Here is a 72,089-nt window from a genome sequence, read left to right on the forward strand (position 1 = left end):
AAGTGTTTTTATCACTCTCTTTCAGCCATTTAATTCTAAACTTCTCCTTCTAGTAACATTGTTTTTGTAAATAAGCCACTTTTAGCCGATTCTTTAGTTCAAAAATCTCATCCCCACCAGAGATACTTGCAGATCTTAGCTCTTCCAGTTGGCCTTCAATTTCTTCTGTTACTTTTCTGAAATTAGACTTTCTTGCCTGTTGCCACACCACAATTCGGTGCTATAATTTTTTAATTTTTGGGCCAGTTTGTACATTGGAGATCTGTCAACTTCAACCCTCCAAGCTTCTTAAATTATTTTTCGGACATCTTCAATCTCATACCACCGTTCTTGAAACTTAAATATTCTTTTTGAATGTTTCTATTCAGGTTAGTGTCAAGAATAAGCAATAAATAGTCGAATCCAGTCTTCAAAAACTTCAAAACAGTTGTATGTGAGAAACTAGCTAGCCACTGATCACTGTACATAAATCTGTCCAATCTTTTCATTACTAACTTCTCAGTTTTTTGCTTATTAATTCATATAAATTGTCTTCTTTTACCTATCCAAATCTATTAAACTATTATTATCAATAAAATAATTGAATGCTAAAATTAATTGAAGAGATTTGAGTCCATCACTAATCTTTTCAGATTAGTCAGTGATATCATTAAAGTCCCCAAAAATTCCCGCTTAAAGTTAGGATGTATAAAATAAAACGAAAATATTTGATAATCAAAAAAAATTAACCAAAAATAATCATAATTTATTTTATTTAGTATTTATTAATTATTGCGACAATTAATGATAAGTTTTGGCTGTATTTTTTATAAGCAAAACATATATATGATCCGATACAAATCCTTTTATTTCAATTCCTATCCACAACCTTAGCTTTAATTTACCCCTTTCTATAAAGGGAATATTTCCTCAATTGTAAAATATACCAAAAGGTTGCGTTGTCATCCCATTAAGGCATATATCAATTTCACCACTATACTCTACCCTATGCAACTTGATCATATTCTTTGTCCTTTTTCATATATATATATAGAAACTATTGGTTTTGATCTTGTCAAGAAGAAGAAGAAGCTAAGAATATAATAATAATATACTCTTATGCCTTATCTATCTGTTTATTTGACTTTGAAGTCGACCAAGCTTTTGATTGTTGGAGAAATAAAATGGATAAAATTTGATATCATCTAACATGATATTGATTTGTTGAATAATTCAACAATGCATTAGGTCATTATAATTTTATATGAATAAGTATAAAGAATTAATTTTTAATTAATTAATATTAATTATTTTCTATTGTAAATTTATTTTTTTAACTCTTATTTCAAAGAATTTAGGATTTATAGTTAGAATTTAATTCGAGTAAAAAAATAACTTCGAAAAATGGATTAATTGAAAATAGTTAGCTTTCTAATTATATATATAACTATTCTTTGCTATCACTAACTTAGACATTAAGCTTTTCCCTTTTTGAAGTTCTTATTTTAATGTTAACATTGTTAACGTTCAAGATAGATCATGTTATGAACAAGCACAAAGGGGTTATATATATATATATATATATATATATATATATATATATATATATATATATATATATATATAAACTATGTGAAGTAATAATAAAAATAAATGAAGCATATTCTATATAAAATATGAATAATTAAATACACTCTCTTCTCTAATAATTAATCACACTTTTATATCTCTTGATGTAAGTAATAAATTCTATATATTTCTCATTTATTTTTTTTTTTTGTTTTTATCAATCTTATTACCACCACCTTCATTCTTTTATTTTATTCAGATTTGACATTAATTAATTGCATATAGAGTCAACTCTTTTCCTAGTATATTTCTTAGATGATCAATCCATGCCATCAAACATTATTTTTCTTATGAAATCTAAGAATGGTTGTATATTGATAGCTAAAAATGGAGAAAGTAATATTAAAGGTAGGATTGGTAGGAAAGTGAAAGAGAAAAAGAAAAAGATGAATAATAATGAGAGAAGAAGGAACAAAATTTTTACCCACAATAGAAGAGGATAGGGAAGAGAGAAAATGTAACTAGAGAGAGTGTTCAATTAGCTAAATCTAAACCATCCATATTATTTTTGTATAAGATCGATGGATGCGATTGAGTGTTAGTCATTTAACACTTAAACAGTTAAACTAGTGGATTAACATACATAACAGTAATAATAAATAAATAAATAAATAAGTGAGGTTAGTGAAAATGCTATTTTTGTTCTCTTAATAAATGATTATGGATTAAAGTTTCACTAATATCAAAAATGTAAATTTAACCTTTTTTATTTTTGTTTTTAGGAGTGCTAGGAGGCTAGCCGATTTTATATTTTGTAGCTATCAATTAGTTATTATTAGTATTTTTAATGGTGTGGGATTACATCTAATGATGTATAATTACTTTTTTTTTGCTGATTAAGTGTTGGCCAGATTTTAATAAAAGTCGGGCCCTTAGACTTTCTCCTTTTTTATATTATAGAAAATAAACTTTTTATTTTATTTTATTTTTTATCAATTACTTTTAATATCAAAAGTAAAAAATGTACAAAAGAAATATATACAAAGTTAATACATATAATTTTTTTTTTTTTTGCGTTTGGGCATTCTTTTTTTTATTATTATTTTGGGGGTTTTTTGGACTTGTTATTTTGGGAGTGTGTTTTTTTTTTTTTTTTGGACGTGTGGGAGTGTGTTTTAACTGTCATAGCTTCAAACATGTAAAATGAAAAAGATGAATCTACTAATGTAGGTCCAATACTCTTTTTGTGATATAAAAACTTTTTACAGGCCTGGATAACGGGCCTTTTTAAAAATAGTCTATTTTTCTTAACATTGTTAGCCCATAAAAGTCCAATCCAATAAAAAAAACTCCACACCGTCACCTCTAACTTTACTCCCAAGTTCCAACAATAATACTTTATTTGGTTTGATGGAAAATGAATGGAAAAAAAATGAATAGAAAAAAAATGGATAGAAAATGATATTTTTTTTTGTTTGATTATCAAAGAAAATAGAAAGGAAAGAAAATTTTTGTATGGATCCCACTAAAAAAAATTTCTTTCCATCACAAGCGAAAAAATAAGAAGAAAAATGATATAATTTTGTATTTCTAATACTACCCTTAATTATATTATTATTGACAAATATTAATATAAATTTAGTTTTAATATATTATTATAATAGAAATTTATATTTAAACATTATATGTATTAAATAAATAATTTAAATTAAATATATAAAATATAATAAAATATAAATAAATAAAAATATTTATACTTTATTTTATGATAAGGGTATTAATATAATTTTATACTATTATGATTTTTTTCTTCTCACTTTTCTTTCGATCCAAACAAAGAAAAATTTTCTTTCTATCTATTTTCTATTCATCCAAACAACATACAAATAACTCAACTTTTCCTTCCATTTTCTTTCCTCGTATTTTCTTTCCTTTTATTTTCTTTCTTTTCATTTTCTTTGCAACATCCAAACAAAGTGTAAGTGCTGCGCTAGTAATGATGTTTTACGCGAATAATAAAGACTTGAAATGTATCACATAATTCAAGGTTTTCCTTTTATTTTGAAAACTTAGTAGGTTATTTGTAAGGGTGTTCACGGGTAGGGTGGCAAACGTGCCTAAATTTGTCGGACCGGCCCGCGTAACTCGCCAAAAAAAGTCAACTGTGCTAGAAAATTGAGACTCTCACACATAAAAGAATCTATCTAATCTCGTACTGTTTAAACCGTGGGCTTTGGCGGGGCGGGACGGGCTTTTCCACTGGATTTAGAATTTTTTTAAAGATGTTCTAATTTAGTGTTTTAGATTATATTTTACGTTTGATTGATTATATTCTAAATTTGTAGATGTTTAATTATATATTTTGGACAATATTTATTTTACTTTGGACAATGTTGATTTTATTATTTTGTTTCAAAAAACTTGGTTTATGATTATGTTTATTAGTATTTGTAATTATAAATACTTTAATATTTGTAAATTTAGAAAATATAATTTTTTTATGTCTTTAGAAATTATAAATTTGTTAAAATAGTTTTGAAATTATATATATTATTTAATACTTTTATTTTGGTAATTTATATTATTTAATACTTAATAGTAAAAAAAAAAAAGAAGAGATTTGACGGATTTGGCCCGCTAGCCTGCTGTTAGACGGGGTGGGGTGAGCTTTCAAGACTGTCTCATTAGGCGGGGCAGAGCGGACCATCCTGCCAAAAGACGGACTTTTAGCAGGGCGGGATGGGACGGGACGGGACGGACTTTCTCGCTTGGCATCCTTATTTATTGGTGAGATTGATTCGGGTTTGGGGTGAAATGAGATCGAACTAATTAAATTGTAATTAGTTCGATTTTGCATCTTTTTAATATGCATCCAAATCGCTTAAGAACGAATTGGATCCGTTGAAATAATTGGATATCTGATTAAACAGAAATTCAAAAAAAAATATATAAAAATAATATTTTAAAAATTCTAAATGACAGGAAGAATAGCGGCATTTGGAGAGGTTCGAGAGAATGTGCTTCTAATAATAATGTCTCTGACAGTGTCAATTTTTTCCATTTTTAAAGCTGCAAAACACATAACAAAACCATCAACTATTCATAATTTTTATACATTTTACAAAATTAAACATAGAGTAAAAATTGAAGCAAAAAAAATTAATACTTACCTTAAAAAATAATCATAGATTGACCTTTCACAACAATGGAATAAGAAATAGTTGTGACCAGTTTTCAGATCTAGTGAATCTGTTTGTCCAAAATGAACCACAAAAAATTTCACTTCATTCAATTATAAATCTTATTCATGTCTAATTTGATTGCTATTTCAGTCTAAAGACCTATCTTTTTATTTTTTAAATAGTATATACATTTATGTGCAATCAAAATGTTATCAAAAATTAGTCTTCCCTTAAAAAAGGCGCTTTGATTAGGGCTAATTAAAACATTTATACAATTTTGTAGTCAATGCACTAAGATTTTATATATAATTTTATAAAAAATTGTAGACAAGCTAATTAGTCTAACATGAATCATGTTATTCACATAAGATATTTTGAAAATGAGATAAATATTTGTATAGTTAAAATTTTTTAGGGTTTAATCTCCACTTAAAAAATTGTTTAACCGTTTTGAACACATAACCTCCTACTATTTTTCGAAAAAATTAATAAAACTTTGAAAAGATTATAAATAAGTTAAAAGGTTCATCTAATCCGTGATGATAAGATAAAATGAATCCAATTTAGGTTTTTGGATTACAAATATAATAAAAAGGTTAATAGGTAATAAAACTGTAAATTTAAGAACTTAATTTTGGGAATGTGAAATATGATAAATGAGAAAAAAATACTATATTAAAGAATAACATTGTCATTTAATAAAAACAACATGGTCATTTTTTTTAAATAAAATTTTCATAGTTCTTATTAATAATTTTAGCATATTTAGTTTTTTTTTTAATTAACCTGGTCCACTTTCTAGTTTCTACTCTTTCAACTCTCATATGGGATAACATAGCTAAGGAAATGGAAATTGTTAACAATACTAATATTTTCAAGTGGATCCTGAGTATGATTCTTAATCATTATTTACTTGCACTGAAAAGCTGCTTATTGATTCAGCAAAACTAAAAGAAATTGGGCCGCTTTGGGATGAGTGTCGATCTTCAAAGCTGTCAAAGATCCAAATACTGCTTCCTATTCTCTCTCATTCCAGACTTGAGTTCTTCCTAACAAACTCGTGACAGCATTGAGCAAAAACAAAGGCAGATGACAAAGATGCAGGTTTGAAGCTTCATTGTGCATGCAAGTAATTAATTAGGGAAACTCAAGTGTCTTGAAAGAATTTAAATGTCGTTATTTTTTATTTCCCTGATGCTAAGCAATGTGCACTGGTTAGTCAAGTACTTCATATCATAAGATGATCAATCTAATTTACTGTGACAACTTTTTCTATTTTTCTTTTTCCCTTAGGTAGTACCTTGGAAGTGTTAGTTATTAAAGAATTAGTAAGGAAGTTGAACATTATTGGAATCGTCTGGAAATGCATTCATCGTAACCGTGAAACTAGAGTGAGACCTGCGCATCCCGTGGAATAGTAAATTAATAATAGTATATAATAAATTTTAATAAATATTATATTATTTAAAAATTAATTTAAATTTTTGTAAACTAATGTTAAATTTAAAGGATGTTTTATTTAAAATATTTTATTGTTAGAGGATCAATTAGAATCATTAGAATCAATTTAGATCAATTAGCATTGTCTATATTTATATAGCATATCTGTACATTAATTGTAGGATTCTATGTCTTTATTACTTTGATTTATTTAGCACCTATAAATACCCCTTGTATATTGTACCTGAGATACAACTCAATCATACACTTTTCACATCATTCTCTCAGTCTCTTGTTTCTATCATGGTATCAAGAGTTTAGGTCTTTTTTTTTTCAATGAATATTAGTTCATAGCCCCTTTGTTTTTCCTTGTCGGCAGTGTTCTTTGGCCTCCTTTTTCGTTCTCTTTTCCGACACTTTGGTTCGTCACCTCCGGCATCATCGTGTTCTTCTCTCCGTCAGCTTTCCAACGCCGCCGAGATCGCCGCCAACGACCACCACACGCGCCTCCACGCGCCGTCAGAACATTGCTGCCCACCACCATTCTTTCTCATCCAGAGGCTTCAGCAGCCGTTGGATCTTCGTGCAGATCGGACGTCCCTGGAGCGTCCACGTGTCACAAGGTAAGCTGGTTGAGCAACCCGACCCGCCCTGCGACCCGCGTGCCACCTGTGCGCCAACGTGCCTCCTTCCGCCTCTCCGGTACTGCCACGTGTCGTCACTCGCTGACGTGGCTGCCAAGTGGACCCTCCCTAAGGTTTATGGTGAGCTCTTTCCGATTTCGCGCTCTGTTTTCTCGTTTTCTGCCCCGAATTTGCAGTTTTCTTCTTCCTTTGCTATTTCTTCTATTACTATGGAAAAACCGGATGTCTTTCAGCCTATCCCTGTTATTCTTAATGGCTCCAACTATGCACATTGGGTTGAAGCCATGCGAGGATTTCTTAAAGGGAGAAAATTATGGCGATATGTGACTGGTGATATTGCTTGTCCTGTTAAGCCAACTGTATCCAAAGATGGTGCCTCCAAATCCAAGGAGGATGCTGAGAAGGAGAAGGACTATGCAGAGAAATTGGAAGATTGGGATAGTAAAAATCATCAGATTATCACTTGGTTCCGCAACACTTCGACTCCTGGCATTCACTTACAATTTGGGCGTTTTGAAACTGCTAAAGAGGTATGGGATCATTTGGCGAAACGTTACACTATCTCTGATCTCTCTCATCAGTACCAACTGCTTAAGGAACTTCATAGCCTTAAGCAAGAACGTGGCCAAGCAGTTTTTGATTTTCTTGCTCAGATGGAGATTATTTGGGATCAGTTGACCTCCTGTGAGCCTGTTCTTAAAGATCCCACTGATGCTAAGGCATATGAGGATTATCGGAACCGGACACGTCTCATCCAATTTCTGATGGCACTTACTGATGACTATGAGTCGGTCAGGGCTTCTCTTCTTCATCAGAATCTCTTGCCTAGTCTTGAAGATGCTCTTCCTCGTCTTAAGTCTGAAGAAACGCGCTTGGGATTGCTTCGTTCTAAAAGTGAAACTGTCTTTGCTGCCACCGACAGAAAGGGAAAAATCTGTCGCAATTGTAACCGGCCTGGGCATTCCTTCTCCGACTGTCCTTCTATTGAATGTCGTAAGTGCAAACAAAAAGGCCACATTGGCTCCAATTGCCCGAAACTGTTCTGCCATTATTGTAAGCTCTCGGGTCACTTGATTGTTACCTGTCCTACTCGACCACCACGCTCAGATCAGAACAAGTATCAACCTCGTCCCAACCACTCTTCGCATGTGCCTGCCTCTGCTGCTGCTGCTACTGAGTCCACCTCTTCCACATCTCTCAACACACCTTCTGTCTCTCCATCAGATATTGAAACCCTTCTTCGGCAACTTCTCTCTTTTTCTGGTAATACCCCCGCTACTCTTTCCACCCCTCCAGGTAATTCTAAATGGTATTTTGATTCTAGTTGTTTCAATCATATGTCTCCTTTGCGTCATCTTTTTTCGTCGTTGTCTCCCACTACAAATGCACCTTCTGTTAACACTGCTAATGGTTCCCTCTTGCATGCAACACATCACGGGGTTATTTCACAGTCCAATATTCATCTTTCTGATGCTTATTTTATTCCAAAATTGAATTTTAATCTTATCTCTGTCGGTCAGCTTGTTGAACTTGGTTTTGATGTCATTTTTTCAAATTTTGGATGTCGTGTGCAGGATCGTCGGACGGGAAAGATCATCGGGACTGGATGTAAGGTTGGACGCTTATTTGAGCTCGAGAACCTTCATGTTCCCTCTACCCATCTCTGTGCTGCTTCCTCTCCATCTACTCTTCACTTGTGGCACCGACGTCTTGCCCATAGCTCCTTAGGCAAATTATGTCCTCTTATATCTACGGGTGTTTTAGGTCAAGTTCAAAATGAGCCTTTAGATTGCATTTCTTGTCACACTGCAAAACAACCTGCCTTATCCTTTAATAATAATTCCTCTATTGCATGCTCTCCTTTTGATCTTATTCATTCTGATGTTTGGGGACCCGCTCCCACCGCTTCTATGGGAGGGGCTCGATATTTTGTTCTCTTTATTGATGATTATTCCCGTTTTACTTGGGTCTATTTGATGACTAATCGTTGTGAGTTGCCTCAGATTTATATTAACTTTGCCACTATGGTTCGAACTCAGTTTTCAAAGGTCATTAAAATTTTCAGACGTGATAATGCTATGGAATATCGTGACTCCAAACTTTTAAATTTTCTCGCTGAACAGGGTACTTTGTCCGAGTTTTCTTGTCCTGGTACCTCTCAACAAAATGGCAGAGCTGAGCGTAAACACCGTCATATTCTTGACTCTGTCCGTGCGATGCTTATTTCCTCTTCCTGTCCTGAGCGTGCTTGGGGTGAAGCTGTCCTCACTGCTGTTCATGCTATCAATAGACTCCCTTCTTCTGTTCTTGGTAACACTACTCCCTTTGAGCGTCTTTATCGTACTTCTCCCGATTACAGTTCTCTCCGTGTTTTTGGTTGTGTCTGTTTTGTCCTTCTTCAGCCTCATGAACATAATAAGCTTGAATCTCGGGCTCGCATGTGTTGTTTTCTTGGGTATGCTTCTGAACATAAGGGTTATCGTTGTTGGGATCCTATCTCTCGCCGTATTCGTATATCTCGTCATGTTGTCTTCTGGGAACATCACATGTTCTCTAGTTTCTCCTCCTTTGAGTCCATTCCTTCTACTCCATCACCGTTTTTTACTAACCCAAATGTTGATCTCTTTCCTAGTGATGATACTACAGGGTCTACCCCAAGTCCACCACTCGAGGCTCCTGATCCTCCACCTTCTCCATCTCCCGATGATTCCAGTCCGGACGGCGATCCCACTCCTAGCGTCATGCCTCCTCCTCCCACTCGTTCTTCTAGAGTAAGGAATCCCCCTCCTCATCTTTTTGATTATCATTGCTTTTCTACTATTCTTCATCAACATGAACCTAAGTCATTCAGAGAAGCCTCCACAAATCCAAATTGGCAACAAGCAATGCAGGAAGAAATACAGGCACTTGAAAAAGTACACACTTGGGATTTGGTTGATCCTCCTTCTGATCAGGAAGTTGTGGGCAGTAGATGGGTATACAAGATCAAGACTCGCTCTGATGGCTCTATTGACCGTTATAAGGCACGATTGGTTGCTCAAGGTTGTACGCAAGAGTATGGTATTGATTATGAAGAGACTTTTGCTCCTGTTGCTCGCCTTACGTCTGTTAGAGCTCTCCTTGCCATTGCTGCGGTTAAAAGATGGTCTCTCAGTCAGATGGATGTGAAGAATGCATTTCTTAATGGGGATTTGAAACAGAGAGTCTATATGAAACCACCTCCAGGATATCCTTGTCCTTCCAGTAAGGTTTGTCTCCTTCGCAAGGCACTTTATGGACTTAAGCAAGCTCCTCGTGAATGGTTTGACAAGTTCAGCACTACCATATGCAGTCTTGGCTTTATTTCTAGTCCTCATGAGAATGCGCTTTTCATTCGTAAAAGCGACCGTGGAGTTGTTCTTCTACTTTTGTATGTTGATGACATGATTATTACTGGAGATGATGTTGATGGTATCTCTGATCTCAAGACCTCACTTCAGCGTACTTTTGAGATGAAGGATCTTGGTTCTCTCAGCTATTTTCTTGGTCTCGAGGTCATCTCCACAGATGATGGCATTTATCTCTTTCAGGCTAAGTATGCTTCAGATCTCCTTGCTCGCGCTGGGATTACAGATAGTCGCACCGAGTCTACTCCTCTTGAGCCTAATGTTCGATTTACCCCTATGGATGGCACTGTTTTGGATAATCCGACACTTTATCGCCAGTTAGTTGGCGGTCTCGTCTACTTGACTGTCACCCGACCAGACATTGCCTATCCAGTTCATGTCCTCAGCCAGTTCTTGTCTGCTCCCCGTACTACTCACTATGCGGCAGTTCTTTGCATTCTTCGGTATGTCAAAGGCACTCTTTTTCATCGCCTTTATTTTTCTGCCCATTCCTCTTTGACCCTTCAGGCATACTCTGATGCTGATTGGGCTGGTGATTCCACTGATCGTCGTTCTACTACTGGTTATTGTTTGTTTCTTGGCGACGCTCTCATCTCTTGGCGTGCTAAGAAGCAAACGTTCACTGCTCGCTCAAGCACAGAAGCTGAGTATCGTGCCCTTGCTGACACCACTGCTGAGGTTATCTCGGTTCGTTGGCTTCTCGAAGATCTGGGTGCTCCTCAGTCGTCCCCTACTGATGTCTTTTGTGATAACCGCAGTGCTATTCAGATTACCCATAATGATGTGTTTCATGAACGCACCAAACACATTGAGATTGATTGTCATTTTGTTCGGCAACGAATCCTTATTGATGCTGTTCGTCTCATTGCTGTTGGAACACTGGATCAGACTGCTGATATCTTCACGAAAGCTCATCACCCGACTCGCTTTCGGATTTTGTTATCCAAACTCAAGTTGGTATCCTTAGCTCCCACTTGAGTTTGAGGGGGGATGTTAGAGAATCAATTAGAATCATTAGAATCAATTTAGATCAATTAGCATCGTCTATATTTATATAGCATATCTGTACATTAATTGTAGGATTCTATGTCTTTATTACTTTGATTTATTTAGCACCTATAAATACCCCTTGTATATTGTACCTGAGATACAACTCAATCATACACTTTTCACATCATTCTCTCAGTCTCTTGTTTCTATCATTTATAATACAAAGTTTTTAATTTTGGAATTGCACAAGATTGCACCTTCATTTGAAATAAGTATAATTATAAGAATATTAAAATAAAATTATATGTAAACTATTACAGAATAAAAAAAGTATAAATAGTAAAAATAATAAAAATATTTTTTTTGTAAATTCGTTTTGAAAATGTAATAAATATATTTGTTTTGTATTTTTTTTATCTAATATAATCATTTTTAATTTTTAAGCAAATAGGTTCTTCTTCAATTGTTGGTGTAAATATTTTATACGTAAACTTTGATAAATCAATTATCTATTTGTTTTTGATAATATTGTCTAAAGGATGATGTTCTATTTTGTAACTTTGAGATGTTCTATAGGTTAGAAATAATTTTAAAAAAATTAATTAGAGAAAATTGATTGAGAATGAGAATATAAATAATATAATATAAAATTAGAAATCAATTAAATCATCATGGTATATTTAAATGTATCTAATAAAAATATTTTGTTGTGCTAAATTTGATTTTTTTGAAAAAATCGTTAAGAATTAGTGTAAATTTATGAAATGAAATAATAGTGACAAGAATCTTATATATAATTATATAATTTATATAATGTAAATATTTATTACATTGAAGAATAATATTAATAAATTAATTAATGAGGTAAGATTGGCAAAGGTATGATAAATCTGATAGATCAATATCCTAATTTAATAGATACCCATGAATAAATATTTTGCATGTTTATATGAGAAGTCCTAATAATTTAAATTCGATGCATTAGAATTGTCATTCAGATGGAAAGCTGTTTGCTACTGGTGGCCATGATAAAAAGGTAGGTGCTAGACTGATCTTGCTTCAACCATGGAATGACCAAATTTACGGTCAGTGATTGTTGGAAGAAGCTTTTGTTTAATTAGGGGTGGCAATGGAATGGGTAGGGGCGGGTTTTTACTCTATCTAATTCCATCCAGTTCTACAAAAATTCGTATCGAGTCCACTCCATTCCTACTGTGAATAGTAAAATGTTAAACTTTATTCCGCTCCTGCGGGTACCTGTCCTTACGGGTATCCGTCTCGTCCCTATAATTATTAAATCTAACAAATAAAATTAAATTTTAAAAATTATATAACTATCATTTATATACATAACATAAATAAAAAAAATTTTAAATATGATATAATATTAATCATTTTACTAATTATTTTATATATATTATATATATCGGGACAGGTTTAACCTAAACCCGATCCTGTCCCGCCCTGCCCAAGAACCCACCCGTTAAAACCCGCTCCGGTGTGGGGCGGATAATTACCCGCTCAAACGGTTAGAAATAAGATGGGTATCCGCGAATTTAAGTTGTGTTGCCACCCCTATATTTAATTGCTTTAAATTTGTTAGTATATGGTAAAATCAATTTCATTCTCTGATTATACTTTTTTGCAATGCAGGTATCTTTGTGGTGCACAGAATCATTTAACCTGAAGTCGACACTAAAAGAACATACTTGGTTGATAACTGATGTTCGATTTAGTTCTTCAAAATTTTTATTGGTCAAAATCAAATTATTTTTTGACTTGAATCGACACTAAAAGAACATACTTAGTTGATAACTGATGTTCGATTTAGTTCTTCAAAATTTTCATTGGTCAAAATCAAATTATTTTTTAAGTAAAGTTCTCTTAGCTTAGATTTAGAAATCAAGTGTTTTCATTGTCAGATTTTTCTTATTATCATCAGTTTAGGTGTTTCTTAAATGGTGTTTCTTAAATGGCCATTTGTTCTATTTATCTGATTATTTTGATCCATTTCAAACATTCATATATAGGACACGGTTCAACTGAGATGTCACTAGACTTTCACCCTAGTAAAGACAACCTTATTTTCTCTTGTGACAATCCTATTATGAAGATTGTGTTTTGAGTTCTTGATTCTATTGTTATCCATTATTTGTCACAGGCCTTGTTTGTTCTATCTAGTGCTGATTTCAGGGTCATAATAATAACCTTGTCCTGTTTGTTGGGAAAAACTCAACAAAGATTTAAACAAAAATCTGTTTAACAACGTAAGCATCAAAAATAATTTTTTTACAATCGGTGCGATTAAATAGCAATATTAAAGATACTCCAAACAATAAATATAATGACAGAAATTAAATAATTAAATACTAGAATTTTAATATGAAAAAACTCCCAAAAGAGGGACAAAAAATTCACGGAACTTAGTCCAGTAGCACAGGGCATCTCAACAACCAACAAGATACATCATCAAAATTGATGGAGTCAACATAAATTCTCCACAAAGTGGGTATCTCAAATCAGACAAAAAAGAAGGCAATGCAACTAGCAAGTTATATCCTAATGTTCATCTCTACATCAGGAATAACATACTAAAATTTCATAAGAAATAGAGCAAGTTTACTGGTTCAATCGGATAAAAAATGACTTGCCCTTTTTCCCCAATTTCTTCTTCTCCCTCGACGCCGAAGCTCTTTGTTTTCTTTCTTTTTTCTTTCAAAAATGAGAGTCTCAAAAACTCTCTCTCCCTCTCTCAATGTCTTAAAAGCCACTTTCTTTCATTTATTTTTTTATTTGTTTTTAACTTGTGGACCCCACTTAGTTGGGGACCCACTAACAAATCTTTCCCTCACCAACTCAAGTGAGAATATGTTGTTCTACCAAACTCGCCTTCTCTTTGCAAGAATCAAATTTCACTTCAGGTAAACTCTTAATCATCATATCTGAACCATTATCATCAGTATGGATCTTTTCAAGTGCATATGACTTCATCTCAAGCACTTGACGTATCCAATGATACCTCAACTCTATGTACTTCGATCTGGAATGAAACGTCGGATTCTTGCTAAGATGGATAGCACTCTGACTGTCACAAAATAACACAAACTTCTCTTAATTGATGCCTAATTCTTGTAGAAATTTCTTCATCCACCAGAGTTCCTTAGAAACTTCAACAACAGCAATGTATTCTGTCTCTATAGTAGATAAAGCAACACATTTTTGAAGTCGGAATTGCCACGACACAGCTCCCCCTGCAAAAGTCATCATATAACAAGAAGTATACTTTCTTGAATCGAGATTTCCAGCCATATCTGCATCTGTGTAACCATCCAACACAGGTTGGCCACTCCCAAAGCATAAACACACTCTGGAAGTACCATTAAGGTATCTGAGAATCCACTTCACTGCTTGCCAGTGTTCCTTGTCAGGATTAGAGAGAAACCGACTAACAATTCCAACGGCATGAGTAATATCCGACCTGGTGCAAACCATAGCATACATCAAACTGCCAACTGCAGATGCATATGAAATCTTCTTCATTTCTGCTTTTTCTTTCTCGCTTGTAGGACATTGCTGCAAACTCAGCTTGAATGACTAGCAAGTGGAGTACTAATAGGTTTGAAATTACTCATGCTAAACCTCGCTAAAACCTTCTCAATATACTTCTGTTGTGACAACCACAATTTTTCATTCTTCCTGTCACGAGTGATATTCATGCCAAAGATTTTCTTTGCAGGACCCAAATCCTTCATAGCAAATGATCTGTTCAAATATTTCTTAAGACTTTTAATCTTCTTAGTGTCATGACCAACAATCAACATGTCATCAACATAAAGCAAGAGAATTATAAAATCACCATCAGAGAATTTTTTAACATACACACAATTATCAGAAGAAGTCTTACTATACCAATGACCTTCCATAAAGGAATCAAACTTCGTGTACCACTGCCTTGGCACTTGCTTCAACCCATATAAGCTCTTCTTCAACTTGCATACAAGGTGCTCCTTTCCATTAACTTCGAAACCCTCTGGTTGCTCCATATAAATTTCTTTATCTATGTCACCGTGAAGGAATGCAGTCTTCACATCAAACTGTTCAACCTCTAAATTCAACCTAGCTGCCAATCCAAGCACAACTCGAATAGAGGACATCTTCACAACTGGAGAAAAAATCTCCTCAAAATCAATACCTTTCTTTTGCTCAAAACCTTTTACAACCAATCAAGCTTTGTACCTTGGCCGTGAGACATTTTCATTCGCTTTCAGTTTGAACACCCATTTAGTCTTAAATACTCTTTTACCCTTCGACAACTTCACCAATTCAAAAGTATGATTCTCATACAAGGATTTCATTTCTTCTTGTATGGCTTTCAACTAATCTTCCTTATGCTTATCATACATAGCTTCCTGGTAGATTTCTGGCTCTCCAGTCTTAGTGTTCATCACATACACATGAGGAGAGTATTTCCGAGAAGGATGACGCTCTCTAGTAGATCTTCTCAATTTAGGCTCAACTGGTGGTTTAGGTGGAACTTTAACATCTGGTGAAATTTCTACATCTAGCACCTCAGGTTGAGGTGTAGGTTCATCATGCAAATCATCACCATCATTATCAACTTGTACATCTCTCCCATCAACAGGAGGTCTAGTAGAAGGACCAGGTTCATCATCAGCAGAACGTCTAACAGTTATTGGTTTATCTGTCTTCTCAAGATCTTCAATAGTTTGGTCTTCAAGAAAAATCACATATCGGTTTCTAATTATCTTATTGTTCACCGGATCCCATAATCTGTAACCAAAGTCTCTATGACCATAACCCATGAAAATACACTTCTTTGACTTTCCATCCAATTTGGACCTTTCATCTCTTGGAATGTGAACAAAAGCTCTGCAGTCGAACACTTGCAAGTGACTATAGGAGACATCTTTTCCTTTCCAAACTTTCTCTGGAACATCACCATTTAGTGAAACTGAAGAAAAAAGGTTGATCAGATCTACTGCAGTCCTCATCGCTTCACCCCAAAAGGATTTAGGCAACTTTGTATGAGAGAGCATACACCTGACTCTATCATTGATAGTGCGATTCATTCTCTCTGCAACTCAATTATGTTGAGGAGTCTTAGGAACCGTCTTCTCAAGCTTGATCCCATGTCCTTTACAATACTTTTCAAATGGATCCCCTATATTCATCACCATTATCTGCTCGAACACATTTCAGTTTCCTTCCTGTTTCTTTTTCAACACTTGCATGAAAGTGTTTGAAGATACCGAGCACCTGGTCTTTAGATTTCAAAACAAAAGCCCACACTTTTCGAGAATAATCATCAATAAAAGTAACAAAGTATGATGCACCACCTAGTGTCTTAGCATCCATAGTGCAAACATCAGTGTGAACTAAATCTAGAACATGTGATCTCCTATAAGGTCCAGAACTATGAAATGATACTCTAGCATGCTTTTCAACAAAACAATGAGTACAAATATCTAAAGTTGTACCTTTCACAGGAAGTGAGTGTTTCTTGACTAAGAAGCTTAGTCCTTTCTCGCTCAAGTGGCCAAGATGTATATGCCACAAATCAGAAGAGGAATCATCAGCTACATTCACCTCTTCTTTGCACAACTTTGCTTGCAACCAGTAGAGAGTAGTGAGACTATTGTCTTCTTTAGCAACAATGAGAGCCATTTTGGTAATCTTGCATTTTTCACTACCAAAGGAAGTGCAATACCCCTCTTGATCCAATGCCTTCTCTGAAATAAGATTGAACCGCATATCTGGCGCATGCCTAACGTTCTTCAACTGCAACTTGATCCCATGTTGGTTTCAAGCCACATATCACCCATACCAATGATATCACACACTCCTTTATCTCCCAATTTGATCTTGCCAAAATTTCTAGCAGTATAGGAAGTGAAAAATTCACGCCTTGGAGTAACATGACATGAGGGACCAGAATCCATAATCCAAGTTGAATTATCACAGACAATATTCACATAATTTTTATCATATGTGATAAGAACATCTTCATAAATAATAGCAGTAGTTTCTTTATCACTATTTTTACCTTTGTCTTTATTTCTTTCCCTTGATTGTTCTCTTTTAAAGAACTTACAATGCCTCTTGATATGCCCCGGCTTGCCACAATGGTGAGAAATGAACTTCTTTCTTGGCTGTACTTTCCTCTTGACTTGCTTCGATTCTCTGACTTGTCAGAACGGTGAGATTTTCTACTTTGACTTCTCCCTCGTGACTCTAAAACAAGTGCTTCTGACTGGGAGGAGGCATTAATCAAACCTCAATCTTTTCTTCTGACTTCTTCATTCAGCATGCTATTTTTAACCATTGCTAACATCAACTTTCTTTTAGGAGCTAAGTTAGTCAGTGTCACAACCAGAACTTTCCAACTATCAGGCAAAGAGCTCAACAACAACAAGGCTTGTAACTCATCATTCAAAATGATTTTATTATTTGTCAATTGGTTCACCATCTCCTGAAAGGTGCTCAAGTGCTCCGGCATTGATTTACCTTTAATATACTTCATATTGACAAGCTTCCTAATTAAGAATGCTTTGTTTGGCACATTCTTCCTCTCATATAACTCCTTCAATTTATTCCATATCTTCTCAGCATTCGTTTCGGTGTCAACATGTGGATACACGCTAAGATCAAGCCATTGCCTAATCAAAGCAACTGTCTTCCGATTCATCTTCTTCCATTCAGCATCGGATTTAATACCTTTGAATTTATCTCCCTCCATAGGATCATACAAGTCCTTGATATACACCATATCTTCCATGAGCGTCTTCCAAATCGAGTAATTTTGGGAATTCAATTTGACCATATTTGTTCCATGAGTATTTTCCTCCATTTAATCAGCAGAGAGATAAACAACCAAAGCTCTAATACCACTTTGTTGAGAAAAACTCAACAAAGGTTCAAAGAAGAACCTGTCTAACAGCGGAAGCACTAAAAATAAATTTTCCACAACATGTGTAATTAAATAGCAATACCAAAGATACTCTAAGTAACAAATATAATGATAGAAATTAAATAATCAGATACCAGAATTTTAACGTGGAAAAATCCTAAAAGGGGGACAAAAAATCCCACGGACCTAGTCTAGTAAAATCTTCCACTATCAAAATAATGAGTACACAATCAGTCTTTCTAGTAGCACAAGGTATCTCAACAATTAATAAGATACATTATCAAAACTGATGGAATCAACATAAACCCTCTACAAAGTGGATATCTCAAATCAGACAAAAAAAAGGCAATACAACTAGTAAATTATATTCTAATATTCATCTTTATACAAAAAATAACATACTAAAATTTCATAAAAAATAGAATAAATTTACTGATTTAATCGAATAAAAAATAATTTATCTTTTTTTTCAATTTCTTCTTCTCCCATGACGCCGAAACTCTCTGTTTTCTTTCTTTTTTCTTTTAAAAGTGAGAGTCTCAAAAACTCTCTCTCTTAAAAGCCACTTTCTTTCATTTATTTTTTTTATTTGTTTTTAATTTATAGGTCCCACTTAGTTAAGGACCACTAACGTTGAACAATTTTGGAAAATATCTAACATCTCTTAGTGATGATCTTGTTAGGATATAGATAAATAACTATAAGGATATCCTTTAGTATTCATGAGACCTATATTTACAAATTTTTTAATATATATTTTATATATTGTATATAAGTTTTTTTTGGGTGGGATATTTGCATAGATAACTTGAGAGATTTTAGATATGTTTTGGACTTTGGCTCAGTCCCTCTTATAGTAGAAATACAATCGATTTGATGAATTTCCATACTCGTCAACTTTAAAATAGAAACACACTAGGATTTATGCTATGGTGTGGTAATTGTTAAACCTTAGTGCAAATACTGAAATTGAAATAGTAATTATTAATTACAGAAGTATTTGACTTTCATTTTATACTTGTGTATGTCTCTGTGTTATTTTTCTAAATAAAGTGCGATTTTTATTTATTATTGTATGCTAATATTATATATATATTTATATATATATATATATATATATATATGACTGATTTGGGGAATAATTTTTTTGTGTAAACATAATATAATTTTTATTAGTGATGTGTTATTTTTGTTTGTTTTGGTCTTCAATTTGACTGTCTTCCTAAATTTCGATAATAAAATTATATATTCTATTTTTTCTTTGTTAAAAATCCCATAATTAGTTTATTTTAGGTTGTTATTTGTTATATTGAGATTTTATTTTTCTAAAACATTGGGTATTATTTTATTTTGATATTCTTTTTTTTTTCGATGTATTGGGAGTGTATACCTATTAAAAAAATATTTTTTATAATATTAAATATTTTTAAAATTCATTTTGTATAAAGTCATAAATAGAATAATTTTTCACTATGACTACAAATAATGAAAAATAGTTATACTATGTATTTAAGCATTTTTGTCATCCAAGTCCAACCAAATTAACCTAAACACAACAAAAATTACTTTTATTTCAGAGAGTGTTTATACATCGCCCAAATATTATCATTATCATCGTCATTGTCATTTTTTTTTTTACGTTTTTCCTTCTTTTTTACGGTTTAATTTATATTATTTTCTATCAATTATTTTTAATATTAAAAATAAAAAATGCACAAAAGAAATATACACAAAGATAATACATATAACATTTTTTTTGCGTTTGAACATTCTTTTTTTATTATTATTATTATTTTGGGGGTTTTTTGGACTTGTTATTTTGGGAGTGTTGTTTTTTGCGTTTTTGTCATTGGGTGTGTTTTAACGGTCATAGCTTCAAAGATGTAACATGAAAAAGATGAATCTACTAATATAGGCCCAATACTCTTTTTTGTGAAATGAAAACTTTTTAGAGGCCTGGAAAACGGCCCTTTTTAAAAACAGTTTAGTTTTTTTAAATCGTTGGCCCATAAAATGTCCAATGCAATCCAATCCCAGCAAAAAACCCTCCACACCCTCACTTTTAACTACTCCCAAGTCCCCACAAAAAGTGTTGTGCTAGTAATTAATGATGTTTTATGCGAATAATAAAGTCTTAGAATGTAACACATAATTCAAGGTTTTCCTTTTATTTTGAAGACTTAGTAGATTATTTGTATATGGTAGCATCTCTGGTGGTTATAATATTGGTGGCTACGGTGACTATCGTTTGGCTGACCAATACGATAGTGATACGCAAAAAAGAAAAAAAAAAGTTGCTAATTATGTGTATTGGAAGAAGGAAGTTGAAAAAGATAAATCTTGAGTTAGAAGTTTAAAGAAGACTTCTTTTTTTAATTTAGTTTTAAATTTAACATATTTTACAATCATTTACATTTTACAAATTAGTCATATGCATATCATTTTAAAAGTCAGTTCGTTACATGTTATATTGTTGCAGGTTCGTGGTTCATAGCCATTTATACATATATATGTAAATGTTCTTTTAATATATGTCATGGTGTTAATATGTTTAAATATTAACGGATATTAAGTCACCAAAAAAAATAAAAAGTCACCAAAAATATTAACGGATATTTTAGTGTTGAATTTACTCAAATTTATTATTAAAAAAACTGTAGATATTGTTATATAAATACTATTGGATTGTTTTCAAAACTTACCAGTAATAAGGGATTCAAAAAATTTTAGAAATGAGAGCAAAAATATATATACTAAAATAAATTTTGTTAAATATTATTAATTATATAAAAATATAAAAATTAAAAAGAGTTAGTGAACACTTTCATTCTTAAAATACTATTCATTATATATAATTTATAAAAAAAATTATTTCTAAAATTGAAATTTAAAATATTTTAATTAAATTATAAATAACTTATTATTTTAAATAATTTTTTTATATACATTTAATAATAAAAGACTAAATTAATTGGCACAGTAGTGCCTAATAATACACTAGTATTTATAATTTAAAACTATAATTATATATAAATATTTAAAAAATTAAATATGTATATAAAAAGTATGTTTATATAAAATAATAAAAACATAATTTACAATTTTTTCTTTCTTTTTTTTTAATAATTAAATTTGTTATATATTTTTTAATTTAATTTTTATATAATATTAGATTAAAGATTTTATGCATCTATTTAATTATGTATTATAATTAAAATATTTTTTATTACTATTTCTAAAAATAAAAAATATATTCTAAATTAGTAAATTAATCAATTTATTTTAAAATTTTATATGCAACATAGGTAAATATAATAGAACAAAAGATAAAAAATAAGTAATTAAGATGAATAAATTGAGAATAAAATAAAATATATAAAGTCATGAAGAAAATAAAACATTATATTAATATATACCTACACTATAATTGTTTGAATTAAAATTTGTAATTGAAAATATCAAAAAAGAAAAATAATGAAATTGAAAGATACATAGAGTTATGGAGAATTATATAAAAAAATGGATAATTTAAAATGTACTTTTTTTACGAAGAGAAGATGACCACTAAACAAGGAATAAAAAAAGGTTAAAAATATAAAAAAAAAAAAAGAGAGTTTAAGAGAATAAAGGAAATAACGGCACAAGAACTAAATTTGATTAGGTTAAATAATAGTCAAAATAATAAAAAAATAAAAAAGTGAATTTAGGCCTTTAACTAATTGAGTTTAGTTTATTTATAATGAGATCATTTAAAATTTAAAATGGTGATATATTATATATAATTATAATCTTTTAAAAAAATTAAAAACACAGTGGTGACAAGTGCCCCTTTATCATTGTTTTTAGGTCTGTCCCTGCTTACTAGGTTCTTTGTATGTAGGTGCATATCTGATAAATACGATATTGCTGGTTATAAGTAGGGGTCGAGGAAAGTTGAGAAGATTTGTAAAGTTTTAAAAAAATTTATTCTTGCTACTCATGTCATTTGTGATAATGAGTATCCTACTGTAAATTTGTATCTTCTGATATTTGGAGAGTGACACAAATAATTGATGATGCTATTGAGAATAGATCAGAGATTCCTTCATGAGAGAAATGGCAACCTCAATGAAAGAAAATTTTGACAAATATTAAGGAAAATGTAATATGGTAATGTCTCTAGTTTGTGTTTTAGATTCTAGGTACAAATCATATGTTATTAAATTCTGTTTTCCTTTAATTTACAAATCTGAGCATGTGGCTGCTGAAAATGTTGAAAAAAGTGAAGAATCCATCACAAGAAATGTATGATGAATATGTTGAAATGTATCATGGTGAGACAATAATAAGTGGAGTTAACACTAATGGTCTAATTGCTTCTTCTAATATGGTTAATTATGAAATCAGTGGAATTGATGAAATGTTGAATATGGTTCGGAAAAAAGAAGCCATTCATCAAACAAAATCAGAATTAGAAGTTTATCTTTATGAGAGTGTTTACATTTCTGAAGACCATTATAAATCTTTTAGTGCTTTGGAGTGGTGGAAAAACAATAGCATGAAATTCAAAGTTTTATCTAAAATGGCAGTGGACATATTAGCAATTTCTGTCTCAACGGTGGTTTCAGAGTCTTCATTTAGTGTCTCATTATAAATATCGTTCTCCACTAAATCAAAAGTCTATTAAAACTCTCATTTGTGGAGGAGATTGGCTTCGAAACAAGTATGGTTTGAAGAAAAAATCAAAACAAAAAATTAACTTTCTAATATTTCTCTTTTTGACTAAGTATCCATGTTAATGTTATAGAAAGTATTTTTCTTTTTAAATGTGAGAACATTGATATTGGTATGATGTGAGTAGTTAGAATAATAAAATTAAATTTTCATGATATATAAATGAAGTATCATATAATTTAAGATTATGACCACAATTTTATTTTAAATATTCTCTTTTGTACTAATAAAAAAAGTATTTGTTGCATTTATATTATTTAAAAATTTAATGATATGTGTATGCTTGCTTTTTTTTTTTTTAAGGTGTTGGAACAGGAAGATTAAATCACTTTTAAATTTGGAGGGTTAATCGATTAATTGTTCAACATTCTCTTTACTTTGTTTTGATTTAAGTAGTTATTAGCTTTTATTTAATGTTATGTTTAGTTGGTTTGTTACAACTCTTGATATTGATGAAGTCTTTTATTTTGATATATTACATATTTTGGAAGTAGCCAAGTGAGAATATATTCATATATATTATTTTTTTTAATCATGATAATTATTTATCGATATTTTATGTTTATTTTGTATCAATATTGTCCATAAATTTATTATTTTATATTTTATAATTTTAAAAATTAAATTATATCTTAAATTTAATTATTATTAAAAAAAAGGTATATTGATAGACTTCAGGTCAGATTTAATAACAGATCAGGCTCAGTACTCATTAAAAAACTTATATCAGTCTACTGGCCAATATATTTTATTACAGGCCTAACCTATTAAGAGTAAAATCTAACCTGACCTATCCTGTTTCCACCCCTAATTACAAATAATTATGGTTTGACCGGCCAATATGATAGATACGCGAAAAAAAAAAAAAAGGAGAGTCACTAATTATGTTTATTGAGGAAAGAAAGTTAAAGACAAGTCTTGAATTGAAAGTTAGTAGAAGACTTCTTTTCTTAATTTTATTTCTGATTTTTTTTTACTATTTCTTTTGAATAATTTTAATTACATGGTTAAACTAAGTACCCACAACAAAGAATTATCAGTTTGATTAGCACATTTTACAATTCTCTATAAATTGGTCATATGTGTATTATTTTAAAAGTCAATTCGTTATATATCACCTTGTTATATGTTTATGGCTCCTAAGCCCTAACTACATTAATCACTGTTTCAATCAAGCTATCATAAAATGACACCATTTATGCATATCTATATAAATGTTTTTTTAATATGCGTTATAGTATTAATATGTTTAAATATTAATAGATTGATTAGTGTTAAATCTACACAAATTTATTATAAAAAAAAATTGTAGATTTTTTTTTTGAAGTAAAAAGTGCTCAATACAATAAGGTGAAGCAATAGAAAGTAAGTAACGGGTTACTCAATGTACAAACCCACATCCTCAACTCAAGAGTAAAGTCCCCTCTAATCATCTTCGACATTGACATCAACAGCCAAGAGGTCCACCACCAAGCCACTCGTCGAAAAGCATAAAGGACCTGATTATTATCTCCACCACTCCTCAACAGTGATTATTGAAGACTCTACCATTTCTTTCTAGTCAAATTGCCTAGATATTATTATGTACTATTTGATTGTTTTCTAAACTTTTTTTTTTCAACCAATCACACCTTTTACAAAAGTAAGCAATTTTTTTGAGACAAAATTTGTCAAATTTTAATCTACCATAAAAAGCTAAAAACCATAAAAGATAAGACTAGAGACACCATTTTTTTAATCTTATTTCTTCATCTTTTATCCCATAGTTTTTATATTTTTCTATTATAAGATATTTGCCTTTTAAGCAATCCAACAACAACATATGGCTCAAATAGTGAAATTCTAAGAGACCATTACTCTCCATGACAAATGTTTGAAAGCTTTCAATGTAGTTTTTAGTAACCAGACAAAGATTGTTGTTCACATACAATGGATCCAATTGGTTAATGAGATGTGGCCACTAATCACTTCACCATCTCCACACTTTTTGAGCCATTGACAGAACTTGAAGAGTTTTATGATGAGTTTCATCAATATCGACCATTTCATTACAAATTTTAGTAAAATGTGAAGGTGACTATTTATATACAAATATTTTTATATATAAAAATAATAATAAAGTGTTGGCTAATTTTTTTTGTTATGAAAGTAGAAGTAGTGATATACTTTAACATTGTAATTTTTGGTGTTTTTTAAAATTGTGGAAAGTATACAAATCGGAGGGTTCGATTTGTGTACCTCAAATTTTTTATTTTTTTTACTACAAATCGAACGATCCGATTTGTGTACCTCTCACAAATCGAACGGTCCAATTTGTATACCTCCCACAAATCGGACGGTCCGATTTCTGTACTTCTAATAAATCGGACAGTCCGATTTCTGCTTTTCTAGTTAAACGATTTCACATTTGAGTATAACACTCTAACAATCCACATTTTAAAAAAACATCACTACAACTCCAATATTAAAAATAAAAAGTTCTAAAGTGTTAGTATGTATTATATTAAATAATTTAATTAAACATATTAAATTATTTAACTATTTTCAATTATATAACAGTTAATGTGAGTAATCACTAAATGTGAATATAGGTAAAAAATTCCAACAAAATATGATTCATTATACATAGCATTTACAATTTTAAGCCAAATGCTCTACTTCGTGATGCAATGTTTTCATTTTAATTTGCATATGTCACTGCAAAATAGGCTTATTTGAAGGCAAAACAATTAATTTATTGTTAAGCATTTGTTTTTTGTCATTCAAATTAAGTGACACAACATTAACATTTCTTTTCATGTTCCTCTTCCTTTTTAGTCACACTCATAAGCAACATGTCTAAATGGATTTTATTTTTGGTCAACATTTCTAAAACCAAAGGACCAAGAAGACAATCTACTTATAAGACCAAAACAGAAAACCTACTTACTTTTACTTATCATCAACATATAAAAAAACTACTTATTTATTCAATTATGATATTAATTTTAATACACTATTAATAATATAATAAACTATCATTAAACTATATGTTTTTATTTGAAGACATTAAAGACAACAAGCAATTAAATTAGACAAAAATACACAATGTCACAAAATTAAGAAATTTCAATTCTTACATACTTCTCCAAATCTCCATGTACCAAAAATGGAAAAATCTCACTACACCATTCTTCCTTTTTCTTTTCTTTTCCCCCTTTTTTCCCCTTTACTCTCTCTTTTCTCATTTTCCATTGTTCAACCTCCATTTCCAATATTCCAATTCCATTACACTTATGCCACCATTTCGCAATACACAAAACCAAATACACAACAAAATGAAATGAGCCCCCAAAAAAGGGAAAACAAAATAAAATTAAAAACCCTTAAATGCACAGCAATACATAGTACATAGCATAAAAATAAGCACACACATTCACATTCACACACACACTCTCTCTCATTTTCTCTCTCTCTCTCTTTTATTATACGCCGAACCCCTTTCTCTCTTAGCTATAACCTCCTTTCTTCTCTTTTCAATCCCTAATATCTTCCATTTCACATATTTTTGTTCCCTTCATAAACCAAAAAAAAAAAAAAGCACAACACACAAACAAAAACCACACCCTCGTTTTCTAACCCTTTCTCTGGCTTGCACCAAGACCCGTTTTTGATCGCAACCCAACTCTCCTTTCACCTTGGATTTGATTCCCCAAGCGCCCATTTCTCTGTATTCGTACAGCACTTCAACTGTGTGGAGATTCACCTTCATCCATTTAGGGTTTTGATCATCTAACCTTTATCTCTTATTAAAATACATAAAAGGTTAAACTTTTTTCAAATTTATATTTTGATATATTTGATTCATTGGGGTTTCTTGCAGAATCTGGGTTTTATTTCTGAGGATTCGTTTTTTGCAGTAGGTGGGGCACTTTGGGTTCTATGTGTTTTATCTTGTTTTGAGTAATACCCAGATTTTGTTGAGTGGGACTTTTACTTTTTTAATTTTTTTTTTGGTTGTTGCTATTTTTCGTGGAACTGCAGAGGGAATAAAGTGCTTATCTTGGTTTGTTTTGTTGTTTGCACTGGGAGGAGTAGAGAAAGAAATTGTGCACATGAAGTGTTTGAGGGAAAACCACTGAGAAAATAGCTAGAGCTGGATGCTTTTAATGTGTTGCTTTTGTTAGTTCCGAATATTTGTTGCTGTGGAAGTGTATCTGGAAGAAGAAGCTGTGGTGGTGGTGGTGGTGGGGTTGGTGTTGATTTTCGGCTTGGGGGTGGCTGGTGGGGTTTTACTTGGTGGAGCAGTTAGGGAAGGCATAGGCTTGCATGGGAGAACATGAGACATGGGCACAGCCACAAAGTGGGCTATTGCCAAATGGCTTGTTGCCCCATGAGGCCGCATCGGTGTTACAGACACTTGATTCTGAGAGGTGGTTGAAGGCTGAGGAGAGGACTGCAGAGCTTATTGCCTGCATTCAGCCTAATCCACCCTCCGAGGAGCGAAGAAATGCCGTCGCAGACTATGTACAGCGCTTGATCATGAAATGCTTCCCTTGCCAGGTCAGTGGCCTTATGTGTTTACTGTATGCTTCTTTGCTTTGAGGACTTATTTTGTTGGTAAGTCAATCATACTACAATATGGTAAATGTTGAGGGATGTTATGACAAATCATGATCTAGGTTGTTGTATTTCTCCAACCTTGAAAAACTGGTCAATGATGCAAAATGTATGGTGTAAACTTGTAGTAACACTTGAGTTTTGTATCCATTAGATGAGAATGTGTTGGAATAACGGTTTTTATTGTGGAATTAGAATGCATTATTGATACAACAGATTTTAGAGATATTTCAAAAGCTATTATTTTTAGCTCATTTCAGAAAGCATTAAAACAACTTTTCTATTTCTTGTTTTAGATTTTCTTTCTAATTTTTTGTCTAATTGTTTTAAAATTATGTACATCTGTTTAACTAGAATTAGGAAGTTATTTTAATTTATTTCATAAAAATAAGGTCAACAAGACTTCAGCCTAGTGCTAAGTTAGAAATGCTACTTTGATGATCAGTTCTGCACAAATGATTTGTTTGCAGTGAGGAAATTAAACCCTGATTGTGTTTGTGTAACTTGTACTCCCATATTATTGTGTATAATTGTTTATGATACAGGTATTCACCTTTGGATCGGTACCGCTCAAAACTTATTTGCCTGATGGAGATATCGACTTAACAGCATTCAGTAAGAATCAAAATCTGAAGGACAATTGGGCACATCAGGTCCGTGACATGCTTGAGAATGAGGAGAAGAATGAGAATGCAGAGTTTCATGTCAAGGAGGTTCAGTACATTCAGGCTGAAGTAAGTTTTTTAAGAGAATATATTTAATTTGCTAAGATTTATTGCTTTTGTAATTTAGGTAGTGTCAAGGTTAAGTTTGGAATCTTGTCCAGTTTATTTTTAAAGTCTTGTGCTAATTTTGCTGACTTATTAAATGACGATGAAACCTTGTAGTGTGTTAAGTTTCCTCATTTTTGCAAAGAAATTTGGTAGGAACTAGGAAGTTTATGGGGAGTTCATGATGAATTCTTGTTCTGCTTGCTGAATTCTTAACCCTTTTTGTTGATTTTTGCATATGTGTATTTGTGTCTTTTCTCTGTTGATCACTTGGTCCAGTTATTAATACAAATATCACCTTGCAAGGCAATTACCTTTAACATTAAACTACATTGAGGAAAAGTGTTGTAGTAGCCAATATGTAGTGATTTGAGTTACGTACATTTCGTTGCACTTCAAATCATAATCATACCTATGGTGTCTCTTATATGTGACACTATTAGGATTAATTTTAGTTAGGATTGTAATATTTTAGTAGTAGTGTTTTACATTCTTCTTCATATTTGCAGGTGAAGATTATAAAGTGTCTTGTTGAGAATATTGTAGTAGACATTTCATTTAACCAGCTTGGAGGGTTGTGTACCCTTTGTTTTCTTGAGGAGGTAATTCAGCGCATCTAAGCCAGAAGCCTCACAGTGTATCATTCTCTTTAGAGCTGTGTCCTTGGTACTGTTTTTGTATTGGAATGATAAAGATTTGATTTTGTTTCTGTAGGTTGATAATCTGATCAACCAAAATCATTTATTCAAGCGTAGCATTATACTTATAAAAGCTTGGTGTTACTATGAGAGTCGTATACTTGGTGCCCACCATGGACTTATCTCAACTTATGCGTTAGAAACCTTGGTTCTTTACATATTCCACGTTTTCAACAATAACTTTGCTGGACCACTCGAGGTATTGGAATTTATCATGGTTTTCTTTATTTTTTGTATTTTTTATCATTAATTTTAACATAATGTTATCTTTTCCCCCCTTTTTGAAAATATAGGTGTTGTATCGATTTCTGGAGTTTTTTAGTAAGTTTGACTGGGACAATTTCTGCATAAGTCTTTGGGGTCCAGTTCCCATTAGTTCACTCCCAGATGTAACAGGTGGTTACAATCTGTTGAAACATTTGTTTACTAATTTTTTGTTTAGCTCTGTCTTTCTTATATTGCTTTCCCCCTCCTATTTATCCCTTTTTTTTCCACAGCTGAACCTCCTCGAAAAGATGGTGGAGATTTACTGCTCAGTAAGCTATTTCTTGATGCCTGTAGCTCAGTGTATGCTGTTTTTCCCAGTGGCCAAGAAAATCAGGGTCAATCCTTTGCTTTGAAGTATTTCAATGTTATCGATCCTTTGCGTGTCAACAATAACCTTGGCCGTAGTGTCAGCAAAGGTATATTGGTTCATGTTATGCTTTTCTGTTTATAGAATCTCAATTAATGATGAAAGTATGGTAAATTTTATGCTTGTTGCTGGAGTTAAACATGTACTGTATTGGTTTCCCCAAACTATTTAATCTACTTTTTCTTATCTGTTTATGGCTAATATTTGCATCTATGATTCATGTGAACCAGGTAATTTCTATAGGATACGCAGTGCCTTTACTTTCGGGGCTAAAAGGCTGGCTAGATTACTTGAATGTCCAGAGGAGGAATTGGTTTTTGAAGTCAATCAGTTCTTTCTGAACACTTGGGATAGACATGGAAGTGGGCAACGACCTGATGCTCCAAGCAATGACTTGTGGCGATTGAGGCTATCCAGTCCCGACCAATCACAGAGATCTGAGAATGTCCAGCACAATATCCACAAAATTGATATTACCTCGAATCATGAATTCCATATAGAAGGAGATCATGTTTCACGTAGTGGGCTGTCTCAGCATAGTAATTTATCCTCTGAAAACTCGTATAAAGGTAGTGAAGTTTCTACAGTGTCACATACTCAGAGTCAAAAAAGTTATGGAAGCCAAAATAATTCAAGGACCTCTGATCAAAGCAGAAGAGAAACTAATTCTAATCATGCTGCTCATGTCGATAAGGTCCAGAGGAACATTAAGGTCGATAATCTTCCAACTGATGTTCAAGGGAGGTTTCTTTTTGCCAGAACACGTTCTAGCCCTGAGCTAACTGACTCATATGGTGAAGTTTCTTCCCAAGGGAGACGTTCAAGAGCTGCAGAAAGTAGTAAACTCCCAAATTCCTTTGCGAAATTGGAGGTTAGTCAGAGGAAGAATGTTGTTGAGCCTGAGATTGTTCCAAGTTATGGTGTTAGAATAGATGATTCATCAACTAGGCACATGCCATCTCGCCAAATTCATGATAGTTCTGCTGAGTCTAACAGTGGTTCAAATAGTTATCATGATGAATCCGGCTCGGTGATTGTGAGCGAAGAGTTTGCATCTATTGCAGGAACAGCTGGAATGCAGATGATGCATCAGGAGGAGCAAGACCTTCTGAATATGATGGCATCTCCGACAGCCCAAGGTTTCAGTAGTCAGGGTCATGTTCCGGTGAACATTGCTCCAGGTCACATACCATTTCCATTTCCTCCATCCATTCTCACATCAATGGGATATGCTCATAGAAACATGGGTAATATTCCTTTCATTGAGCCTTCTTGGGGCACTAACATGCAATTTCCTCAAGGTTTAGTCCCTTCACCATTGACACCATATTTTCCTAGCTTAGGATTTGCATCAAATCCTCAAGATTTAGTTGAATCTGGGAATGAGAATTTCAGTCCTGTTGGAGAAGCCGATAATGATTTCTGGCATGAGCAGGAAAGGGGTTCTGGAAGTGGGGTTGAAGTTGATAATGGAAACTTTGAAATGCTTCCAGATGATAAGCAACAGTCAACTTCAGGTAGTTATAACTTTGGCCCGTCATCTCGGGCAGCCGGCTCTAGTAGTTCAACTAGAAACTCACAGAAGTTTACTACAGAAAATCGAGGCCCAACAAGAGAAGAGCATATAGAAAATTTTCTGTATCAAGATGGCAGGAGAAATGAGGTTTATTTTGATGATAGAATGCCAAATTCTCAGTTGTCCAGCGGACCACCTTCAAGCTCCTTCAGGAGCAGTAAAACTTCTTCTGAAAGCTCTTGGGAAGGATCATCGGCCAAATCCTCGAAGCCAACGAGGGATAAAAGGGGAAGGAAAAGCACTCCCTTGGGGCAATATGGTGGTGTTTATGGTAAGGGTAAGAACGCCACAGAGGTTTCAACGAATAGATTAGATGATGAAAACAGGGAATGGACACATTTGTCAACTATGCCATCGGACATGTCCGAAAGAAGCACTGGCCCTCCAGCTGCTACTTCCTTGCATGTTCCAAGGCATCAAGTATCCGGTTTTGAAGCCCAAGCAAGTGGACCAGATTCTCCAGTACCCATGGCCCCCATGATCTTAGGTTCTGGTTCTCGCCAAAGAGCAGCTGATAATTCTGGCCTTCTTCCGATTGCCTTCTATCCTACAGGGCCACCTGTACCATTTGTTACAATGCTTCCTATATATAATTTTCATACAGAGTCATCGGAAACTGCAACAAGCAACTTCACTGCAGAAGAAGGAACAGATACCAATGACTCTAATCAGAATTTTGATTCATCCGAGGGATATGATCAACCTGAGGTTTCAAGCCCTTCCAATTCTATGCCAAGGGTGGTGACTGAGCCATCGGAACACAAGCCTGATATTCTCAACAGTGACTTCGTTAGCCATTGGCAAAATTTGCAATATGGACGATTTTGTCAAAACACGCGTCATCCTCCTTCAATGGTGTATCCTTCACCAGTTATGGTACCTCCCGTTTATTTGCAGGGTCGTTATCCTTGGGATGGTCCTGGTAGACCTGTTGCGGCTAATGCCAATATTTTCAGCCAGCTTATGAATATGAACTATGGGCCACGTCTAGTTCCTGTTGCTCCCGTCCAGTCTGTTTCTAATAGACCTGCCAACGTTTACCAGCGTTTTGTGGATGATATTCCCCGGTATCGAAGTGGGACCGGAACCTACCTGCCAAATCCGGTATGATAAATTTCTAAAAGAAAAACTTTGTATTTTATTCTTACATATGCTCATGCATTTAAATAAAGTAGTTTTTCAATTACAAAACCATTGATCAGCCTGCTTTTGTTGATGGTGATTTCGTTGTAATGTTGTGTCATGTTTATAAATTTATATCAGAAGGTCTCTGTTCGCGAGCGACATTCCACAAATACCAGACGGGGAAATTACAACTATGACAGAAATGACCATCATGGCGACAGAGAAGGGAATTGGGTGAACTCAAAGTTGCGAGGAACTGGACGTGGCCACAATCGCAACCAAAGTGAGAAAACCGGCCCAAAGCCAGAGAGGTTGTCGACAAGTGAGAGCCGCTCTGAGAGATCGTGGGGAGCTTCGCATAGACATGACTCCTTCATTTCTCACCAGAACGGTCCGGTCCACGCAAACTCTTCACAGAACAGTGCTGCCAATGTAGCCTATGGAATGTACCCTATACCTGGCATGAATCCCGGTGGGATATCATCGAATGGACCAACAATGCCTTCTGTTGTAATGTTTTATCCTTATGATCATAATGCAGGCTACGGTTCCCCGGCAGAACAGCTTGAATTTGGGTCTCTGGGGCCAATGGGTTTCCCTGGTGTCAACGAAGTACCACAGCCGAATGAGGCAAGTCGATCTGGTGGAGTGTTTGAAGAGCAAAGGTTTCATGGTGGCTCTGCACAACGATCCTCTCCGGATCAGCCTTCTTCACCCCATGTCTCAAGGTAGTTGCCCCTTTCTGTACCGAAACTGCCACTAGTGCTTCTAGCAGCGACACGTTATTGAAGTCATATTATTGTTGGATGGTTAGCATCCAAGTGTGAAATCCTTATAAAATGTTTGCTGCATCAGAAATCCCAAAACATGATTTTTCACTCATGTCTATAGACACGGTTTACAATTGAGCACTTATAATATCATTCGATTCACATAACCAACCTCACCTTGTAAGTATGTATTCCTTTTCATCATAAGTTTTTAGTACATTTCACTGTTGAAGGATATTCTCTAGTTTAAAATCGTTAGCTAACAAGTGTCTCAAAGGAAGCTAAATTAGCAATTTTTAAAAAACTTCAATGCATGGAAAACTTTATAAAGAAAAATTGAAGGAACTTTTGTTAATAACAAGGAAATATTTAGCAATACCCTATTGATGATGTCTTTGATTTTGTGATTTTGCAGAGGGCCTTGATTCTTGTGCCAGATCAGAATACAGAAGTTTTCAACTGGAAAAGGATTTTGATCCTTTTTCCAATGGTGGGCATGTAAATGGGTGAAACACCTGCTCTCTCATTTCAAGGCAATTCTTGTTCTCAAGTCTCAACCCACTTATCTACATAAGTGAAGGTTCCTTTGGTATATCATTGCTTGATCCTTATAGTGAAAGGTCCCTTTTTTGTGCCCTACTTGCATGTACACTTAGACAGGTTGATCTAACCAACTTTGGTTATGTTTGCGGACCCAACACCTCGGTTTAGGGTGAAGCACGGCGGCGGCAAGGAGGAGCATGCAACACTCCTCCAATTCCACAAAAGTGAAAGAGTATGGAAGACTTAGGTATCAGATTTTTATTGAAGGATTTAGACACAATTGTAACCCCTCAATCATCAAAGTTTAGAAGGAAGAAAAACAAAAACAAGAAAGCTGGCTTAGATTCAGTGTTTTAGAGATTTTTAGCTTGTTACAGAGTTCAGGTTCACTCTTCTATACATGATGCTAGTGTACTTGTTTTATATCATGCTGAACTTGTTTGTTGAACTTTATGAACAATGTGATAGTTTAGCAATAAAAATTGTTAGAATATCTTCCTTAATTTTTCACATCAAGAAAATAGGTAATGATGAAGTCCCCATATAACATATATATGCATGCCTATTTAATTTCCTCGCTAAATAAAAGTGAAATAATTAATTCCCAAGCAATAGCATAGTAGCATACTACAGGCAGAAATGCACATATTACAAACTTAAAAAATTCAGGTTTTATCATTTGTTGCATATTTTCAAGCTGCATGCTATTGTGGTTACGGTGTTCTTAAAAGGTATTGTTAAAATTAATTCTAAAAATAATATTATTAAAATATAAAAAATATGTGACTTTAATTTTAACATTTGTAAAATCATCATAGCTACTATAACCATAAGCGCCAAGCTCTACTTATTTTAAAATCCTAAACATGATCAATCCTACATAGTTTAGCACCTGTCTATTTAGTTAGATCACGTCTGAAGGTTAATTAATTCTTACAATTAACAAGCAAGATTGTTAGTATGCAAGTGTAATATTAGTTTTTTTACAAGTTATAACTCAAATGACATAGTCTTCCTATACTCATTTAGAGGTCGCGGATTCGAGTCTCAATCCTATCTTTGGTTTAAAAAAAAGTGTAATATTAGTTTTATTTAAATATTCAAAGATATTAATAATTAGTACATACATTATTATCGAATCAAGTTAATTTATTAACATCATTGTGTTGTTGTAAGTTAAATATATTACCGAAGGAGAAAGTTGTACTTAAATATTTAGATATATGTTGTCCATCTCCTATTTAGGATTATGCACTTTATCTTTAATACCTTGATGTCATTTGTAGTCTTTTTTTGCCTTTTGTCAATAGGTATATTTCAGAAAATTTTGTGGTATGCTTTTATGCACTTTAAGTAGGTTTGATTTATCATGATTCATTATTCATGATTGACATGAGATGTTCCTGTTTAATGTTGGCTTTGAACTGATGATTATTGTGGGTCAAATTTTGTTTCGTAACGATAGAGACAAAAAAAAACAGAAGCCAAAATTTACTTTATTTAACATTTATTAATTCTAACAATAATTAATAAAAACATAATAAAATTCTGACTGTTTTTTACTAATTTTTTTCAAGTTATTTTTTGGTTTTAGTTCGCCTGAATTTTGTTTTAAAACAATTACTACTACTTATTACAAAATAGTTGGAGAATTTACTTATATAGATTTTAACAAAATTAGCATTGCAAACTTTTTATACTTCAAGTAATGTGTATTATATAACATAATGTTTTGTATTAAAAAAAAGCATTTTAATATATGTATAACAAAATATATAAATCTTATTTCAACTTATAAAAATCACGATGTTGTTATACATAAATATAAAAATTAAAATTCACATATTTTCTATATATAACAAGGTTGTTTAACCAGCCCAATTTTTTTTAATATTATCAAGTCTAGGTTCTGAGAAAACTAAACTAAATCAAAAGCTTTGCCATTTTAATATTTAACACAAAATGATCCATTTACAAAATGGTATCTGGCAAGGAAAAAAGAAGAGAACTTTTAAGTTAGGTAACTTTGGAATATTTCCATAGTATAAGTTTAACCACTCATATTTATCATAAATTTGCAAACCATATATGCATAATTCTATGAATATCTCCAAATTGTTACAATATTCCATCATCATTTTGTTGAAACATGATTCATCCATGACTATAATTACCAGGCAATATCACAAACTTTGATAAAAACAAAACTTGAACATAATATAATTTAATCATAATAAGAATAATATTTCTACTCTTACAAATTATAATTTATATAAGAGATAACTATAAGAATGAAATTTCTACCTTTGAAAAGACCTATAGTAGAAATTGAATTGAAAACAATAAACCTACCTATTTGGAACGCAAACCAGGGATATTTCTAAGTCCCATCTTGCCAAGAACAAGCTTAGGGATAGCAGGAGGGTTATCAAGCATCATGCATTTGCTGAACTCATTTGCAAGCTCTACGAGCCTATACTTGTCGCGCCCGATCTTCTTGTTCGAATTGTAGTAACCAAGCCATGCTTGATATGCTGCTTCTTTGTTCTTCATCTCAACATGGCATAGAGCCCTTTCCACCTGTTATCATAATATAGTTCCGAATCGATGAGTTGAGTACTATAATAGCCCTACAAGATCACTTAAATAATCCCTGAAAGATTGAATGCGTTCGATATAGCTATAAGATTATCTCCTTTTGAAATTTGATCCAACCATTGTGTCACAAACGATGACTGGATGAATTTGTTAGAGACTGAACGAATCATGATGGGTTATCAAGCACCTCTAAAATGAGAAAGTTGGTAAAATAAAAAAGTGAGAGTCTAATCACCTTTGAATCATGAAAGTGGGGCTGACACATGATATAACATATAAGTAACAAATTTAATAGTAATTAACCTCTTAATTATCACTCTAGAATTCTCCTCACTTTAGAAGATCTTTTTCCGTTATTTTGATACCGAAGTGATCTTCAAGAGGCTATTTTGGTATTTCTCTGGGTATACATTTGCAAAACCATAGGAAACATAATTCAAAATTGTCTACATCATCATATATCTAAGAATGAATACCTTTTTCTTTGTGTCAGGATCAACAGAAGGAATGGGAGCTTTCTCAATAGGCAAATCTTTTACGGTAGATAAGAAGAACTCTTCCCATGGAGCCAAAAGCAATATGCCCTGCCCTTCCTTCCCTCGACGTCCCGTTCTACCAAGTCTATGTATATACTGTTCTCTGTCAGTGGGTAAACCAACCTGACCATTGAGAAATGGAGGACACATGAAATTGTTAATTAATGTTTGTTCAAATAATAAAATTTAAAGATTCAAAGTCTACCACATTGCCATCGTGTGCGTCGAACATTGTTCGAAATAGGAGTTATGCATTAGTTACCTGTACAACAAGAGTGACATCTGGATAATCAACTCCACGTGCAGACACATCGGATGTAACCAAGATAAGTCCCTTTGACTTGCGAAATTCTTCAGAGACTCTGGTTCTATAACTCTGAGGCTTTCTTGAATGGATTTCTCTGACATTCAGGTTCAACTCGCCAAGAAGTTCAGCAACAAGTCTTGTCACCATGGCAGTTGTGCAGAACACAAGAACCTGATAAACCAATAGCTACATCACATGTCCTTCCCAAAATGTGTGATAGGAAAAGTAAAACATTTTGTTCTCAAGTCTAAAGAGCAATGAAAAAAAAAACATTTATTGTTAATTAAGAAATTCAAAAGTTATGTATGCATCTTGAATAATAAGGAAAACCGAGAAACCAGTACAACTGGTTGCAAATTAGAAATCACACCTTATAGTCAACATCATCCGCAATGTGCTCCTTTAGAAGAGCATAGAGTAAAGAGAAATGCTTGTCTAATGGGGCAACTAAATGTGCTTGGCGAACCTGAAGTCATCCAAAAACCCAATAATAAAGACAATGAATAGAAATTTTATGGTGGGAAGTGCATATTCACATGCAATACCTCAGAATATAGGTAACTTTTTGGTTATGAGAATAAATTATAAGAAATTACCTGTGAGTGCGTCTCCTCAGTTCCCTCTTGAACCGTATTGATAAACTCATGATCCCTTCTCAAAGCAATATGACAGACTTGACGCACCTTCAAAACAATAACCATATCAGAATGAGCCTGGTTGTCCTATACTCCTATTTTATCTAAATTCTAAAGCACAACACAGAACCCTAAACAAAAAATAAGAGAGAGAGAGAGAGAGAGAGAGAGAGAGAGAGAGAGAGAGATACCTCATCCGGAATAGTGGCAGAAAACATGAGTGTTTGTCGTTGTTTAGGTACTGCTGCAATTATCTTCTCAATGTCTTTCCGAAATCCCATGTCCAGTAAATGATCAGCTTCATCGAGCACCAACACTTTCACACCCATCAGCCGAGTTGCAAAGCCAGCAGTATTCTCCACATGATCTCTAAGCCTTCCAGGTGTAGCAACAAGGATCTGTATAGCATGTATAAAACATTAGTGATTATTTCCTAATAGATCATAATATTCAGCATCTATATGAAAAGGTTATTTAGTAATGTTGAAAAACTACTGATCTTTTTGTTTGCTTATATACATGTCCTTTGGAAAGTGTGCATGGTTCTATTCCACTAGAAATAACACTTCAGCCGCAATAATAGAAGGATTTACCTGGCAAGGATTTGCTTGCATACGTTTCTGTTCTAAGGCAAGTCTCGTCCCTCCAATTACAACCTGAACACCAATGGTAGGATGATACTTAAGCAATTTAGCAGCTTCTGTAGCCGCTTGACTTGCAAGCTCTCGAGTTGGACATATGACAAGCACATGAATTGGTGGCCGCCTATGATCACGTTCAGTTGGTGGTGAATTTGCAACAACTTCAATTGATGGAAGCTGAAATAAGAAAAAAATGAAAAAATAAGTTTACTCAAAATTACCATTCATCACTTACTACAGGTGGAATAAAACAAGCACCAAGTTCCAGCTCAAAGATTTGTGCCTCCATCAACAAGCTAAAAAAATAAGAAAGCCCCAAGACCACAAACGAAAAAAATTCAATTAGGTGAATACAAATTTTAAGAGGCTTACCAAAAAGGCAACTGTTTTCCCAGTGCCTGTTCTAGCCTTGGCAAGGACATCCTTACCTAGAAATACAGTTACAATGTAAGCCAACGTCATAAATAAACCGAAGAGATACAAGAATGATGTCAACCATAGCAGGTATAAGTTGCTTTCATGCTAAATATTATCACTTAGGGATAGCCCTATTATAAATGCTAAAGATCTTACATATTTAAATGCTAGCACCCAGCAAACTATATCCTTAACAGTTTACACATGAAGGATCCCAAAATGAATAAGCCAAAAAGGAAAGAGTTAACAGGGCATACTGCAATAAGATGAAATCTCTTACAAATGGCAAAAACACAACCAGCACAAAATGACATTATTGTCAAGATTGCTTTTTCTTAAAATTGATTCGTTGCTCCTGACCAAGATAAAAAAATAAACCTTTGAGTATTACAGGAAGAGTTGCCGCCTGTACAATAGTCATCTTCTCATATCCAGCATCCTTGACTCCTTTTAATGATAGTGGGGAGATTGAACATTGATCGAACCTGTGGCATTATATTTCAAAAATCAGATATACAGAATACATGAGCGGTGGTACAACATAATGAACAAAGCCTTATCCATGGCATCTTAATTAAATATGCAGTAAAGATAATTAAATATGCAGTAAAGATAATGTCCATCAAAACTCCTAATTAAATAATAACAAAATGCAAGTCTCATTCATCTCCTCCACACAGGCATTATAGCCCATGAACACTAGCTAGCTTATGCAATAAGCCAATAACTTTCTAAATTTTTTTTCTTATTCCAATGTACCAATAGTTAATGCCGAACAGACAATACTATGATCAACAAAGTTCAATTTTTTTTTTCCCATGTCTCAACAGTGAATAGAGACATTAATACTGTCATAAAAAAAGGTGAAAGTTTCAACTTCTAAGCATACTAGACATTGTCCAAATTATACCAATTAACCAATGCAAAACCACTTGAACTAAGCTAACATTAGTTTAAAAACAAGTTCCAACCTTTAAGGAAAACAAACAAGACCGAGTTACAAAAACAGATTTTTTTAAGTACCTGGTGTCACTCAAATAAGAATCAGTTCCAGAAGGTGAAGAAGCTCTTGGAGCTGCTGGTGCTGGTTGTTGTTGTTTAGTGCCACCAAACAAAGCAGTTCTACTCTTTCTCACAATCTCATCATCCTCACTCTCACCACTTTCTTCTTCTTCTTCTTCCTCTTCCTCACTCAGAAAACCCTTGAATCCCTTTCTCACAACCACTTCATCATCTTCATCATCGCTCATCAATTGGGGTTTAGGTTTTCTGCTCAAACTCTTCCCTCCACTTCCTCTGTTCAATTCCACACCCCTTCTCTTCCTTGTCCTGAATCCGCCATTGTCTTCCTTCTCCAATTCGCGACCGAATCTGCGCTGCGAAAACCCCGAATTCCGCGAGAACGACGAGTTCGAATTAGTGTCACGGCGAACTTGCCTGCGATTCCGAGTTGACTCGCCAAAGTCCGAGTCAACTCGCGCGGTTCTAATCTCGTCGACCCAGTCACTGAGCTCAGCCTCGTCGTCAATTAAGCTCTTTGGGGTGGCGGAGGGAGAAGAAAGGCGAGGCCTTTCTTTGCGGCGCGTGGAGTCGGAGCGAGTGGAAAGGGCGCGAAACGGTGCGTTTCGGAGGGCGAGGTACTTGAATTTGAAAGGGAAGGTAGGGAAGAAAGTTCTAGAAGGACGAGAGAGGAATAATGAAGATGGTGGCTTCATTGTGAGAGAAGAAGAAGAAGAAGAAGGGAGATGGAGAAGACGGAGTGGGGAGAAGAAGAGCTTAGTTGTTGGCATTCTGAAGAAGAAAGGGATAACGGCTATTGCTTATGGATATTTTGGACTGAGGTTTTTAGGGTTTAAGGGTGTTTTTTCAATTTTTTTTTTTTTTAAACTATAAGTAGGGATCATATCTATTGTAATACTTTCTTTATTTTCTAACATGGGCATATTCCATATTAATAGAATAATTGACCATTTGTACTCATGATAGTTCAGAACGTTGACAAATGTACCCATTGTAGAAGGAAATTGACTTTGTAATCATGAGAGATGGTCTCCGTGTGACAAAAATAGCCTGGCTTGAGTTGGCACCTGCTTCGGGTTTGTATAGTCCTACATGGCAATCCGAACCTACCAAAGCCCAATCCACGTGGATCTGAACGTTGTATACGTAGGTAATGGTTGAAATGAAAACCCTAGCAAGCTCTCTTTCCTAATTCGAAACATAACCCCAAATCTGAAATTTTGTTGCAATTCGAACCATAACCCAGAGTGATCTCAGAACCCCAGCGATGTCATCACGCAGATTTAACTCGGATGGAAATTTTGGAACTCGCAGCAGTTCTTCAAGTTCGAAGAAGATGAAGGAGAAGAAGCTCGACGGCAAATGTTTCTGTGGGAGAGATGTTGTGTTGATGGAGTCTGGAACGATTACGAACCCTAACAGATGGTTCATCAGATGTCCTCTATGGGCGGTAAGGGACAGCTGCTGTTGTTGTTGAGGTTAGACAATGATTTCTGAGTTTTAGTTGACAAATTTGGGATTTTTTTTTCTCTTAGACAAGAGATTGCAGATACTTTGTTTGGGTGGATGAACTCGAACAAGGATGGGAGGGCGTGGCAAGATGTTTAGCCAAGAGGAAGTTCGAGCATTGTTATGCAACACCTGATGATGGATTGACTCTGAGTTCAGGGGGGGGGGGAAATCTGCAAGCATCATCAATTATGGCTAAGAAGATAGACAAATTTAGGGTTGAAATTAGGGGTGAAATTAGGGGAATTAGAGTGATGATTATTACTGTTGCACTGGGGGTAGCATTTTGTCTGTTTTATGAGTTGTATTTGGTTATGAAATCATAAGACTTGTAAAAAGAGAGGTTTTTGTTCTGTCATAGTTAAAATTTTTGAATGATATGGATTGTTCCTAATCTATACTGGTTTGCTTTTCATGTGATACATTGATGTAGATACACAATGTTTGAACTTGTTGCTGCAATCTAAAATGATTCTGATAACATTAAGGATCAAACAGTAAGCTGGAAATTAGCAACCTGATAATTTTGCTGTTCAATATATGAGTAAGGAACTAATTGGAAGACGAAAATGTTGTTACAATAACAATAGTGATATCAAAAAGAGGCAAAAGATGGCAAGTATATAATTGCCTTAACAAGTAAATTGTTCATTATATATATATATATATATATATATATATATATATATATATATATATATATATATATAATATATATATATATATATATATATATATATATATATATATATATATATATATATATATATATATATATAGATGCTGAAGGTTCCAAACATTCTGATATTAGACAAAAAAAAACCAAGTACTGGTCATTGAATTTATACCCTCAAAAAAAGCCTTACTAAGTCAGAACTAAGCAATAGGATGAAAATCCATCAGAAAAACATAAGAGTTATGTATCTCACAAGTGTAACCTAAAAACAACAAAAAGCCAGATTCCAAATTTTGCAGTATTAGTCTATGATATTGGGGTCGAGTTACTGCTCCCGCTTGATAAACCATTTTTTCCTCCGCTTGATCCCCGTAACCTGCCTCGACCTCTACCTTGACCTCTCCCTCTATCAGTTGTGCCTGGACCTGTAGCTGTTGGAGTCACAACTCCAGGTGTGGGCATGAACTGCATGAACCGGGTGCTTGTTCCTGCACTAGCACCTTGTAGTGGATGTGGTGTAGTTTGAGAGTTGTGTGTGGAGGGAGTTGTTGCTGGCTGGTTGGTAGCTGGTGTACTTGGCTGCTGTCTTTGTCCGGTCGGAGGCGGGCGTTTAACACTTCTCCTTTTAACCTGTTTTCTAGTTGTTGCATTGGTTGGCTGTGGCTGTGGTTGTGCAGTTGGTGGGGGAGGCATTAGGTGATGCTGCTGCAAACCATAGAACAAGTCAGTTATTATCACACAAGGTTTGCTAGGCAGCTTAGTTAAATGATTAAAACGATGCACTTACTTGTTGAGTGTTGGTTCTTGCAGATTCGTTTCTTTCTTCAGTGGCCTCCTGTTCAGCCTGTGCAGATTCTAAGGTCTCCTCATAGTACATTTCAGCCAGTAAATCCTCATCCTCATCATCTGCTGGTGCTTGTGGGGCAGAACTCCCTTCACCTGCAGCTTCCTTCCGCTTTTTACAACTTCTCTTATTGTGACCAGCCTAATGATAAACGTATTAGTCATAATTTGAACTAGTTATCACATTTATCAATAACTATAGAACAGGACAGAATCTCAACTATAATTGGTTAACCATACCTGGAGGCAATACTTGCAGATAATAGTCCCAATCCTCCTCGATGTTCTATGAGGGTCACTCTTCTCCTTAGGGCCATCATTTCTCTTGTCTCTCTTGAGTGTAGGTCGACCAATTGGTTTTCTATACCGTGATGGCAGAATGGGGAGGGTATCAACGTTGTGCTCCCAGTACTCCTGGCTTGGAACTGGACGCATAGTAATCTGATAGGCTGCGTTGTATGCACCCATGGTGAGCCAGTTGTGGGCATATTCTTCTGGCCTCCTGTTCTGGTAAGCCAGTGCAGCACAGGCATGTCTACATGGTAAACCTGTGATTTGCCATAGTTGACAGCTGCATGTACCTTTGCCAAGATCCACACTTACCTTCGTTGGCAAACAATGCACCTCATACACATTCCCTGCGTCATCTCCAGTAGGCAGAGGCATCCATTTGTTGCTCTCTCACTTTTCCCTCTCTAATATGCTCTGTTGGGTTGGTGCTAGTCTTTTGTTGTACCCAACCAAAGCTTTTTTGTTCCTAGCCATAATCCTCATTACGTAGCACCTGACTTCCTCCAACATTGTAATGATCGGCTTACCCCTCATCTTCTTAACCTTAGCATTAAACACCTCGCAGTTGTTGTTGGTGTAGTTGTCCAACTTAGGGTATTCACTGAAATGAGCTCTGCTCCATTGTTTAGGACTAATCTTATGCAGGTACTCCCAAGCCCCAGCATTGATGCTTTTCAGTCTCTCCATGGCAGCATTGAAGTCTTGTATTGTGGTTGCCTTGGCACAAGACCACATGCACATTTTCAGCTGTAAGTCACTCCATTTCTTGCGAAAGTTTTGCCATATATGTATTGCACAGAATCTGTGGTTGGCATATGGGTAAATCTCTTGTATGGCTGGGATTAGTCCCTATAGTAATTCATTTAAGTAAACAGTGCTCAGATTTTAAACAAACCAGAAACAGATTTAAGTATTTAGCTAGGCAATTTCCCAGCACTCCAATATCAGTCTCAAAACAAAACAGAGTTGTTTATATGTCTCAGCACAAACCATACATAAGTAAAACTAAACCAGATTCCAATAATAAATCATATGTCTCATTCACTATTTAGCTAGTCCAACAATCCAAACACATCAAAAGGGTTCTCATTCTGATACAATTTTCAGCATTAGGCTACTAATGATTAAGCAATGAGAAAACATATAATTTCTAATACATACCTAAACCAGACACAAAACAAATAATCAGCCATACCTTATTATACATATATTAAGAGAAAACATCAAAGTCACTAAACACATGAATCAGCCATACATTCTTATAAGTAAATCTGCACAAGTACCTTTTGCATATCTGACATGAAGTTAAACCCATTAGCTTGAAAATCTCCCACATCCTCCTGGAGTATCTCCAGAAACCACTTCCAACTTTCTTTGTTCTCTGATTCAACAACTGCGTAGGCAATAGGATAGATATGATTATTTGCGTCCTGTTCTATTGCAGTCAGCAACTGCCCCCCATAGTATCCTCTTATGAAGGTCCCATCCAAACCTATAAAAGGTCGACATCCTCCCACAAACCCCTTCTTACACGCTTCAAAGCAAACATAGATTCTCAGAAAAACCGGATTTGAATCAGGCATGGGATTTGTTTGGATCCTTACTGTCGAACCTGGATTAGTCTTCAGTATCTGGTTACCATAATCACGAAGTCGTGCATATTGTGCAATCTCAGAACCTTTAATCCACTCTTTTGCTTTCTTCATAGCTCTATAAATTTTCCTTTCATTAATTAGTACATCATACTCGGATCTGAAGTATTGGTCAGCCTCTCTAACTGTCAAGTTTGGCTGCACTCGAATCCTCTCCTCCAACTCATCTATGACCCACTTTCCATCTGCTGACTTACATCGATTGTCCCGGCTACATGTATGTTCATTTACGAATGTCTTTACCTGAAAACTCGCTGGAAATGTTCTCTTGGCACAGTAAATTTGCCAAGGACACTCCTCATCATAGCATATAGCCTTCGATCTTGTAGAATCACATCGAGCAAAGAATATGCTCCTTCCAATATTGATATTAAACTTTCTGACAGCCTTTCTGAAGTGGCTTAGAGTTTCAAACTCCATCCCAACCTCCAACCGAACCTGGTTAACTGGAGCATCAGGATTGCTCTGAGGAAAAACTGGAGTTTGTTCGGTATCGTCGTCACTTGCTATGCTATGCAATTCCTCTGATTCATAGCAATGATGACCAGGATTTTCATCAGAGAAATCATCATCATCAACGGGGACGTAGAAGGTTGGAGGCTTGTCTGGATCGGGGTTTGGAATGAAAGACTGGCCTGTAGGGGGGGCCTCCTAGTTGATCTCCTCTTATTCACCTTTGGCCTTCCCTGAACCTCCTCTGAAGGATTGGTCTGATCATTCTGGGGAGTCCTATTGGTGTCAGAGGGTGGGACTGTCTGAGGGATTGATTGTGAGAGTGGATTCCCATATGGATGAGGGGTGTATTGGGTTAGTTGTTCTGGTTCTAGAGGTGCAGAGACATTGGGTTCAGAAGCAGGGACTGAGTCTGAACAAGCAGTGTGTGTTGGTTGCTGATCTTGTTCAATAGGTGGCTGGGAAGGTTGGGACTGACTTGATGGTGGTTTATCTGGTATGCCAGGCATTGGGGGAGGCTGAGAAACCTGTCCTGCCTCAACAGATCCTGAGAGTTGTGGGTCTGTTGTCTCCTCTTCCATAGTGATATTGTCCTCTTTTTGGGCATCCAAACCAGCCTGTGTATGTGCTTCATAGGCCCCTTCCCTGCTCTGGGCCTCACTCCTTTTTCGGTCATCCATCCCAACTTGCAGATTACTTACAATATCAGCATCATCCTCATCTTCCACTACTATCAACCTTCTTTTGGGACTCTTTTTCGGAGTTGGAACCTTTTTAGCACACCGCTTTACTCTCCTCTTTGATGGAGTCATGTTGTTCTCCTCTACTAACACGGGCTCATCCACCGGATGCTCTGTATATACATTTACTCTGTTACTGTTCTTCACAGCTGCCTCATACATCCTAACTATATCCATGTCAACCTTGAGGTCCCTCAACCCATCATCAAGCCCTTTCCCAGGTTCCAGCCAGAAAAATTTAGAAACAAATGTATATCCTATATCCTTCACCAAATCAGATGCGAAAAAACCATTCAAGGTATCAACATTAACCCTCTCTATCTCTGTGACTTCACCATCAACATAAGTAACCTTTCCAGACAGCCCTCTCTCAAACCGTCCTCTATGATTAATACACAGTGTTATATGGATGGTGGCCATTCCTGAAACTGAAATAAACCAACACATTCTAAGATAACAGTGCATGTTACTACACCTAACACAAACCATAAATCAACTACTTCAGCACCTAACAGAAACCCTAAATCAATTAATCAACTAATTTAGCAACTCTCAACCACGATTTCATATGGTAATGTAATCTATCCAACTAGTCTCAGTGACATTTGAAATAAATTAACACTGGCAATGACATACCTCAGCTCTCTGCCGAGCAAAGGGGGTGACCTCTACACCGTCGGCGACGAAGTCACAGGGTTCGAGCTCCGCTGCCTATTCCTTGCAAGTTCCTCTACCACGTTCTCGTTTTGATGGCTCTGTACTGCTCCAAATGCCTTTTCCAACTTCCGAATGACAACGTTGAAAGCCGTAGCTTCAGGGTGATGGTTTCAGAGTGTTCCCGGCGTCTTCTCCGGCTAGGAAACAAAAGGACGTTCTCTGCTAGGGCATAGTCAATGTCCCGCAAATTTTTCTTCAATGTTAAATTTTTTAATGTTAAATTCCACGTAGATTGGGCTTTGGGAGGTTCGGATTGCCATGTAGGACTATACAAACCCGAAGCAGGTGCCAACCCAAGCCAGGCTATTTTTGTCACACGGAGCCCATCTCTCATGGTTACAAAGTCAATTTCCTTCTACGATGGGTACATTTGTCAGCGTTCTGAACTATCATGGGTACAAATGGTCAATTATTCCATATTAATAATAGGAAAAGTCTAGGGAGCCAGCAACTTTGTTAAATTCTGGCCAGCATGTAACCAGCAAAGAAAAGTGAGCCATTGGATGAAAGTTCACACCAATCTCACACCATTAAAACCATCATTGATGGCTATTTGATGGCTACAAATCACAAAAGTTGCTGGCCCCCTAGCATTCCTCTTAATAATATTAAGAGGATTGTGAAAATTAGATTTTTTAGGATTTTGACTTAAGATTAATTAGTGTTTGAAAAAAAAAGTATCAATTAAGTCTTTTACAATATTAAACAATGGACATATATATTTTTTCGTCAATATATAATGCAAAATGAGATGGAGTTACTCACGTATTTTGTTATCTACAGTGGTATGTGTTTTATTGTTTTCACATTAGCATAAAAATAATGTAGTTTTGGACAATAAAATATTTATTATATTTTGAAATTTCATATAAGATTTATCAACTGTTATCTATTTATCACGAATCTTATTAAAACAAGTAAAATTTTGCTCCAAAAGTGGTTATCTAAATAACAATCTTTCGTAAATAGACATGTCACAGTAATTAAGGGTACATATAAGTACCACTGTTAAGTGTTATGTGATAAATTGACAGAATAACATAACGTGTCTACTAATTTAGGGATGGTAAAACTTTCCGAGATGCGGGAATCCATGCGGGAACTGCCTTGAATGGGGAACCAACTATGGAGAATTTCTTACGCGGGAATGGGGATGGGAGACAAAATTCCTCCGAGACAGGCGTGGGGATCCGAGCGGGGATTCCCGTCCCGTCTCCGCTATTCCCTCAAATTTATAAATTTACTGAAGTATCCTTAATAGTTTATTTTTCATATATGTTTTTTAGTCATTTTACATATACACACATATATATAGAAACCCAAAACTCCTAATGTTCATTTACATAACCCTTCTTCAATTCAGAGATCTCTAACGCTGTCCATACTCTATCCAACCTCTCTGCAGCCACCCCCTCGCCACTCTCCCTTTTCACCGCATCGTCACACCTCACCATGCCATTACCCTCACCGCGTCGTGCTTTCTATTTGCGGCGTCCCTTTTCGTAACTCTGCTGTCGTGTCCATTCTCCTCTTTGTTGTCGCATCTCCCACCTCGTCCACTGCTTTGTCCTCTGGCTCGTTGTTGAGTCCTCTCACCGCGTCATTTTGAAAGAAGTTACCATCGTGTCATTTAGACTTTTTGTATAAAATCTTGTTGTTTTTGTATAGGAAGGATACTTGCAGCTCTATTCATATGAAAATTAATAATTAGTTAAAACTATCAGATAGATGGGGAATAGGGTCCCCGCGGGGAATGGGGCCCTATGAAAAATGAGAATGGGGAGCAATATTCCTCCGCAACGAAAAATAGGGACGGGACGGGAAGCAAATTTGAGGGTGGGGATGGGGAGCAGGAAGGCATCCCCTGCCCCCTCTCTATCCCGTTGACATCCCTATTTATTATCTTAGAGAACCAAATTGATATTTATTTTTTTCAAAGACTAATTCGTCCAAAATCAAAATCTTTAAGGCCTAATTAATTGTCACTTTACTCTAATATTAATATAGACATACATATACTATGTTTAGTTAAATATGTTTCACCACAACAGAAATCATTTTTAGTAACAAATTTTGACAATAACATAATAATCAATATATATATATATATATATATATATATATATATATATATATATATATATATATATATATATATATATATATATATATCTTATTTAACTTATATTTTTACGATAATTAAATATTTGGTGTTATTATTTATTTAACTTGTATTTTTGCGATAATTATATATGTCTTTAAAAAGGTTTTTACCGACAATTGTACAATTATTAATAAAATATTTTAATAATTGTCGCCGCGCCGGATCCACCGCATTTGTGTTTACGAGTCAGGTCTCGCCTTCTTCCTCCATCTCGCCTCTCTCATCCGGCGACTTTTTCTTCTCTTCCAATCCCAATACTGAACACCGATAAATGAAAGAGAACAATTCTAAACCCAAACATGCTTAAAGCAAACAATTCAATGTCTAAGAGAAAAAAGCAACAAATCAACATAAAAATAGCAACTCAATTTATCAGTGGATCCAGTGCAGTGACGGAGGCGAGAGACACAGCGATGGTGAGCCAAGGTAAGAGACAGAGAGCGCTGGAGTTGGGGTGCCATTTTAGAAAGTGAGAAAGTGAGAGCGAGAGAGCTAGGGAGGGACGAGGTGGGTTCAGATAGCCTAGAAAATTTTTGGTCATTTTCAAATAGTTAAATTACACGGTTGGTCCCATATTTTTACTAAAATTATAAATTGGTCCCTATTGTCAAATATGTGCAGCTCACATGTTTAAAATAGAGAATATAATGAACATATTCTATTAAATTAAATACTTTTTGAACGGAGGACCAAATTACAAATTTTAATTCTCTTTGGGAATCTAATTACAAACTTTTAAAGTGTAGGGACCAATTTACAATTTCACTAAAAGTATAGGACTAATTGTGTAATTTAACTATATATAATATAACTATGTTTTAATTTTAATTATAATTAAAAAATATGATATTATACATTTTGATTTTATAAAATTAATAATATATAATAAATAATAAATAATAGATTAATAATTAAAGAATTTTTATTGATCCAACGTTGTAATGAATTTTCCATTTTTAGTGTTATCTACTCAAAAAATATTAATAGAATTTTTTTTCACATAAAAAGCTCACATAATATATACATCATTTTGGTCAACTCATTTTCTACTTTACATCATCCCTAACATATAATATGATCAAACCCACTACCAATCTACAAACAACTCTTCACATGTCATATGTTTATAAATTAATTAAATCATTTTTAGCCACTATAACATTTGACCATCAAAGATCTCTCCTTCTTCTTAAATAACTAATATAATACTCCCTCTACTCTTATCTCAACTTTGTTTGGTTTTGGTGATGAATGATGAGTAGTTCCTTTTCCATTTTGCTAAACGTATCAAGAAGGTCATAACATGAGAAGGGTCACGCAGAGAAAAAGAAGCCATGGTCTCTTTAGCAACCGAAGAAACTATTATTGGAAAACCTTCCCCTTTCTCAACTATAACCTGCATGCATGCAAACAACAATCATTAGTAGATACATTAATTTTTCAAATAATAATAATAATGTTAATGCACGGTAACATATTTAGGAACAATAATGCTAGGAAACCAAGATGATTTCATAAAAAAACCAGCCAAATGTCTCTGAGTGAATCTAAAATCTCTACGTGGATGGTATTTATGCTAGGCATTAGAATGTTTCTTTACTTTATAAATTAGATGATTCTAAATCTGTTTTTTAATTTATCATATTTTAAGCATTTGGAGAGGGAAGGAGAGTGAAGAGACGGAAGCTAATTGAATTAGTTTCCGTGATTCACGTTGCAATAATACTGAACGTATCTCCTCCTAATTTGAATGTGGTGAAATATTTAATAACTAATATTTTAAATCATAAATAAATAAAACTAATTACTATATTTATAATTAATTAAGTTGTTCTATTCTTAGCTGATTTGGAATTGATTCCATATACTTTTCCATTTAGGAATGGCAATAATTTGCACCTATATACATTCCCTAAAGAAATTTCTATCATATCTCTTTAACATTCCCTAAACAAACATACATGTATGTATCTATACTTAATTATGTATTTTTATATGTATGTATACCTTAAAAGCATCTTCATCTGTTTTGTCATCCCCTATGTAAATTGGAAGAACATGGTTAAAGTTGTCAAAGCCAAGAGTATCTAACAAATACAATAGTGCACGACCTTTATCCCAATTTATCTTTGGCCGTATCTCCATAACCTGATCAAACATATCAATCTTTTAATTTTATGTTAATTATTCAACTTAATAAGATTAAGTCTAAGAAATTAAAAAAGAAAAAAGAATAATCAATAGCGTAGCTCTCTAATGTATGTGTCAATAAAAAATTGTAATATCATATAATCAGAAAATTAATTTTGATATATATCAGTGTAATATATGGTATATTTTCAATAATTAAAATATTATTATTTAGAAAATATCAAGATAACATTAGTTAGGATTATTTACTACTTTGTTAGCATATTTTTATCACATTCCTCAAATATTATTCTATTTGCTCTGTATTTTTTTTGTGACATCTATTTGCTCTCTATATATAAAAAGGCATATGCTTCTATTATTCTATGTCTTTTATTTTTATTAATAAATTTATGTTTTTATTTTCACTTTCTTTCTATTATTTTCTTTCGTTCCTAATGGTCCCATGAACTTTAACAATTTCAAGGATAGTCAAATACTATTAATGGTTTGTGATAATACATAATTAAATGAAATTTATGTAGAAATATTTTTTTTCATATATTAAAAACATTCCGAAACTAATTCCTACATAACATGGCTATATACAAGACTAAGAAACTTTTATTTTAATTAATAATTACCTTTCTTCCTCCTGATATTTGAAAATCTGGGTAAGCTTTCATAATGGACTCCACAATCTCTTTGAGGACACCAACATCCTATAAGTTTGAGAACTAATAATTATAATAAATTGGAAGGTTATGTATTTTGGAATAATTCTATTTATCACTATATATGGTGTGAATCTTAATTAATATATAATCATTCTTGAAGAGTTTAAGTCATTAACACAACATTCGTCAATCTATACAATTAAGCATGATATATATAATGACTGATAATAATTATCATAACATGGTGATATTTAATTTCAGTAATGTTCAAGAGATAATAACCTAAAATTATCTTGTTTAATTTAATATTTATAATTTTATACATATAATATCTATAATTATATATTTATTATATCTAATATTATTAAATGATTGCAATACTGATTAAAAAATATAAAATAAGATAACTAAATACAAAATAAAATAATTTTAAATTATTTTAGATTGATTTACTATTATTTATTAAACATTTTTGTTTAATATGAAATTAGGATTATTATTAATACCTCTTCCCTCTTGACACGTCGGTAGTGTACACTAATACAGTACAAATTATCTTCAATAGTAGAATCTTTTATTGTTGCAATATTTTTCCTTAGAACCTCAATTATCTGCTAAATAGAAAAAAAAATTAAAAAATAAAAAACTTTGATAAGTAGAAGATGACGATATATATATAATTAATAAATTAATAATAATTATTATAAAAATTGATGAAGAAAAAGAATGATCTATTCAGTGTGGGTCTTTATATATATACCTCTTGGATAGTTGACAAATATTCTTTTGCTGGAAGGAAGTTAACAAACTGATTACCCTACAAATTAACGTATAAATACATTATATTATATATATAATATATATTATGAGATATTGAGATATATGAATGACAAAAAAAAAAAGTATGTTGGAAAATAAAAAAAAAATGAGTTTCTGTAAAGTGTAAACATACATTTTCATCAATAACCTTTGTTTGATGCTTCTGATTTTGATTATTTGAAGAGCCTAATGGAGTGGATATATCCATGCCATGACTTCCAGCATAATACACATTCCTTAACTTTACAAATTCATATACCTAGATGATGATGATGATGTCATCAACAAATTAATGAAATTAATTAGTATATATATTAGACATTATATTGTTAGTACTTAAGAAGTTAAGATGAATAAGTGTGTCATAAAAAGTAAAATAAAATTACATGTAAGAAATTTTTTTTCTCTAATTAAGAAAACTTTCCATGCAAATTAAACTATTATCCATTTTTCAATTAGAGAAAAAAATTAATTATTTTACTAGTCTTTATTATTTTATCAAATTTATAATTAGTCCTTATAATTTTTTTAATTGAATTTCTACACTATTTTTTATTTTATAATTAAGTTCTTATAAAAAAATATTAGAGTTAATAAAATATTTTTCATAAATTAAAGATACTCATAATTAACAACCTAATTAAATATTTGACCATATATCTTTTGGAAAGAATATTCCATTAATTTTAATATTTTTGACACGAAAAAATTTAATTACAAAATAAAAAATAATATACAAACCTAATTAATAAAAAATATAAAAATAATTTAATTATAAATTTAGTAAATTATAAAGACAAACATAATAATTAAACCCAAAAAATTAAAGAGTTGGATAAGGCAAGTAAAGTGGGATTTATTTAGATACTTTAACCTTAGCAAATAATAATAATAATAATAATAATAATAATAATAATAATAATAATAATAATAAACTAATTAATTAATTAGATTGTCTCCCTTTTTTTGTTAAAAGTTATTTTTCTATTCAAATACCAATCTAATTTTGATCAAAATTAATTTTTTAAAACCAAGTTGACACAATCATTAGTTCATTACAAATGTTAATTACTACCTTATTTCTCTGTCTTCCGCTGATAATGGCCGTCGGAAAATGAAAAGCAACTTCACGTACGGCGGTGCGCATCTGCAACATATAATTCATTATTTTGTTGAAAAATTTAGTAAATATGATTACATATATATCTAAGTATTTTTGGCAAATGTAAAAAGAAATAAGTTATTTGATTATTAAACTATGTTATATACACTGAAAAATTAATTAATGTATAATACTTACGGCATCACTTATATGAGCTTGATCAGGATCTTCCACAATTGGTGATAGTGTTCCATCATAATCCAAAAACAAAACAATCTCTTTCCCTTTATTAGCAATGCTCAATATTTCTTCAAAGTTTTCCAATGCATTAGGATGATTTTCCTTTCAACATACATCAAGGCCTACCACTTTAGATTCATGATTTATATGAGTAATAATATATGTAACGGCCTAACCCACTCACGATTTTGATTTTTGTTTTTCAAGTTAGGAATGATGGTGAAACCTTTACGATATAAGATTTTATAATATATATGCAATGATAAGCTTATATCTAATACAAATCATTGTAACAACCTTTTTTTTTGTTTGCTTGATGAACAGTGCACTTTAAGGACAAATTACTATCTACTATTTTATTTTGGCATTTATATATATAATTTGGTTTATTCTAACATTGTGTTGTGTTTTAATTATGTTGTTTTATTATAATTGAAAACATAATCAGTTAAATCAATACGTAATAGTTTCAGGTTAAAAGATTTTTTAATTGGTGATTGTGATATAAAATAAAAATTCAAATAAGCTATATAAATGAAATACGAAACATTATTTTTAGCGGCGGTTACTGTAAAAAGCTGCAAAACTACTATTCTTTACGGCATATTTAGCGGTGGTTAACTAACTGCTGCAAGATAAGGCCTAGAATAAATTCTGTTCAATAGTAGAAGTCATAACCGCCGCAAAATATTTTCGCTGCTAAAAACAATTTAGCAGTAGTTATTTCAATGGTCATAGAAAACTGCCGCTAAAGGTTTACCGGTATCATATGTTTCAACGGTCAATCAACCGTTGCTATACGTTTTGCAACAATAAAAAAATCACCGCTATTTACTGCTTTTGTTATATATATATATATATAAAAGCAAATGGGTTACCAAACTCTCAAGCTAATCAACTCATAAAATTCTTACAAGTTTACCATTTTAAGAAGTTTCCAAATTGAGTCCACAAGTAAATAAAACAAAACCTTTATGAGTTTTGAAGTCAAATTTTAGATTTTTTAAAAAGAGGAATGCTAGGGGCCAGCAACTTTTGTGATTTGTAGCCATCAAATAGCCATCAATGATGGTTTTAATGGTGTGAGATTGGTGTGAAATTTCATCCAATGACTCACTTTTCTTTGCTGGTTACATGCTGGCCAGAATTTAACAAAGTTGCTGGCCCCGTAGACTTTTCCTTTTAAAAATTAAGTAGATTTAATTTATCTTAAAAACTAATTTAAACGATAAAAGTTATCTTATACTTATAAAAATAATCAAACTTTTAAGTTTAAAACAGTATGAGATTTTATAAGTTTAATTTACCTAATAAACTAACTAATTAATTTAGGTAAACTTTCAAATTTCTCTGTAATATAAACACATATGCATCAAAAGTATTAAGAAAATTTTTATATATTGAGAGAAGTTTATATATTGAAGGGTAAGTTTTGAGCTTACTAGCCAAGATTCATAAGAACAAACAGCGGATTCTTCATTATTCTCATCCGAGTTTTCAACAAAGATTGATTTCATGTCCGAAAGTGATGATGATTGTGGAAAGTATCCCATCAAGTTAATTGATTTCTTCTTCTACCTGCACCCAAATGTATGTTTGTGAAAAATTAATAAAATATATAACAATATGTATTTAACCAACATATATCTTTCTTAAAACAAGACCGGTCAGGTATATATATAGATTTATATATAGTTTGTGTTAGTTGGTTGACAGTTAAAAGAAGAATGCAAAAAGTTCACAAGGCTATTGCTTTCAAAAGCATGGTTTAAGGCTTCATAAATGTTGAAGTTGACTACTTCATTTATTGCTCAAATTGTTCATGAAATCTAAAGAAAGTGAAACCATGTGACACCCTTATCCATTTATTAGAAGAAATAAAAAAAAAAGTTTAGGGAACAATTTTTAATTAATTAATATTAGTTATTTTTTATTATAAAATTATTTTTTAGTTTTTTATAGTTTGAGTAATTTAGTTAGGGTTAGAATTTAGGATTTAAGATTTAAAATTTAGAAAAATTAACTCATGAAAAAAAAAAAACCTATCTGATATAACTTGATCAAGTCACATTCTGAATTGGTTTCCACATGAACTAATAAGAAATTTCTCAATGAACAAAAACAAATTAATTAATAAACCAATGTTCTTTAATTTTTGTGGATACAATAATATTCATTGTGATAAAGGAATAAATGTATGTATGATAAAGCTTCTTTAGGGTATCACAAGATATATGGAAAAATGAGAATGAATAATGTGACTAGTAGTATAGATGTAGATCAATGCATTAATTAATAGAGAGAAAATTTTCTAATTACATATGTAATAATGATAAAAGTACTATGTGTGTGTGTGAGAGAGAATTGCTTTTTTTAGTTGGGTCTAAGTCAATTATTGCATTTACTAATGGCATTGGAAATATTATAGAGTATCAATCATGCATGAATTACATTCATTTCTAGAACCATTTATTTGTCATTATTGATTTAATTTAATTTCTTGATCAATTTGAATATAATTTTCTAAACAATGTTTTTGGAGGAGGGAGTGACCTCTAGGGAAATATAAAAGCATCTCTTCCCACAATAAACATGCATGTTTAGAAAAAAAAAATTATTTTCATTCATATTTAATTTGAAAATGAGAAAGACAATAACCTAATCCACTCATATATATATGTTAAAGTTTGAACATTATTAGTTCGATTTTGTTAGAAAACTATTTTTTTAATTAAAGATTTACCTATTCTGTGCTTTAAACGCACGTATTATTAAAATTATAAATGAATTTTTTTATTGAAAACATAAAAAAAATGAACTTTTTAATGAGCAATTATTAAGAAACCTGGATTGGTTGATTAAGATAAAAAGTATTTGTATATTAGAAATTGGGATGTCATGAAAAAGTTAGAACATACGCCATGAAAGGAGATTAATTATTGATACTTTGGTCACCTCTCTACTACATACCCATCATTACGCACCGTAAAGTAGAAGGAACGGTCGACAACGGTGAGAAGCGGTTGGGTCGGTAGCCACGCGACTCTACAGTGACGCACAGCGGCACACGGTGTGTTTGAGCACAGAGGGTTCTTGCACTTTCACTCTTCTGTCGCAGGTTCCTCTTCTTTCTGATTTTGGGTACTGAACTGATTTAGGGTGAAATCACTATATTAGGTTGGGATTAGCGGCAGACTTCATAGAATCGACACTAATTTAAGTTGATTCTGCGTCACAATGAAGAAATTGGATGTCAATCGCAACTATTTTGAAAAATTGCAGCAAATGAAGAAATCGCAGGCAATTTACCACCGCTATCCTCCACGTATCTTGTAGTGTTATTAGTAGGGTTGGAAACACTATCTATATATATCTACGAATATCCAAACCATTTTAATGCGGTTAGAGTAAAATAAAAATCCGATTTTACAGCAAATTGATAATTTGATATATCTGTAGTGAGTAAAGATAAATTTAGATATCGAATTAATTTACTTATTTAATTTGTACTTCGATTAGAGTGAAATAAAAATTCAATTTTACAACTATCTGATATGTAATGAGTAAGGATAAATTTAAATATTAAATTAATTTTACTTGTTTAATTTGTATTCTTATTATTTAATGTATATATTTAACAGAATATATATACATATAATGAGTTAGTAAATATTTAAATTTAAATTTTTATTTTTTACATAAATATTCAATACTACTAAATTAATAATTCAATGTGTCAATAATACATAATATTTGATATTATAAAATATAAAAAATTTAAATATTATCAGTGAAAATATATTTTTTATTTTACAGATCAAGTCATCAAATAAGGTTGGATAAAAATATACAAAATGTAGGTAAAATTTGACTTAAAAAATATCTGCAGTGAGTAAAGACAAATTTAAATATCGAATTAACTTTACTTGTTTAATTTGTATTCTTATTATTTAATGTATATATTTCAATCGAATATATATACATATAATGAGTTAATAAATATTTAAACTCAAATTTTTGTTTTTTGTATAAATGTTCAATACTACCAAATTAGTAATTCAATGTGTCAATAATACATCATATTTGATATTATAAAATATAAAAAAATTAAATATTATCGGTGAAAATACATTTTCTTATTTTACAGATTAAGTCGTCAGATAAAATCAGATTAAAACATGTAAAATATAGACAAAATTTGACTTAAAAATTTTAAATCCAAAAATAGAATTTATATAAAACTTAAATTCTGTCTTACCTATTATTATCCTAATCATCGGTAAATTATGTTAGATTATGTATATTATACTTTAATATATATTCACTACTTATACACAAATATTTTTAAAAGAAACAAGCTAGCTAGGAAGGAAAAAAGAAGTGTAGAGCATATTTAAGCTTTCAGGAATTAATAATGGCATAGAAAAAATGATTAATAAAAAAACATAAAATGGTAATCAATTAAGTGAATTTAAAGGTGTAGAAAAACTTACAGCAATAAGGGAAAGAATAGTATGTAGAAATCCACCAACTCAGTTTATGCTTGAATATTAGAGAGAATTCTAAGAAAGCAAAGAGACATAGAGTGAAAATTAAAAGAAAGAAATAATGAGTGATGAGTGAATGATAGAGAAGAATGAGAGAAATGATATGTATCAGAAACATTCGGGGTTTCAAAATGATATGCAATTTACCATAGCTGCCATGTTAGGGAGAGGTATCCATACCCTTATAAGGCATGCTTCGTTCCCCTCCACAATCGATGTGGGACCTTACAATCCACCCCTTAAGGGAGCCTAGTGCCCTCGCTGGTACATCGATTCGGGCTCCGGCTCTGATACCATCTGTAACAGTCCAGACCACCCGCTAGCACGATATTGTCCGTTTTGGCACACAAGGCCTCACGGTTTTTGCCTTTGACGATAGGGATGATAGCCGAAGCCCCCCACACTCATATTGTAAGGTTCCACATCGGTTGGGGAGGGGAACGAAGTATGCCTTATAAGGGTGTGGATACCTCTCCCTAGCATGACGCATTTTGACGAGTGAGTGTGGGGGGGGGTTTCGGCTATCATCCCTATCGTTAAAGGCAAAACCGTGAGGCCTTGTGTGCCAAAGCGGACAATATCGTGCTAGCGAATGGTCTGGGCTGTTACAGATGGTATTAGAGCCGGAGCCCGAATCGATGTGCCAGCGAGGGCACTGGGCTCCCTTAGGGGGTGGACGTGAGGCCTTGTATGCAAAAGCGGACAATATCGTGCTAGCGGGTGGTCTGGGCTGTTACAGATGGTATCAGAGCCGGAGCCCGGATCAATGTGCCAGCAAGGGTGCTGGGCTCCCTTATGGGGTGGATTGTAAGGTCACACATCGGTTAGGAAGGGGAACGAAGCATGCCTTATAAGGGTGTGGATACCTCTCCCTAGCATGACGCATTTTGATGAGTGAGTGTAGGGGGTTTCAGCTATCATCCCTATCGTCAACGGCAAAACCGTGAGGCCTTGTGTGCCAAAGCGGACAATATCGTGCTAGCGGGTGGTCTGGGCTGTTAGAGATGGTATTAGAGCCAAAGTCCTGATTGATGTGCCTGTGCTAGCGAGGGCGCTGGGCTCCCTTAGGGAGGTGGATTGTAAGGTCCCACATCGGTTGGGGAGAGGAACGAAACATGCCTTATAAGGGTATGGATACCTCTCCCTAGCATGACACGTTTTGACGAGTGAGTGTGGGGGGCTTCGGCTATCATCCCTATCGTCAAAGGCAAAACCGTGAGGCCTTTTGTGCCAAAGCGGACAATATCGTACTAACGGATGGTCTGGACTGTTACAGATGGTATCAGAGTACACTCTCCCTAGCATGATGCTTTTTGACGAGTGAGTGTGGGGGGCTTCGACTATCATCCCTATCGTCAAAGGCAATACCGTGAGGTCTTGTGTACCAAAGCGGATAATATCGTACTAACGGATGGTTTGGGCTGTTACAAAATTAACTTTACTTGTTCAATTTGTATTCTTATTATTTAATGTGTATATCCAATCAAATATATATACATAATGAGTTAGTAAAAATTTAAACTCAAATTTCTGTCATAAATATTCAATGCTACCAAACTAGTAATTTAACGTGCCAATAATACGTCATATTTGATATTATAAAATATAAAAAATTAAATATTGTCGGTAAAAAATATATTTTTATTTTGCAGATGAAGTCATCAGATAAAATTTGTTGGATCAAGATATGTACAGTGTAGGTAAAGTTTGACTTAAAAAATATCTGCAGTGATTAAAAACAAATTTAAATATCGAATTAACTTTACTTGTTCAATTTATATTCTTATTATTTAATGTGTATATTCAATTGAATATATATACATATAACGAGTTAGCAAATATTTAAACACAAATGTCTGTTTTTCATATAAATATTTAATACTGCTAAAATAGTAATAAAATGTGTCATTTCATACATTATATTTGGTATTAGTGGAAATACATTTTTTTATTTTACAGATCAAGTAGTTAGATAATATCAGATCAAGACCTGTAAAATAGACAAAATTCGACTTGAAAAATTTCAATCCAAAGATAGAATTAGTATAAAATTTAAACTTTATTTTACCCATTATCATCTTAATCATCAGCAAATTATGTTAGATTATGTATATTATACTTTTATACAAATATTTTTTAAAGAAACAAGCTAATTAGGGAGGAAAAAAGAAGTGTAGATCATATTTAAGCTTTCAGAAATTAGTAATGGCATAGAAAAAATGATTAATAAAGAAATATAAAATGGTAATCAATTAAGTGAATTTAAAGGTGTGAAAAAACTTACAACAATAAGGGAAAGAATAGTATGTAGAAACTCACCAACTCAGTTTATGCTTGAATATTAGAGAGAATTTCAAGATAGCAGAGAGGTATAGAGTGAAAATTAAAAGAAAGAAATAATGAGTGAGTGAATGATAGAGAAGAATGAGAGAATTATTTATTACTATATATATATAATTAAACTGCCTCATGATGACTTTTGATTCGGTGCTTTATGATATTGCGATTTCTTTTATTTATTATTATATTCTTTGACAGCCATAGAACTTAATAATATTGTTTACTTTTTTCTTTCGACTTTTTCTTTTTAGATATCTACGAATATCCAACCCATTTTACAATAAATTGATAATCTGATATATTTGTAGTGAATAAAGATAAATTTAAATATAAAATTAATTTACTTATTTAATTTGTACTTCGATCAGAGTGAAATAAAAATTTAATATTGTCGGTAAAAAATACATTTTTTATTTTACAGATTAAGTCATCAGATAAAATTCGTTAGATCAAGATATGTAGAGTATAGGTAAAGTTTGACTTAAAAAATATCTGCAGTGATTAAAAATAAATTTAAATATCGAATTAACTTTAGTTGTTCAATTTATATTCTTATTATTTAATGTGCATATTCAATTGAATATATATACATATAACGAGTTAGCAAATATTTAAACTCAAATGTCTGTTTTTCGTATAAATATTCAATACTGCTAAATTAGTAATAAAATATGTCATTTCTTACATCATATTTGGTATCAATGGAAATACATTTTTTTTATTTTAAAGATCAAGTAGTCAGATAATATCAGATCAAAACCTGTAAAATAGACAAATTCAACTTGAAAAATTTCAATCCAAAGATAGAATTAGTGTAAAATTTAAACTTTATTTTACCCATTATTATCCTAATCATCAGCAAATTATGTTAAATTATGTATATTATACTTTTATATATTCACTACTTATACACAAATATTTTTTAAAGAAACAAGCTAGAAAGGAAAAAAAGAAGTCAAGCTTTCAGGAATTAATATATAGTGGCATAGAAAAAATGATTAATAAAGACATATAAAATGGTAATTAATTAAGTGAATTCAAAGGTGTGAAAAAACTTACAGCAATAAGGAAAAGAATAGTATGTAAAAACCCACCAATTCAATTTGTGCTTGAATATTATAGAGAATTTCAAGAAAGCAGAGAAGCAAGAGTGAAAATTAAAAGAAAGAAATAATGAATGAGTGAATGATAGAGAAGAATGAGAGAATTATTTGTTGCTATATATATAACAAAATCGCCTCATGATGACTTTTGATTCAGTGCTTTATGGTATTGCAGTTTCTTTTATTTATTATTATATTCTTTGACAACTATAGAACTTAGAAATATTGTCTATTTTTCATTTTCAAATTTTTCTTTTTATATATACGAGTGTCTCAATCCTAGAAATATATTTTATTATTTTGTTTTAAGTATTAATATAATCTATTAAATTTTTAAATTAAAATATTAAAACAATTATCAATATATTTTTAGTTTTTATTACTATATAGTGACATTAGAATTGGAAGACACTAAGTTAAGCCAAATTTAAACCAGACATACAAAAATTGAATTTAATACTTAATTCTTATAATTTTATTAAATTTGTAATTAGGTTTTATATTTCTTTTTTGTTTCAATTGGGTTTTCATTATTTTTAACTTTATAATTAGATTTTTTTATGTTAAAAATACTAAAATTAATTGAATATTCTTTTTAAAAATATGTGTCAAAAATTAATTTAAGTTCTTAATTCTGATACCTTTAATTTGTAAAAAAGCATTTCGTTAATTCTAATACTTTTTACATTCGTAAATAATCAATTTCAAACTAAAAGCAATAAAAGCAATTTGAAAATTCAATTGAAAAAAAAAAATATAAGAACCTAATTATAAATTATAGAGATCAACAAAGTATTAATTCTATATCTAAATATTACTATAGGCATGTTGTGTTCTATCCTCAAAAATGATATATTGCTACTATAAATTAAATGTGTAAACTTGCTACTAGCTCAATTCAGTCAACACTAATAACATGAGTATATGAATTTAATTAATTAATCTCTAGCTACTCTAGAACACATCTCTCATCATTAAGAATGCATTTGGGTATTATCTTGATCATTTTTTAAAAAACTCACTCTAAATAAAAGATAAAATAGAGATCACGAGAAGTTTGAGCAGCTACACCTTATGGGCAGTGTATGTTTTGTTTTTGTTTTTTAAATTTGTTAAGAGATGTAATTATTTATATAACTCTTTTTTTAATTTAAATATTATTTATTAGGAGAAATAAGTTTATGATATGATATCAAAATTTGAGAGATACATGTGAAAAGTATCAAGAACTTGTGGTATTGAAGGAGAGGATCAAATTTGAGAAGAAGAGTGAGAGAAGAAGCAGAGCTTCAAGAACAGAGAGAGAGGAACAGAAATGTGACTTGCTTGAATGCATTTTTGAATGTGTAATTGGTAAAGTGAAGTATATAGTGAGTGAGTAAGGTTTTTATATTTACAAAGAGAAAGTCCATCTAGAAGAGTGTAGAAGTGTTGACTTATAACTAACTCCTAACTTGAATTAATTACTAGCTTCTAACTGAATTGCTAACTTCTAGCTAACTTCACTTAAACAGAAATACAGTAATTATATTAATACTCCTATCATCATCTCCACTTTCCTTTTCTTCAGAAAGTTCTCTTTGTTATTGTTGCAAAGACACAGACGAAGGTAAGCCTCTGCACTCCTTTTAGATGATGTTACCAGTTCTGGTTTTCTGACAAGCTTGTTGTTCATTAATCTCCATTCCAACAATACTTAGCTTGGACCTGAACTGTAAGAACTTCTCTAAGGAAACTGCCTTTGTTTGAATATCAACTACTTGGACTGCTCCTGAAATGTGGCCGATTCTAACATTTTTATTGTTTACATGATCTCTTACAAAGTGAAGGTCAATTTCAAAATGTTTGAAATTTGAGTGTACGATTGGATTTGGTGCTAATAGTACTGCACTCAGATTGTTACAATACATTAGTGGTGCTTCCCTTAAGGGACACTGTAGTTCAACTATTAAGTTCTTTATCCACAGTAACTCTGCAACCAGATCAACTAAGCTTCTATATTCTGCTTCTGTACTGGACCTTGCAACTGTAGTTTGTTTCTTTGATGCCCACGAAATCAGATTTTCACCTAGAAACACACAGTATCCGCTTGTAGACTTCCTATCATCCGAGTCTCCTGCCCAATCTGAATCACTATATACAGTGATTTGCATTGAGTTTTCATTCTTTAGGTGCAGTCCATAGTGTCTTATGCCACTGAGATATCTCAGGATCCTCTTCACTATTCGCCAGTGAATGTCCAAAGGAGCTTGAATGAATTGTGCCATTTTGTTGACACTGTATGAGATCTCTGACCTAGTCACTATACTAGGTACTATAGGCTTTCAATTACTAACCTATATAGCTGAGGATTGGCGAATTGTGAACCACCAAAAGCTGAGAATTTTATAGTTCACAGCAATGGGGTGTGATAGCTAGTGCATCCGGTCATGCCAGCTTTCTTTAGAACCTCACCAATGTACTTCTGCTGTGATAAGAGCAAACCACCAGCCTTTGATTTTTCCACCTAAATTCCAAGAAAGTAATGAAGATTCTCCATGTCTTTAAGGGCAAATTTTGCATTCAGTTGCTCAATTACTTCTTTCACATGCTTCTCTGACTCACCTATGTTGATTATATCATCCACATACACCAATATGTTGGACTTTGTGCCATCAACATTTCTTAAGAAAACTGAGACATCTGACTTTGTTGCTTGAAAGCCTAGTGTACTTAGTCTATTTGTCAGCTTGTGATACCACTCTCTTGGGGCTTGTTTCAACTCGTAGAGGGCCTTGTTTAGTTTGCACACTGGGGATGAATCACTAGTTTCATACCCTTTAGGCTGTTTCATATACACTTCTTCTATCAGTTCTCCATGCAAGAATGCATTGTTCACATCTAGCTGCCTTATCACCCAAGATTTTGCCAAGGCCATTGATAGAATTAGCCTGATGGAGGTTGGTTTTAGCACTGGACTGTATATCTCAGGGAAGTCAAATCCAGGCTTTTGTGCAAACCCCTGTGCTACTAGCCTGTCTTTGTGTTTTTGTAATGACCCATCTGCATTGTACTTGATCCTAAACACCCACCTACTTCTAATTGCTTCTCTATTAGGAGGGAGAGTGAAAAATTCCCAGGTTTTGTTCCTCATTAGTGCTTCATATTCTGTATCCATCGCTGCTTTCCATTCGAGTAGACTGAGAGCTTGTTGTACACTCTTTGGTTCTACACTTTTTTGGAAGGCTCTTGGTTTGAATACTCCTGCTTTGCTTCTAGTGACTATCGGATGTAAATTTCTTGACACTGTTTGACTAGCTTCTAGCTCTGAAATTGGTAACATAATTTCTATATCATTTATTGGAATTGGGATGGGAGTTGCTGATGTTGTTGCTGGCCTTTGTTGAGGTGTACTTGCTTGAAGGTTGGGTTGTTGCTGTGCTGTTTGAATTGGGCTTCGAGTTACTAAATTTCGTTGGACTGAGCTTGCATTTATAGGAAAGTTTGCTACTGTTACTTCTGAAATCTGTTGAGTTGCATCTGAACTGTGTTGAGTTGAAGCTGTCCTGAGTGAGTTTTCTTCTCTGAGTCTTGGAATTGTTGGAAAAGTTGGAGTTGAAGCTGCTACTTCTGAAGTCTGTTGAGTTGCATCTGAACTGTGTTGAGTTGAAGCTGTCCTGAGTGATTTTTTCTTCTCTGAGGCTAATGGCTAGTGTCCTTGTGATTTCACTGAGTCTAGGAATTGTTGGAAAAATTGGAATTGAAGTCTCTGAGTCTTGTCTGGTGTTGGTTGCTTCTCTTGCTTCTTGAAAAGGGAACCTTTCTTCAAAGAACACCACATTTGGAGTTGTGATGATTTTCCCTTGTTGAGTGAGGAATTTGTAGCCTTTTCGAACTGAATCATATCCAATGAAAGTACATGAAGAGGACCTGAAGTCAAGCTTGTGCTTGTTGTAGGGCCTTTGATGGGGAAAGCATAGGCATCCGAATACGCTGAGGTTCTCATAGATTGGTTTCTTTCCAAGTAGTTTTTTCATTGGTGACTGTCCTTCCAACACAGGTGTAAGGTAGTAAATTGATTAGTTTTGCTGATGTAGCAAAGGCTTCACCCCAGAATTTTGTAGGCATTGAAGCTGCTACTAGTAAGGTCAGCCCCATTTCAACCACATGTCTATGTTTCCTTTCGGCTGAGCCGTTTTGTTGACGTACATGAGGACAGGAAAACCTGTGTATAATCCCTCTTTCCTGCAAAATCTTAGACAGACTCATATACTCAGCAGCATTGTCACTTTGTATCACTTTTAGTTTTGTGTTTAATTGCAATTCAATCATTCGTTGAAAGTGATTAAAAAATTATTTTTAGTTGAGCTCTAGACTTAATGAAATAAAACCAAGTGAACTTTGAGAATGGATCAATGAAATTCACAAAGTACCTATTTTCATTATTGTCAGACATAGGGGCTGGACCCCAGATATATGTATATACAAATTGTAAAGGTTGTGTATACACTGTTTGTGAGGTTGGAAAAGGCAATTGGTGGGACTTTCCAATGCAACAGGCTGAACAATCTATTTTATTACTAGTTGGAAAAGAAAAATTACAACAATTGCTTAAGGCTTTTGACAAAACACTTTGGCTGGGGTGTCCTAATCTGACATGCCATATTAGGAGACTGTTATTGTTATTTAGAATGGTCACATGAGCTTCTGGTGGTGTGTGTGCAGAAAAATTGACAAACTTATAGAGGCATTTATCGACCTTCCCTTGAAGCACAGTTTCTTTGGTTTTCTGTGATTTAACACAACATTTGTCAGTATGAAATTCAAAAAAAACTCTGTTATCACAGCAGAATTGGTGGACACTCATCAAGTTCTTTGTAATTTCAGGCACAAACATAATTTTTCTCAACTTAAATAGCCTAGAACTCAAATCAGATTTAAAACACGAATTACCAACTAAATTGATTCGCAAACCTGATCATTTCCAATGATAACTTGTTCATCTCCAACATATTCTTCTTTCTCAATCAAATTGTGTTCATTATGTGTCATGTGATGCGTGGCCCCTGAGTCTTGATACCAATTTGGGTCCTGAATGGTGGCAGGTGCAACTAGTACTTTGCTGAAATTAGCTGCAGGCTGGCTGATCTGGTTGCTATAATCTTTGCTGATCTGGTTGTTGTAATCCTCTGCATATTGATCCTCGCTATACCTATACCAGCATGTCTTTGTTGTGTGTCTTATTTGTCACATACTTGACATTGTGGCTTTTCATACTGTGTTCTTGCATTCCCGAAATTTCTTGCACTATTTATTCTGCCTCTTCCGTGTTGTCCCCTTCCATATTCATTTCCTTCATTATACTGTTCTTGCATACCTCTGCCACCACTGTATGAATTTCTGTCTCCTCTAAATCTGCTACCTCTGCCTCGAAAGCTACCTCTGAATCCTCCTCTCATTTGCTGATTTTGTCCATACTGGTAGTGCTGAGCTAAATTGGCTTGCACAAGTGTTTCTAACCTTCTAAACCTTGTTAACATCCTTTCATGTGATAAAAGTAATACTTCTAATTCACCTACAGTTATACTTTGGGATCTTGATGTTGTTAACATTGAGGTTATCAGTGATGAGTATTCTTCAGTCAATCCATTTAGTATCACATTTACATGGTCACTCTCTTTCACAGATTCACCTACAAAAACTAGTGCATCTATTATTCCTTTTATAGACAGGACATATTCAGTGACAGAGGCACCAATTTGAAGTACTCAGCTTGTTCTTTAACTGCATTACCTTAGCTTTGATTTAAGAAGAGAAGTGATCTTCTAGCCTCTTTCAAACCTGCCATGTGTACATGCATCCAACCATTCTTGTTGTAAATGGCTTGCTCATCGAAGCTAACAGCCATGACTTGAGGAGTGCATCTTGCCTCTTCCATTTCTGAAACCCAGGGTTTATTGTGCCAGCTCCACCATTCTCAAACACCAGAAATTGTTGAGGTATTTCTTCTCCTGTGATGTGACTTAGCATGTCATTACCTTCAATTGTTGACTCTGCCTGATATTTCCACTGTAAGTAGTTATCCTCATCTAATTTCATTGAAATCGGAGTTGCTGTGAACCCTTATGCCATTGTTACTGAATCTTGTAGCTGAACAAGCTTGATTTCTCGAACTTTATGGAAACTGTGATACCATAAGTTCTGATACCATGAAAGGTATCAAGAACTTGTGGTGTTGAAGGAGAGGATCAGATATGAGAAGAAGAGTGAGTGAAAAAGCAAAATTTCAAGAACAGAGAGAGAGGAAGAGAAACGTGACTTGAATGTATTTCTAAATGTGTAATTGGTAAAGTGAAGTGTACAGTGAGTGAGTAAGGTTTTTATATTTATAAAGAGAAAATTCATCTAAAAAAGTATAGAAGTGTTGACTTGTAACTAATTCTTAAACTAAATTACTAGCTTCTAACTGAATTGCTAACTTCACTTAAACAGAATATAGTAATTATATTAATATTCCTATCAACATGTTAAAGTTATAATAATTTATATGTATTTTTTGTATCAATTTAATTTTTGAAAAAAAATGACCTTACGAAAAATTTATTTGTTTTTCAACAAATAGGTTTTCTGTGGGATTTTTGGTTTAGGTCACATGCATTAGACCTGTATACTGTTATTAACTGCAAAATTTTTTTCCTTAGAAAAGTCAACTAATTAAAATTTTCATGCCATATATAAGAGATGGAAAAAAGTTTATTATTATAGGTCTACTAATAGACTTATAATTGTTATCATTTGACAATAATAATAATAATAATAACAATAATAATAGAATATTTTTTATTATATATATACATAGATCTCTTGGAGATATATAATTAACAAGCGTATGATCTATTAATGTTTTTATAAATTATTTAATAGGCATTTTATCTATTTAAATGACGTACTACTAAATATGTTAAGTTTTGTCATATTTATACAAAGAGTTAGAATATTAATATATGATATACATCAATCTGTAATATTAAAAAGACAATACTTAAAATTATTTTATTTAAAATTATATATTATTCTAGTAATAATTAATAAATATTAAATAAAATATTTTAAAATATTTAGACTAATTTTTTATTATTTCTCAAATATTATTGTAGATCAAATAATAATTCATATCTGAAAAAGAGAAACTCATTATATATCTATCATGTGATCTACTCAAGTATATACCTGCATTGATGTTGGACTCAAAAAAGAGAATTAGATGAAAGTGTAAAATTTTTTTATAACAAGTATGTAATTAGTAATGGCGATAAGTTATAGCTCAAATGGCATAATTTCTCCATACTCATTTAAGAGGTTGCGAGTTCGAGTCTCTCTATATTTAGTAAAAAAAAAAGTATATAATTAGTAATAAACTTTTAATCACCAAAAGACTTCCATCACAAAGTAGTGAAAGTACTAATATTCAATAATACATAATGACATCTAAAATATAAAATAGATTATTCAATTATTTTACGAATTTATAGAAATATCATCTTAAAATTGATTTGACAAAAACACGAAAATTGACAATCAATAAAAGCATATGACATAAACTTCTAACCAACTAAACCTTCCAATTGGTATTCAATCAAATCACATACATTTGATTAAAAAGCTCATGCTGGACCAAAAAATATGTTAATTAAATAACCTTAAAAACTCAGAACCATACATGCCTTCTTAATTATTTAAAGCATAAAGTTTGGTCGACCTAATATTTTCCACCTGCACTCACATCATATATAAGAAATTCATGAAAACGGAATATTAAAAAAAAAAAAAAACACTATTAAAGGGCTATCAACTAACTTCATTTACTTTAATTTGTATAGAAAATGCTTCAATAATGTTTTAATAAATTAAAATTCCCATTAATTATGTACTACAATACAACAGGTCAAATTGTCATGAAATTGAAAACCTATTTACAATTAAATTTAATGAATTCAAAATAAAAAATTAGAGACATATCTGTCTTTTCCATTAAAAACTATGCAAGTAGTGCTCGATGATGATTGATGAGTGGAGATTGTGCCAATGCATTTTATTTAAATATTTTAATACCGAAAGTTCATTATTTTTATACTTAATTCTCATAGTGTCCATTTTGTACTCTCTAGCATGAATGTGTGTTACACTGTTATCACATGGCAAAGCAACTGTGTATAGAAGAAGATTGTTTATGTAATTCACTTTGATGATTGATTGATAATATATTATATATCTATTATATTCCATACACTTAATTATATAAATAATTATAATTTTTATAATATATATATATATAATATATATATTGCATTTGAAATGTAATTGTGCACAAACATTTTTTTAAATTTGTGTCATGAAACCATTCATCCCAAAAGTTTAATATAAAAACTTGCTGGTATAGGTATGACAGACCAGAAGGTTCAGAAGTTCAATATGAAAACTCAAACTCACAAAACCTGCAAAGCTCACAAGCAAATATGAGCAATGTGTTGGCCACACCTGCAAGATCAGAATTGGTATCCAAATTCGGGTGCCACACACCACATGACTTTGGATCAACAAAATTTGGTTGAGAGAGAAAAGCATGAAGGCGTGGATCAGGTGATCGTTGGAAACGGATCAGGTTTGCGCATTAATCTTGTTGGAAACTTATACTTTAAAACTGATTTGAATAATAGAGAATTCCTGCTGCATAAACTATTACACGTGCCTGATATCACAAAGAATTTATTTAGTGTGTATAAATTCTGTTGTGACAATAGTGTCTTTTTTGAGTTTCACACTGATGGTTGTTGTGAAATCTCAGGGAACTAGAGAAATTGTCATACATGGGAAAGTTGATAAAGGAATGTACAAGTTTCTCAACTTCAGCCCTTCAAATAAGTTAGCTGTATTTGTTTCAACGGTGTCCACTGTTGACCAGTTCCTTTTGTGGCACAACAGGTTAGGTCATGCCACAAATAATATTGTTTCTTTCGTTCTAAAGTCTTGTAATGTTGTTGCTCCTTTAAATAAAAACCCATGTGCATCTTGCTGTATTGAAAAGTCCCATAGTCTTTCTTACCCTCCTTCAAATTCTTTGTACACTGCTCCACTATAGTTAATATACAAAGATGTTTGGGGTCCTGCCCCTATTCCAGATTTAATTGAAAACTTCTACTTTGTTGTCTTTATTGATGCGTTTAGTAAATATACTTGGCTATATCTCATCAAAACTAGGTCTCAAATCAAATCAGTTTTTAAATGTTTTCAACAAATGATTGAGTTGCAATTAAATTCTAAAATTAAGATGCCTCAGTCTGACAATGCTCCTGAGTATGTAAGTCTAGCCATGGATTTACAGGTGCAAGAAATTCTGCACAGATTCTCTTGTCCATATGAGCATCAGCAGAATGGCAGTGCCGAGCGCAAGCATAGGCACATAAAGGAGAAAGGCTTAGCTATGTTAGCAGGGGCTGGAATGCCAGTCAAATATTGGGGAGAGGCGTTTATGACAGCAGTACATCTCATAAACAGATTACCAATCCAAGTTCTGCAAGGGCAGTCACCTTTCAAGAAGCTGTTTGAAAAAGATTTTGACTACACAAGCCTAAGGGTCTTTGGGTGCCTGTGTTTTTCACATTTGAGGCCTTACAACAGGCATAAATTGGAATTCATATCATCACCATACACATTTCTGGGTTATAGCTCAGTGCACAAAGGTTACAAATGCCTCACTGCACAAGAGAAAGTGTTGGTTACTAGTAATGTGGTATTTGATGAACAACAATTTCCATTCAAAACTTCACCTTCTTTAATTGATACTGACAATTCAACCTTTGACCCTCACCTACCTCCGGTGATTCCCTTGTTAAACACACACCCCACTCAACCTCCAAACACCTACACAAGCAACCCTACCCAGCCCTCCCACAGTTCTTCAACCACTGCAACCAGCTCCCCTCAAATACCTCAAAGTCCAATACTTACACGTCGCTTTAATCCCACTGTATCAAACGCCAGCCCCCAGTCACAAGTACAAACAAGAGTGTCACCAACCTTGTCCTTCTCAAACCCAACTTCCACAGCAGCACAAATAACACCTTTAGCTCAATCTGCAACTCCAATCCCTATTCCCATTTCAGACCTTGAAATTCTTCTTCCTTTTAGTGATGAGCTTCCAGTTCCAGCCCCACTCGTTTCCAATGTTCATCCTATGACCACAAGAAGTAAAAGTGGAGTTTTTAAGCCCGGATCTTTTCTGGCCAGTGTTAAACCAAGGACAATCCGGGCTGCCATGTCCATGCCTGAGTGGAAGGCTGTACTGGATGCAGAATTTAATGCCCTCATGCAAAACCAAACCTGAAAACTAGTTTTCCTTCCCCAAGA

At 33.2% G+C, this 72,089-nt stretch overlaps 4 protein-coding genes across 12 annotated transcripts; 2 read left to right on the forward strand and 2 right to left on the reverse strand.

Moving 5' to 3' along the window:
• The first annotated feature begins 5,828 nt into the window (after positions 1–5,828).
• On the forward strand, positions 5,829–12,283 carry LOC140176576 (uncharacterized). Its single transcript, XM_072208099.1, has 5 exons — positions 5,829–5,834; positions 6,550–8,770; positions 9,461–9,574; positions 9,890–11,070; positions 12,176–12,283. Exons 1-5 carry the CDS (start codon positions 5,829–5,831, stop codon positions 12,281–12,283), a joined length of 3,630 nt encoding a protein of 1,209 aa, XP_072064200.1.
• Positions 12,284–26,008: 13,725 nt separating this feature from the next.
• LOC112726489 (uncharacterized) lies at positions 26,009–34,049 on the forward strand. 9 transcript variants are annotated; one of them, XM_025775889.3, is made up of 11 exons: positions 26,239–26,591; positions 26,694–26,733; positions 26,855–27,373; positions 27,976–28,164; positions 28,710–28,802; positions 28,915–29,097; positions 29,192–29,294; positions 29,396–29,581; positions 29,763–32,212; positions 32,372–32,961; positions 33,419–34,049. In XM_025775889.3, exons 3-11 carry the CDS (start codon positions 27,140–27,142, stop codon positions 33,426–33,428), a joined length of 4,038 nt encoding a protein of 1,345 aa, XP_025631674.1. In that variant the 5' UTR covers positions 26,239–26,591; positions 26,694–26,733; positions 26,855–27,139; the 3' UTR covers positions 33,429–34,049. The 9 variants fall into 9 exon arrangements, with proteins under 9 accessions (XP_025631675.1, XP_025631676.1, XP_072064663.1 ...); XM_072208561.1 differs by having other exon boundaries at positions 26,241–26,591; positions 32,375–32,961; XM_025775890.3 differs by lacking the exon at positions 26,694–26,733 and having other exon boundaries at positions 26,009–26,635.
• A 1,542-nt stretch (positions 34,050–35,591) lies between these two features.
• On the reverse strand, positions 35,592–40,627 carry LOC112726490 (DEAD-box ATP-dependent RNA helicase 31). Its single transcript, XM_025775894.3, has 10 exons — positions 39,704–40,627; positions 39,059–39,165; positions 38,636–38,691; positions 38,216–38,440; positions 37,814–38,020; positions 37,584–37,670; positions 37,358–37,453; positions 36,943–37,158; positions 36,621–36,803; positions 35,592–36,126 (listed from the first exon to the last, which is right to left on the reverse strand). The coding sequence occupies exons 1-10, from the start codon at positions 40,468–40,470 to the stop codon at positions 35,899–35,901; spliced, it is 2,172 nt and encodes a 723-aa protein (XP_025631679.1). The 5' UTR covers positions 40,471–40,627; the 3' UTR covers positions 35,592–35,898.
• Positions 40,628–49,736: 9,109 nt separating this feature from the next.
• On the reverse strand, positions 49,737–58,275 carry LOC112726491 (probable trehalose-phosphate phosphatase 3). Its single transcript, XM_072210425.1, has 12 exons — positions 58,207–58,275; positions 57,023–57,086; positions 56,698–56,940; positions 55,156–55,291; positions 53,672–53,815; positions 53,447–53,518; positions 52,505–52,630; positions 52,313–52,369; positions 52,059–52,163; positions 51,520–51,597; positions 50,753–50,893; positions 49,737–50,141 (listed from the first exon to the last, which is right to left on the reverse strand). Exons 4-12 carry the CDS (start codon positions 55,264–55,266, stop codon positions 49,971–49,973), a joined length of 1,005 nt encoding a protein of 334 aa, XP_072066526.1. The 5' UTR covers positions 55,267–55,291; positions 56,698–56,940; positions 57,023–57,086; positions 58,207–58,275; the 3' UTR covers positions 49,737–49,970.
• Positions 58,276–72,089: the final 13,814 nt, after the last annotated feature.

The sequence above is a fragment of the Arachis hypogaea genome, chromosome 12 (genome assembly GCF_003086295.3).
Source record: "Arachis hypogaea cultivar Tifrunner chromosome 12, arahy.Tifrunner.gnm2.J5K5, whole genome shotgun sequence".
In the NCBI taxonomy this organism is placed as follows: Eukaryota; Viridiplantae; Streptophyta; class Magnoliopsida; order Fabales; family Fabaceae; genus Arachis; species Arachis hypogaea.

Bases quoted from the DNA above. Each gene is read 5' to 3' on its own strand.
- LOC140176576 (XM_072208099.1), top strand. The intron at 9,575-9,889 runs GTTCTTCTAGAG...TTGATTATGAAG, and splicing joins CATGCCTCCTCCTCCCACTC to AGACTTTTGCTCCTGTTGCT. The intron at 11,071-12,175 runs GTTGGAACACTG...TCGATGCATTAG, and splicing joins ATGCTGTTCGTCTCATTGCT to AATTGTCATTCAGATGGAAA.
- LOC112726489 (XM_025775890.3), top strand. From the start codon at position 27,140: ATGGGAGAACATGAGACATGGGCACAGCCACAAAGTGGGCTATTGCCA. The intron at 28,803-28,914 runs GTAATTCAGCGC...TTGTTTCTGTAG, and splicing joins CCCTTTGTTTTCTTGAGGAG to GTTGATAATCTGATCAACCA. The intron at 29,582-29,762 runs GTATATTGGTTC...CATGTGAACCAG, and splicing joins TGGCCGTAGTGTCAGCAAAG to GTAATTTCTATAGGATACGC.
- LOC112726490 (XM_025775894.3), bottom strand. From the start codon at position 40,470: ATGCCAACAACTAAGCTCTTCTTCTCCCCACTCCGTCTTCTCCATCTC. The intron at 38,692-39,058 runs GTTTATTTTTTT...CTGTATTTCTAG, and splicing joins TCTTCCTGTAATACTCAAAG to GTAAGGATGTCCTTGCCAAG. The intron at 38,441-38,635 runs GTAAGCCTCTTA...TTCTTATTTCAG, and splicing joins GGAAAACAGTTGCCTTTTTG to CTTCCATCAATTGAAGTTGT.
- LOC112726491 (XM_072210425.1), bottom strand. From the start codon at position 55,266: ATGGGATACTTTCCACAATCATCATCACTTTCGGACATGAAATCAATC. The intron at 51,598-52,058 runs GTATTAATAATA...TCAAACTTATAG, and splicing joins GACGTGTCAAGAGGGAAGAG to GATGTTGGTGTCCTCAAAGA. The intron at 50,894-51,519 runs GTAATTATTAAT...ATGTTTGATCAG, and splicing joins AAATATCAGGAGGAAGAAAG to GTTATGGAGATACGGCCAAA.